At 34.6% G+C, this 72,089-nt stretch overlaps 6 protein-coding genes across 8 annotated transcripts; 4 read left to right on the top strand and 2 right to left on the bottom strand.

Annotated features, from left to right (window-relative positions):
* The first annotated feature begins 4,966 nt into the window (after window positions 1-4,966).
* Window positions 4,967-5,487, top strand: LOC122305560. Its single transcript, XM_043118155.1, has one exon. It carries the CDS (start codon window positions 5,106-5,108, stop codon window positions 5,310-5,312), a length of 207 nt encoding a protein of 68 aa, XP_042974089.1. The 5' UTR covers window positions 4,967-5,105; the 3' UTR covers window positions 5,313-5,487.
* Window positions 5,488-23,934: 18,447 nt separating this feature from the next.
* Window positions 23,935-28,792, top strand: LOC122303929 (H/ACA ribonucleoprotein complex non-core subunit NAF1). Its single transcript, XM_043115920.1, has 3 exons — window positions 23,935-24,963; window positions 26,798-26,875; window positions 27,425-28,792. The coding sequence occupies exons 1-3, from the start codon at window positions 24,127-24,129 to the stop codon at window positions 28,574-28,576; spliced, it is 2,067 nt and encodes a 688-aa protein (XP_042971854.1). The 5' UTR covers window positions 23,935-24,126; the 3' UTR covers window positions 28,577-28,792.
* A 582-nt stretch (window positions 28,793-29,374) lies between these two features.
* LOC122303930 (protein ULTRAPETALA 1-like) lies at window positions 29,375-33,589 on the bottom strand. Its single transcript, XM_043115921.1, has 3 exons — window positions 32,848-33,589; window positions 31,264-31,588; window positions 29,375-29,813 (listed from the first exon to the last, which is right to left on the bottom strand). The coding sequence occupies exons 1-3, from the start codon at window positions 33,059-33,061 to the stop codon at window positions 29,639-29,641; spliced, it is 714 nt and encodes a 237-aa protein (XP_042971855.1). The 5' UTR covers window positions 33,062-33,589; the 3' UTR covers window positions 29,375-29,638.
* Window positions 33,590-47,282: 13,693 nt separating this feature from the next.
* LOC122303925 (beta-glucuronosyltransferase GlcAT14A-like) lies at window positions 47,283-52,175 on the top strand. Of its 3 annotated transcripts, none has more exons than XM_043115917.1 (5): window positions 47,283-47,488; window positions 47,806-48,751; window positions 50,186-50,261; window positions 50,364-50,479; window positions 50,851-51,519. In XM_043115917.1, exons 2-5 carry the CDS (start codon window positions 48,151-48,153, stop codon window positions 51,120-51,122), a joined length of 1,065 nt encoding a protein of 354 aa, XP_042971851.1. In that variant the 5' UTR covers window positions 47,283-47,488; window positions 47,806-48,150; the 3' UTR covers window positions 51,123-51,519. The 3 variants fall into 3 exon arrangements, with proteins under 3 accessions (XP_042971851.1, XP_042971850.1, XP_042971849.1); XM_043115916.1 differs by lacking the exon at window positions 50,851-51,519 and adding an exon at window positions 51,530-52,175 and having other exon boundaries at window positions 47,293-47,488; window positions 48,094-48,751; XM_043115915.1 differs by lacking the exon at window positions 50,851-51,519 and adding an exon at window positions 51,530-52,175 and having other exon boundaries at window positions 47,294-47,488.
* A 72-nt stretch (window positions 52,176-52,247) lies between these two features.
* LOC122303927 (glutamate formimidoyltransferase-like) lies at window positions 52,248-54,362 on the bottom strand. The gene is made up of 3 exons (XM_043115918.1): window positions 54,211-54,362; window positions 52,886-53,297; window positions 52,248-52,783 (listed from the first exon to the last, which is right to left on the bottom strand). Exons 1-3 carry the CDS (start codon window positions 54,232-54,234, stop codon window positions 52,266-52,268), a joined length of 954 nt encoding a protein of 317 aa, XP_042971852.1. The 5' UTR covers window positions 54,235-54,362; the 3' UTR covers window positions 52,248-52,265.
* Window positions 54,363-60,132: 5,770 nt separating this feature from the next.
* On the top strand, window positions 60,133-63,423 carry LOC122303924. Its single transcript, XM_043115914.1, has 2 exons — window positions 60,133-60,608; window positions 61,778-63,423. The coding sequence occupies exons 1-2, from the start codon at window positions 60,405-60,407 to the stop codon at window positions 63,281-63,283; spliced, it is 1,710 nt and encodes a 569-aa protein (XP_042971848.1). The 5' UTR covers window positions 60,133-60,404; the 3' UTR covers window positions 63,284-63,423.
* The last annotated feature ends 8,666 nt before the right edge of the window (window positions 63,424-72,089 follow it).

The following is a 72,089-nucleotide window of genomic DNA, read 5'->3' as shown; positions in this document are numbered from 1 at the left end:
TATACTATATATTCAGCTCAATGTTCGTGTGTAGTGTTGAAACAAACTGTTGTTGTCATTCTTTGATAATAAATAAATATTTAGTATGAGAAAAATGGGATGCTAAGTACGTGCGTAGCATGATCCATAGTGGGATCATCCGTCATTCTAGCCATATTCAATGTTTTAATGGAAAATCAATGTGCTTTCCTGCTAAATTGGATTCTAATATCATAATGTGAGATCTAATTATTACGTACCCTCCTATTTTATGCTGTCCCTGTTGTTTGCTGGACAATACCTTTTGACTTTTGTAGGTGATTTCATCATTGTTACGAGAAAGGATAATAAGTCTGTTAGGATTTTTAAAATGGGCAATGATACACTATCAATTATTTTACAATTTATTTAAAATTTTATATTATTTAATATTTAGATGTAAACTAATTGTGATATAGTTGTCATATCTCATTTTTCTTTGGAGATTATTATATGAGTAATGATATCTACGCAACACTCTTTGCAATGCTTTTGATTATAATATATCATTATAAAGGGAGTTAAAATGAGAGTATTTTTTATAAAGTGATGTTATTTTTATAAGATATATTATAATAATATCCTCGTATCAAAACATGATTATGAAATATGTTATGAAAAATATTATGTATTTATTATTTTTTTTATTATATATGTGTGTATTAATTGATGTATTGGGAATATGTGTATAATAGTCTTTTTAAAATGACTTTGGAAGAGTCCCACGTCGAAAACAGAGGAAAAAAAAAAGTGGGCGTGGCTGAAGGCTGTATAGGGCGATGGTGGCGCTTTTGTGGCACCTTGATGGCGCACTTGGCACTTAGTATAAAATGCAGGCTAATTCTCGGCCAAACAATAGAGCTCGCCCCAAGCACGTGGGCTAAGTCTCAGGTGAGCAATGAAGCTCGCTCCCGAGCAACAAGCTTGCACGCAATAAAGCTCAAGTGAGCAATTAATTGAATTAATGGGTGTAATCGGTTCGATTTGATTTAATTTTAAATAAAATTTGAGATTAAATTGATATGAATCGGTTTTGTATGTATTTTTAAGAATCAATTTTACACTGATTATCTCCCTAAACCGTTTTTCTAGTTTTACTAGTTCCGATCCCATTTTTTTAATTTTAATATACTATATTATATATATATATAATATAATATACTATAGTAATAATATATTGTAGTATATTATAATATATATTATAATTATATTATAATATATAGTAATATAGCATTAGTATAACTATTAATATGCACTATATAATATTAGTATAACTATTAATACCATAAATTATAGTGATATAAAATTTTAAAATTTAATATTATATTAATTAGTAATTTATCATATAACAAAACTATTTTATATATAATTATATATTATATATATAAATTATATATAATATAAAAATTAAAATATATATATATGAACTGGTCTGGTCTAGTCTGATTTTAAAAAAAAAATCAGAACTAGATCAATTTTAACCGGCTTTAAAAAATAATAAATCTCGTACGGAATTAAACTAAACTTGATACTAGACCAGTTTACCGGTTTACCCATTTTTTTATTTTTTTTACAGTCATAATTGCATCCCTAGCAACCACATGACGAATACCCAGCTTGTCCACATCGGAGGCGAGTAATGAAACTTACCCAGAGTCATGAAATTACAAAATTATCATCAGGACAGTTCAAACGGAATGTGATCGATCCATGATGCAAGTTCCAACTGGAATGGTCGGAATCAACCGAAATTTGAAACAAAACGCAATGAAAATATATAGTGTACTGCACTAAACGAAAATTTTCAACTAGTCCAGGCGAAAGAAAATTTAAATTCTTATTAAAAGTTTAAGCAGGTGAGTCTTCAATTCACCCCGTAATGAAGTCTACTGATCGCTATATTATAATTTTAGAAATAAATAATTTTCAAACTCTCATTTCATTTGTATTTCACTCATTCCATCACGTTACTGTTCTCTATTCTAGTTTCCTCTAGTTTTAAAAGCTACATTTAAATTCCTGACCATGGCGAGTCTTAATTTTAAAAGTTATATTTAATTTTAAAACTAGGTTCTTCTAGTTTTAAAAGCTACATTTAATTTTAAAACTAGTTTCCTCTAGTTTTAAAAGCTACATTTAAATTACTGGAAGAATTGGTGAACAATACTCTCTTTGAATCACGATTTCAAAATAGAACAATGCTAAGTATAATCTCCATTTAGAGACTACAATGCAGGTCTAGAAAATTTTATCTTTAAAATTATTTAAAATTATAAAAAATATCTTTCTTAAAATGATATTTTTTCTCATTTAATAAAGGGCATGTATGTGCAATTTTTAAGTGAAAACTGTAACTAGAATTTCTCTTTAAGATGTCCTCCCCCAATTCTTCCAGATTCAAACATTAAACGGAGTCTTGATGCAGTCGTGCTGACGTGTTGTCTTGCCATTTCAAAATTATATTAAAATATTAAAAAAAAAAGAAAAGGAAAAACTCCAAAGAAAGAACTCAGTTCGCATACCCAGAAGAAGAATGCAACATTTCCAAGCCTTCTCCAGAGCATTTTTGCCCAAACCCATTACCCAAATTTTGCCACTTCTCAAATACAAAGTTCACATGACTTAGTTCACACACCCAGAAGAAGAATTCTGCATTTTTGTCCAAAGCCAATACCCAAACAATATAGAAGCTGGAAAGGTATATCAACTTGATATGAAAGGATGCCGTTTACTGAGCCTGATGCGAATGCTATAATTGCAACTCTGAACAATTTTCGAAAAAAAAAAATTATCATAATCATAAGTCTCAAAATTGCACCTCTGAACTTGGATCTAATTTTACGTATCTCACTCACTCACTTTGCCTTTTGACTGAAGTACCTGACTTAGTCAACACTTACTCAACCCCTTTAAACAAATAACTAGACTTAGTCAACACTAATAACCTACCAACATAATGGCCTACTAGCATAATTTGTGATCCCACTTAACCCATGGACACACCGACAACATAAGACGTTTGACTTCAATAAATAACAAATAAAGCAAAATGACTTACATTACCCTTATCTAAACAGCAAAAGACAAAACAAGCCTAACCCTAAGACACCAATCTGAGTTTCTTTAGTCGTGGCACGTAACAGGGAAGGGGAAGAGGGGAAACCCTAGGTAAAGGGAAGGGAAAGGGTAAGGGCTAGGGGAATAGGGAAGGGGAAGGGGAAGGGGAATGGGAAGAGAAGGGAAAATGGGGTTTAATGAAACGGTGTGTTTGGTTGATCTCCCAATCCGCACCATTTAGATGTAATGTTCTTCTTTATATTTTGTTTCCCACCCTCAATCTCAGCAGTATTTTTTTAAACCCCCTTTGGACTAAATGTCCCGTTTCATTAAGGAAAAGTCTAGTTGCAAGTATACTTGTATATTAATATGTGCATCAATTTATTGTGATTAGTCAAAAAGTAAATTTTATTGAAAACAGTGCTAATTTAATTTTTAAATATGAAAGAATCAGTATTAGTACGCAGATTAATATGCAACTTTATTTGTATATAACAAAACTCTTCCACTAAAGGACGTGGATGTCCACATCAATGACTACATCTTGCCTGCAGTTACTAATTGCATTTAACTTTTTCCATATAACTTGTCTCAAGTATTGGCAGATATTTTTAAATATTGTTTTTTAAACATTACTTAAATATAAAATATTTTTAATTTTTAATTTTTAATTCTTTTATCTAATTATTACTTAATTAATACAACTTTTATAAACTTTCAAACGAAATAAAAAAAAAAAACTACTTTTTCAAATTTTAAAATAAGAATTATATTAATTTTTTTTTTAACTTTATAACATTTTTATTAAATTTTTTCTCTCTAATTTTTTAAAATTAAATAAAATATATTTAATTCAAATTATTTCATTTCTATTTACAGATATACTGAGATATTCTAAATATCTAAATTCAAACTAAGATATTGTTTGGATATATAGTTAGATGAAATGAGATAGTTTTAGATTAAAGTCGAAAGTTGAATAAAATATTATTTTTTAATATTATTATTATTTTAAAATTTAAAAAATTAAATTATTTATTATATTTTATATAAAAAATTTTATAAATTATAATAATAAAATAAAATGAGATAAAAAAAGTCGCTTAATCAGAACGAGAACTTTCTTTCGGTCTTCATCTCTCTCACATTGAGTTCTTATCTGTGTCTCCTTCATTTGATTGCCTCCAGGATGAATAGCCAGCCTTGATTGCAAAGTTCACGTGATCAGAATGGTTACATTTATACATATGACAGAAGGCTTGCAAAAAAGTTAATAATTGCCCATTTTTTATATCCTTTCCAAAAATAAAAATATGGCACACCAAATATTCTAACCTGAAACTTAAAATATTGTCAATTACTTTTTAAAAAAAAAAAATTATTAATTTTTTATAATTATAAATAAATTTCATAAAAACATCATGTCTGCCTCTTCACCCATATTGTTCCTAGAGTTAGCCGGTTGGGGAGGCGGCTGAATTGAAAATGTTTGACTAAAGACCATTCTTGTTCCGTTGCTCAAAGCCTCAAACATCATTAATTCATTCCAAAACCAACAGATACCTACCAACTGCCGCGCACATTCACTTTCAGCGGAATCGGATCGCTTCCACGTTCACTCTCTTCTCCACGTGTATGGACCAGATCATCCTACAACTAACCATCAGTCTCGCCAGCTATACTGCCTAGTTCCAGCTGTATTATTCACCGCGACAGGCGTTTCTGACCCGAAACCAATCCAACTTAGAAGCCAAGCGCGCTTTTGATCGTACTACTTTAATGCTCTCTAACCACAAATTAAAGGACCCCGACAGGGCCGACACCAATCCAACGGTCCCTATCGTATGATGCTACACAAACTTGCTCGATCTTTAACTCAGCTCCTGCATTATATGAAGCAGAGGGACTACCTTTACTGGTTGTAGCTCTCAGCCTTTTTCCAAGCTTCTCCTTCGTCATCATCTTCATATTTCGAAACGCAGTAAGTACTGCAGAGCCTGACGCATACCCGGTCCGGCCCCCACGTATCCATGGTTTTTTTCTGCTTTCTGGTCGATCAAGAGCGGCAAGTGAGCCGAAGCAAGCCGGCGGCCGGAATCTGCTCGCGGTGCGGTGGCGGGGCAAGCGTGGCAGACATGAAGACAGCTACGAGATTTTGTTATGTGCCTTTTTATTGGAAGTCTTGGAAAGCCATTATTTGCACATTTTGTGGAGCCATTCTTCGATCCTACCGATAGATGCATGGATGTTTCATAGATTCATTAATTTGCGCTTTTGTTTTTGTTTTGTTCTTTGATTAATTAGGTGTAATATTTACTTATTGTTAGATGATCCATGTTGGAAGTTAGGGTTCTAATTATTTGGTAGAAACTAACACAGTCTTGTTAAGTTTAAATCAATGGTTTTCCCTGATCTAGCTCTCACACTGATCAAGTATAGATGCATGGTAGAAGGGCCATGAGAGAGAGAGAGAGAGAGAGAGAGAGAGCATGCGCATTCATGCATTGTTCTTACCTCGCGCATAATTTCAGATTCCTGGTAAGAAAAGGAAATTCCTTTTTGTAATTTGCAAATAGATAACTTTCATATTTTTAAAAAAAAGAAAAAAGAAAAAAGAAAAGGTAGATACCACCTGAAAAAATCTGTAAAAATAATTATTTTATATTAATAGGACTAGTTTTTTTATAAATACTAAACTTGTAAGTTTGTAGGTAATCTTACTCATATATAATTACAAACTCTCACTTTTCATTCGAAATCTCACTTTGCTTCTATTAATTGGATTCGATCGCACGTGTTTGTATATATATATATATGATTGTTATTCATTATTTTATATCACATATTTTATATATTTTAAAATTTTTTTTTTTTAAATTTAATTTTAGTTTATTATTATTAAATTAATTGAATTGTTTTACTTATCATCTATATATTATATATTTCTTATAAAAAAATAAAATAAGTATGATTTGTGGTATATAAAGAGATAAGTAAAATTATATATATATAGGTTTTATTTATACCTATCAAAAAAAAAAAATATAGGTTTTATTTCTAAGTTTAAAACCACTTGAAACAGGCACATGCGTCGCGTTGTTCCAAAAACCAACAGTAGTCAATAAGTTGAGGGCGGGACGCCATATCAATGGATGCATGCATTAAAATTAAAATGGATACTTTGGAGTGCTTTGATGATGACGGTTCGTTTTTGGGATAATAGTTAGAGGCGCGCTACAGCTGGATGGGTACCAAAAAAATATCTTCACACCAGTGAATAGACAAGTGCCTCAAAAAATATCTTCACACCAATAAATAGACAACTGCCGCATAGACATTCCAAAAGGGCCAGGAATGAGTTCACAACCATCCGATTGTCTCCCCCCTCTCTCTCTCTCTCTTCGAATGCATCTCCCTCTTCCAGCACCATTTTTTTGAAAGCTCTTTTTCTCTCCTTCTCCCTCTCTTCTCGATCTGGCCTCAACGTTGAAAAGTTCGGAAAAAAAAAAAAATTCGTCTTCCGTCCTTGCTTTGCACTCGATGCCAACAAGCCCAAAAAATAATCGTCACCGTACCTACTCTGCAATGCCAACAATTTGCATTCAATGGCTTGAGATGGCAACCTTTCATTACGACTGTGGTCAATCAACTTGCTATCAACTTCAAACAAATTCATGGCTTATCCAGCGGAAGCTTTAAGGCAATGAGAAGTTGCTAATCTGGGTATAAAAATTTGTCATTTGGGTATGAAAAGAACATTTTGTCTAAGGAAAAAGTGGAAATAATAATGATGTTAATGCCCCCATAAAGCAGTGAATTTTAAGAAAGTAAAAGTATAACAGGAATTAAGCATTTCTGATTCTTCTGCATGTATCATGGCATATATGTGGAGAATTTTACAAGGATCTTCAATACATGAAGCCAACAGGGGCACAGATACATGAGCAAAGCAAAAACAAAAGGGAAAGCATTTTTAAGACCATCAAAGAAACTTAAGCAAACATACAAGCCTCGTATCGGGAAGGGAGAAAGAGAAAGAGAAGGAGAGACAGGGCTTTCAGAAAAATCGTGTACATAAAAAAGGGAGATGCATTCGAAGAACAGAAATGCTTCAGACCGGTCGGGTTGTTAATCACATAAAAACAACTCGTCAATCATCTTATGCCACGTAGGAAAAAAGACTAAAAGGTAAGTAGACCGTAAAGCAGAGAATCAGAACATAGCAGCTTGAAACAAACGAACTCTTTCTGTCACTTTTCCATTGCGAGTACTAGCTGTTCTCCCTTCTGCCATTTGTCTCAGCCCGACGCCGACGGAAGCAACCATCGCAGCCTGACGCCGACGAAAGTATCTCAGCCGACGCTGACTCAACTATCTCAGTCCAAAATCGACGCCGAAGTAAATTGGAGACTCAACCATTTCAGTCCGAAACCATTCACCCTTCCGAATCGTACTGCCCTTCTCAGTCCGAAACCATCTCAGCTACCGTTGTTTGCACTGCCACAATATCAGTCCAACGCCAACGCAGCTTAGGAAATCCAACGCCGACACAACCGGTTGCCCAGAAGGAGTTATCATGGCTAACACAATATGTGTTTGATTAAATGTCACAAAGGGCTCTGTTATCTTATATTCACATATTCCGGTTGGATTTTTGGCTAAATTTGTATATGTGCAAACGTATTTGGCTAAATTTGTATATGGGTTGTACGTAGTTGATGCTAAAAGGACTCATCTCGATCTAATCCACTTACCATAAATATAGAACAAATAGCAAAAGAGAAATCCTTAGGGTGCGTGTTATATGGAACGTACAAAGCTCAAATACAGAATATATATATGATGACTGTTGGATGTTATCTTTGAACGAAATTCATCTCAAGTTGTTACGTGTATTTTAGTCAAGGAGGCTCCTACTGGTTGCTTTAGCTGTCTAACTATAGAAATAAGGTCTTTGTTTTCTGATTTTGAGTGGAAAATTAGACATGTAAAAAGAGATGTAAATGGGGTAGCTCATATTCTTGCTAGAGAGGTTGTTTCTCTTACAATAGAATTGATTGACATTGATTCTACTCTACTCCTACATGTATTTCTGCTCATGTACAGGCTAAAAGCCAACATTATAACTGATTGTATGAATGTCATTCTGTCTTTAACAAAAAAAAAAAAAAAAAACTCTAAATTCTTATTTAGTATGAAATACTAAAATAGTCCATGCAGTTTGAACTTTAAAATAATCATTACCTTAATTGTATTCTCAACTTGATCATTTGATCCTTCAGTTGATTTGTTAAGTGGAATTCTCTTTGATAAATAGACTCGACAAGTAGAATATATATTGCAAGTTGAAACTTCACTTAATCCAAGATTATATCAGTTTTCCGGACTTGCAAACTATTAAATTTTATTGTTGATATCACGTAGCATATATGTTATATAAGCAACAAGCATTTGCATATATCTTCAACCTATTATTAATCAGAAAAATTTATTCAACTTTTTGTTAGTTATTAGATCATATATTACATTCCACTCTTTTTAAAGATTTTTTTTTTTCTCAAACATGGTGGTGTTGAGCCATGTTAGATAGATTTATAATTTCAATGTTTAATGTGGTTGTTTTTTAATAACTATTGAATTTATGATGTGGTGATTTTTTATGAAAGGAACAAAGTTATTGGGTTGATAGTGATGAAGTTGATGCTGAAAGTGTAGATGGACAATGTGATGTCAATGTTGAAGATGGGATGAATGATGAGCGTCATGTGAATCTTGAAGATTGAGTGAATATCGAAGATGGGTTGAATGTTGAAGAAGGAGTCAATCTTCAAGAACAAGTGAATGTGGAAGATTCGAGTAGTGGTCCTTTGGAGCCATTTACTGGTATGATATTTGACGATGTGGAAGACGCTAATCATTTTACAAAGCTTATGCAAGATGGAAAGGTTTTGCCATTCGGACAAATCATACTCGATTGTCAAAAGATGACAAAAAACTTTGTGCAGTAGACTATGTTTGCACAAGGGAAGGATTTCGGCGGGTAAGTCGAAAAGAAAAAGAACGAACAGTTCTGAGATTGCTGAAACAAAGATTGGATGTGAAGCAATTATGGGAGTAAAAAAAGATGGTGAACAAGTGGATGGTGAACAAGTTTGTGGTTGGACATAACCACATTCTACTTACACCAAGGAGTACTAGTTTGCTCCGTGGAAATAGAAAGGTTACTAAAGTTCAAAAAAAACTTATCATGACTTTGAATGAGTATGGTGTACCGACAAGGAAGATTATGTTAGTGTTGAGTAAAGAATCAGGTGGTGACTTCAATGTTGGCTATATTGGTAAGGATGTTGAAAATTACTTGGGAAACAAAAGGAGAAAAGTATTTGAAGAGGGGGATGCACAAAGGTTATATTCTTAGTAAGAATGTAATCGAGCCGAGTCGAGCCGAACTTTGGCTTGCCGAACTCGAGCTCGACTCAAAATACTCGAGCTCGAGCTCGAGCCCGAGCTTGAGATTTTTTTTAATTCTTTGTTTGAGCTCGACTCGATAAGTTGAAATCTCAACTCGAGCTTGAGCTCGAGTTCGTCCCACAAACAAGTTTGAGTCGAGTCGAGTTCGAGCTCGAGTTCGAATTTGAATTATTTTTTTAATAAGATTTAATAATTAATAAAATAAATAAATAAATAAATAAGAATTAATATTAAATTTATACAATTAACAAGTAGAACCTCTATTAAATTATAAAATTTTAAAAAATTTATAAATAATTAATATCTAACTAGTTGATATTTATCCAAAATAACAATATATTATATGCCTACATATATTATTAACATATATACTTAATATGATAGACTATATCTATTTCATATATGGTTTCCACATACTAGTATATGAAATTATTAAATTTTATCAACTAATTATTATACAAATTATAAAATATACCTATGAAGTATATTTACTATATAGACATAAGTAATTAGAATACATATTATATATTTAATTATAAAAGTGGTATGCTTATATTATTAGCTAATACATATATACATGCATAGGTGTATGTATATATTTATTAATATATGAATGAGTTTTAATCGAGTCGAGCTAACGAGTCGACTCGAGCATAAACGAGCGAGCCTAAACGAGCCTTAGTCGAGTTTTGTCGAGTATGTGTCATTTACAAATCGAGCGAGCATCTGCTTTAACGAATGAGCTTTTTTTTTTCACGAGTCGAGTTCGATTCGAGTTTAACCGAGCGAGTACCGAGCGAGCTATCGAACAGACTGGTTCATTTACAGCCCTAATTCTTACCTTCTTGAGCGACAACTCACAAAACCTGGGTTTGTGTACTCCATGCAAGTTGATAAGGATGGGTGTATGAGAAGTTGTTTTTGGGCTGATGCGTGATCAAGAGCTGCATATCAGTATTTTGGAGATGTTATTACATTTGATGCCACATACCTGACCAATGTGTATAAGATGCCATTTGTGCCATTTTCTGGAGTTAACCATCATCATCAGACCATAATGTTTGGTTGTGCCTTATTGGTTAATTAAACAGCTGAATCATATACATGGTTATTGAGGACATGGCAAGAGGCAATGCTTGGTAAAGCCCCTGCAACTATTATTACCGATGATGAGAAGGCAATGGCGAAGGCAATTGCAGAGGTACTCTCGAATACAACTCATAGGTTATGTTTGTGGCATATTTTACAAAAGTTTCCTGAACACTTGGCCCATGTTTATAACAAATTTCTGGACTTTGGTAAAGATTTCCGTCATTGCATCCATGAGACAATTACAACTGATGAGTTCGAGCAAGAATTGGGCTATATATTATCGAAGTATGAACTAGAAGAAAATAATTGGTTGTAGAATCTTTACAGCCGATGGGATAAATGGGTTCCGGCTTACTTGTGTTCGACATTTTGTGCTGGCATGTCAACAACTCAAAGGAGCGAAAACATGAACAAATTTTTCAAAGATTACGTTCGTTCAAGCACTATGGTAAGTGACTTTGTGTATCAGTATAAAAAAACAATAGCTGCACGTTACTTTAAAGAAAAAGAGAAGGATGTGCGGACAAGATCTACACGGGCTATATTGAAGACACCTCTTAAAATTGAAGAGGAGGCGGCAATGGTTTATACAAGAAAGTCTTTCATGATCTTCCAAGATGAATTGTTCAATAGTATAACAGTCCGCTAGAAATTCAATTGTGAAATTTCTATTGACTTTAGGAACCTCGTGAAGACTTTATAAACTTTCACGAATCCATTAATCATATAGGCTTTAGTCTAACTACATAATTAGTGTTATTACTCATTATGGTATCAGAAGTGTGTTTTTGATTATTGGAGATAGTTAGAAGTGTCTAAATGTATTATGGTTTGTGCCATTAGACTCGGAGGGTTATTTAAGATTTTATGGCGCAATAACACTTTTTCATATTTTCGGACGAAATGTCTGTTCAAAATTGTGGATATTATTGGATAAAAATATCTTGAGCTAATTTTTGTGGATATTATTGGATAAAAATATCTTAAACTAATTTTGTGGATATTATTGGATAAAAATATTTTAAGCTAATTTCGTGGATATTATTGGGTAAAAATATATTGAGTTGATTTTTATATATATTATTAAGTAAGAGAGTCCTACACTCCACTCTCATTTCGGGTAAGAGAGTCCTACATTTAACTCTCACTCCAGTCTCATATCTTCCATATCTCATCTATAAGTATCTCCAGCCACCCCTCCCCACGAAATTATCTTCATTTACACTTTCCATTAAAAGAATATCAAACACTCTCTCTCGGACAGCTTTTAGGAGTTCTTTTGCATGCCCATTTCGAAACTTTTGTAAGTATTTTATCATAAAGTCTCCTTCATATAAGTTGTTTCTTTTTTAGTCAAGTTTACATGGATATCTTATTTGTCCCATTTGAAGATCATTTGGTTAGTCAAATATTATGTAAACAATAGAAAGGTCATTCTGGGAGATAAACTGGAGAATATGTTATAGTTTGGAGTTTTTGACCAAGCTAATAGATAGATATTGGTCCGAAATTTTTATGGAGTATTTTTAACATGTGTATATGATTATTGGTTGAGGATGTTTGCATGATTAAAGATTTTGATGAAATATTTTCTTAGATTTATAAACTTAGAAAGTGGAAAAGGAAAAACAGTTTCTGTTTTGAGAAAGTTTAACTCTTTGGTGGTCTAAACCTATTCCAATGACTTTGATAATTTTATTGGAGGATCCTAAGCATCTTATATACATGTTATATTATTATTTTGAAGATATTTGATGTTAGTTTCAAAGATATGAAATTTTATGTAAAGAGATATTCAAATAAGCCAAAGTGTGAATGTTCTTGGCTAAATTTATGTTTTGGTTAATTTTTAACCATGTGATCTTGAATTAGAAGCTTATATATGTTTTAGGACATCTTTTTAAACCATGTGATGGTTTGGTTTGAAGATCACATCTTTATAAGTCATAGATCAAAAGGTTAATTAAAACAAGTTAGAAACAAAAATCAATGGAAATAGTATATGAGAATTTTGGCCCTATGGAGTTTTAATAGTTGTGATTAGTTTTAAATTTTTCTAAACTGATATTTGAATTGAGGATAAAATTTACATGAGACATGTAAATTTTGGTGACTTTTGGAGTTAGTATGCAAAATCCTTAAGTTATGGATAAAACAGTCATTTTTCTACATGCAGAGAGTAAAATGGAAATTTTACTCTTTAAGTTAGTATTTTCCATATTTCAATTTATTAGTGATTTAGTGCTAACTTTTAGAATCACTAATTACAGTTCCTCGTGATCGCGCTTAAGGTTTTATAAGAAACGCGGAAATCGAGGTAAGTTAGCTTTTAACTTACTAGCAGTCTACTGTGTATGTGTGCTAAGTAAATGAACTACAGTATATGTATGTATGTTATCATATATGTCATGCCATGCCAAGTTATCACATAATTTTCTATTATACAGAATTTATTCTATCATCAATTTTTATCTATTACATAATATATTCTGTCATGTATTATTGTACCTTACAAGTACGTCATGCTAAGTATGCCATCTATTATATGTATGTCAAGTCATGTAATATTCACTGTTGCAAGTATGTCATGTTAAATATGTTGTCTATTATATGTTATGCCATGTTACAAAATGTTTCTATCTCAAGTTGGTCATGTATTTCAAGTTATATTCAAGTCACGTTATGTTACGTCAGGGTTTCAGTCCTTTTGTATGCCAGTCACGTTTCATCTTGAGTACATTCAGTTTCATGGGGTCCACAATATCTGTGGCACACGAAATATGAGGTCACAGCAGTTGTGACGCATACACTACGTGAGACACAGCAATTGTGACGTGTAGAATACATGGGGCCACAACAACTGTGGAGTATGTATTTAACTGCATTGTGATGTGTAGAATACATATGGCCACAACAACTGTGGAGTATGTATTTACACGTAGAATACATGGGGCCACAACAACTGTGGAGTATGTATTTAACTGCATTGTGATACGTAGAATACATGGGGCCACAACAACTGTGGAGTATGTATTTTTCATGTTAAGTCAAATTTGTGTAGAATACATGGGGCCACAACAACTGTAGAGTATGTATTTACACGTAGAATACATGGGGCCACAACAACTGTGGAGTATGTATTTTTCATGTTAAGTCAAGTTTCAGAACAAGTTCATGATAAGTTAAGTTTCATATCATGTTCATGTTAATTCAAGTTTCAGAGCAAATTCATGCTAAGTCAAGTTTCAGATCAAGTTCATGTCAATTCAAGTTCAGTTCATGTTTCAATTTAAGTTATGTCAATTATGCTATGTTGTACGCCAATTTATGCTTTAATTACTTATGAATTTGATTATGCATTTATGCTTTTACTGTCATCCATGCATCATTAGCTTATGTGGAAGTTTTTTGTTAACTTACTGAGATTTGTAATCAAATCTCACTTTGGTAGTCCCAACTACCATTCCCCCCGAATGGTAGATCTTGTTACAGGACTTGAAGGAGAATCAGGAGCTGATCAACTAGACACAGTTGACTAAGCGACGGTGCGATGTCAATGTTAATATAGTAGTTAACGTAAATTAATACTTGTACAATGGAGTTGCATCTCTAGTACTTTTTGGATCATAACCATTTTGGACTAGTATTGTGAGCTTAGTTGTTCAATGGGTCTTTATGTATGAAGTATGTTTTAAGCATTTGAGATATTTTCAATTTGGTGCATAGTATTGTTAAAGAAAAAAATTATCTGCTGCGAATATTGCACAATGTTAGATGCATGTTAGGAACATTGCATCTTATATGTCATGAACGGGGGCAGGTAACCTTGTGTTGCATGTCTCGACGCTTCAAATGTCCGTCCAATCCCAAACGGAATTTGGGGGCGTCACAAATAGTCTACGGTACAAAGCTACAAAATTATCTAAAGAGGGTGAAAGAAAGACATATGGAGTGGTAATAAGTGGTAAAGAAAAACCACTTTATCACCTGACATTGGAGAATGGTGAAGAACAGACAACATGTACATGCCATATGTGGGAGTTTATGTGGCTTCTTTGTCGGCATATCCTGTGTGTTTTTGGCAAGAAAGCAAAGTTAGATAAATTGCCACAGCATTGGGTGAAAGAAAGATGGACTATTAATGCTAAGACTCAACTCATTCCAGACATACCATTAATTGAAGGGCAAGTTCAGGTAGGACAGGATGATCCTATGATGAGAAAAAGCAAGTTGATGATTCAACTTTATGACATTGTTGAACTTGGCTCATAGTCAGCTGAAAAACATAATCATCTATGTCTTGCATTGGAGAAGGTTCATAAAGAGTTACTTGCAATGGAAGATCATGTAGGATGTTCACAAAGAGGGGAGTCAACCAATATTATCCAAAACGAAAGAAGTCAAGTTGTATCGAATTTTTCACAAATGGTCCAGGATCCTCCACGGGTGCCAACAAAAGAACGGCCAAAATCTTTAAGATCGAAAAACCCAAAAGAAACACAGACAACAAAGAAAAGACGTTGTAGCATTTGCAAGAATGAGAGACATGCTAAAAACAATTGTCCTTCAGTGAGGTATAGGAGTTTTCTAGTTGTATTTTATCAACTTATTATCATGATATGAAATTAAGCAAGTTTGTGTTTTGTTTTTGTTTATGTAGGGATTTTGGGCAAACAACTGACAACACATCGATACATTTAGAATGAAAATGGAACTTCCCAAATATCTTGTAAGTGATTTATATGTCATTTGTAAGTGAATAAATGTGAAGTTATTTTATCAGTTAATTTAATCCGTCTTTATTTTGCGTGTGATAGGGAATGTAGCAGATTCGCTTTCTTTACATGGTCCTTTCTTCAGAAGTGGCATTTTTTGTAATAGGATATTTGTACAAGATTTTTTTGTAATGGTGTTGCACTTTATTTTGGTGGAAGATTTTTGTGGCACTTTATTGGTTTGGGATTTTGGTGGAAGATTTTTGTTTGAAATTATTGTAATGGGATTTTGATAGAAGGTTTTTGTACCAATGTGGCACTTTATCTAGTCAAATTAGTTATTTGACATACTTTGAAGAACACGTGGTGAAAAGTGGATTTTACCTTTTTTCATAATTTCTTCAGTTTTCCCTTCCAAATAATAGCCCTTTATAGCATGTTTTGGACAACGAAAAAAAAAAAAAGTCGAAATACATTCCAAATACATTCTACAATTGATCTCAGAATAAACTAAGGAAATTTCAAATGCATTCAATTCATAGGATGTTCTCATTACATATGAGACATTTAGTACATTTACTGATCAAAGTGGCAGAAAAAGTACAACGGCTTACATGAGTTGTAGTAGTGGCCGAGATACATTATAATTTATTGGATTCATAAAAAGTACACTACAAACTATTATTAAAAAAAACCATGTCAAGATTAATACTTTTAACACTCTCATGTATTTCTTCTCCAATGCTTTAAATTTGGATTCTTCAAGACGTAGCCGCTCATGAAGTACCCTCTCGTGCCTCCGTTCAGCTAACTCCAATGTCATCTTACAGCAATTGTTTTGCTCATTTTGAAGATCAATCTACTCAAAAAAGTCACATTGTTTATTCATCTTATAGTTTGGACAATTGAAAAATCTTCTACCAAGAGTATTTGCTTTCCAGAAATCCGTAGCTTCGCTTGGCAGCCACAATAGCAAAGTGGTCTCTCCAAACTTGTGCAAGAATGAGAAGCAGAACTCATTTGCTAAAAAGGACATAATCATATCAGCATATATTAGACAACAATTAAGAGGCATTCTAAGTTGGTAAAAAGAACTAAATTTATATCTTGCCAAGGATTGGAAGCAGTGTAGGGTCTCATCCTAAATCTATTTTATGAGCTTAAACATGAAGAACATTTGAGGACCAAAGCATCTGTTGGGAAGGGTCATTTGCTAAATTCACCCAAGCTTAAAGTATTTGAAGCGAATGGTTTCATCTTAGATTTGGAACATTTGAAAACATAAGCATTTTACTATACTTTTACTATACTTTTATTTCTTTCTTCATGTTATTTTTTTTATACATTTGGAGAGAGGGGGTTTTGAACCCAAGACCTCCATTTTTGAGTATGTGACTAACGATAATTTTTTTTTTTTTTTTTTTTTTTACAGATACTCAACAATTTTAAAGTTCTTACTATACTAGAGTTTTTACAGATATTCAACAGTTTTTACTATACAAAAGTTCTTACAGATACTATCACTTGAAGAATGCATAAAATTGGTTGAACTACATGAGTCTATCAAACATCTGAAAGGGCTGGTCAAACTGAGTTTAAGAGAGTTAGAAATCTTCCAGAAAGCATTTCTAACTTGAAATCTCTTGAAATTCAGAAGGAGTTGTCGGGCAAGCAAGTGGACAAATCCAACCTCTTTTAGTCATATACACAAACAGTTGGCAAGCAAGTGGACATCAAACAAAACCTATATATATACTAGTTACTTTTACCCTTAATTACAACAAAAAAATCCAGTTCTTCAGAATGTAGAATGTAGATTTCCTACCAATACCATCAAACAAATCCAACAGGCTCGGGCGAGATATATTTCATTGCCATGAATACCATCAAACAAATCCATTATTGCTCCCGAATATTACTTCAGTATGTATTTTGTTTGAAACCAAAAGAATAGAAAATCATTTCTATGAATATAAAGTTAAAATCATTTAAGTAAATAACATCACCGAAAATCGGAGAATCGCGAGGACTGAGAAATCGGAGAAATGGCAAGCGACGGCAGGGAGAAATCGGTCCGGTCGTGCGAACGTGAGGGATCGCTTCGTGGAGAAAAGTTGATGATGAAATCACGAGCCACGGGCTGGGAGAAATCGGAGATGAATATTGGAGAAATCGGAGTAGACGTTAGGGCTTGAACATGAGGGCAGAGTCTGATTTCTGAACGCAGAGAATCAGTCTGGAGAAATCACATGAGGGCAGCTTCTGATTTCTGAACGCAGAGAATCAGTTTGGAGAAATCATAGGCTGAGATCGTGTTAGGGCTTCAACGTGAGGGAGGGAAGAGGGCTTCCACGTTCGGGCAACTTCTCATTTCTTCATACCCAAATCACTTTCACATGACATGCTGGTCCATGAATTAATCGGTGGAAGTCCTACGTAGAGGGCTGTTATTTGAGTATAACCAACCCGACCATTCCTAAGGATTTCTCTTCGAAGAATGAGAGAAGGATAATCGGGTGGATGCGGGCTCATTTTTAATTTTTTTGAAGCGTCTACGTGGCACTTGGTGTGAAAAAAATTTTGGCACCCATCTAACCCGAAGGTTATTTCTAATAGTTACGGTTCGAATATAATGCTTTGCAGTAAAAAAAGATACCTGAAATCACGTTTAGAAATGATTGTTATATTAATCGCTCATGCCTCACTTTTTTATTAAAAAAAAAAATAGAAAACTAATCGCTCGATGGATGCAAGTCAAAAGAAAAAATAATGCCTACTTTCACTTCCAGCATACCAAAAGTAACTGTGAGTTACTCTTATTTAAATTGTTTTTTAACAGTAATTTAAAGGAAAATAGTAGTATATCATCCGAGTTTATCCACTCATTATGATTATTTATTTATTTAATTTTTTTACTTAATGATTAAATAAATATTTTTAATATAACAATGTATATTTTTTTGTTTTTTAAAAACATTTAAACATATTAAAAAAATATAAAAATAAAAATAAAAATAAAAGAAAAAATTGTAACGTCTAGCATCACCCTAATTTAAAAGCTGTACGTGTACACTAAGAATGTGTTGTAAATTTGCTATCTCCGAGGGAAATAAATAAGGGAGCTGATGCCGTCAGCTTGCCATCAGTTTACAGCTTTCTGACATTCACGTCAGTAAGTAGGTTCCTAGCTCATACTTGCTAAGTTTTAAGTGTACGAATTAATTAATATAATAGAACGAATTGAATCTCTTCACCCTTAGATCGACTCTGTTTATAATGTAATTGGACGGTGAGATCTGGTAAATTTTATAAGCCAAGCAAACTACCAGGCACTGTAGGTAGATTTTTTTTTTTTTTTTTTTTTTGAAAGGGAAAAACAACTTCATTGATGAGGTAAACTAGAAACCATACAAACTAAATCATCCGTAATTGAATTTTTGATCTCAACCGAACCATACTCTAACCAGACTTTTTCACCATTATCACTGATTGCTAACTTAGCTGCTGTGTGAGCAACTATGTTAGCAGATTTGTGTATAAAAGAAAGTTGCCAAGCAGGGTTAGACGCCATCAGCTGCTACAAATCCTATATCTCCAAACCAAGCAAAGAGTTATCTTCATTTTTGGAGATGACAGCATCGACAACAACTTTAGCATCCCCTTCAAAACTTAGTTGCTTCAAACTTAATTTGATGCAAAGTTCCATAGCCATTGTACGTAGAATTAAGTTTGCTGTTACGTGGATATATAGTTCATGAGACCCTCAAAACACGATCACTAGGATATGAGTTGTTCGATTTAAAATAACTACAAGATTTAAGTCCTTAATTTCATGAAGATCAAATGTCAATGAAAAAAATTGGAACCAACATGTTGATGTCATGTTTCGCCACTCGAGCAATTCTGCAGAAATCTGACACCTGCACCTACGCCAATGGGGAAATGAGGGCTTTGGAGTGGTGGGGGACACCTCTAATACCTAAGTTAGTATGTGGTTCTCTATATAAAAATTGTATGAGTTTTAATGTGGAAAGTATGTCTAGAGTCTCCCCTTGCCTAGGGGGGACTATATATATTGTAGGGATGGCCCAAGAAAAAGAGATCGTGGAGGCGTCACTATGTACTTGGGTCACGTTCTCCCTGTCAGCCTCATGCTATGTAACAATGATTGTACCTAAGCTTGCACGTTAGGCCTGTCGGCCACTAGTGGTGTCAGATGATTTGTCTTCCAACTCCTAACTAGCACATATCACTTAACCTCTTCTTCTCTCGGGCTTTCTAGGCCAACTTGGCCCTGCCCATCGTATCCACTCGGGCCACTAGGCCGATTGAGGCCCTATGAAGTTGAAAAACTCTTTTTTTTTAAGTTTTACTCTTAATCATCCCTACACATAACACATCATACTTATTTTTATTTTTTTTTTCAATTTTATTTTTATTTTATTCTTCCTAAACTGATTGAATTCTTCTACTCATCATCCATATACCACACATTTGGTAAGAAAAAGATTTTAAAAATTATGTGTGGTGAGTAATATGAAGATGATGAATATAATTTTTCTTTTCTACTATTAATATACTGACACCTAAAAAAATATTTTTATTTCAAAAAATTAAATAAAATATAAAAAGAAAGAAAAATAGAGAGACTACCTCTCCCTACCAGTCCACCATAGGGTTAATGGATTTGGTCATCCCTTGGTGGCCCAAATCTTGGCTGGGTGGCCATTGAAAAGGCCCCTTAAAGCATTCATACTGGTTTATGCATATACATATATAAAAATATCTCTTTTAGAGATCAACTTTGTCATTTAAGAAAACTTTAATATTAGATTATGCATATTTGAGTTAAAATAATAATAAAATGAAATATTATTAATTTTTTTCTTAAATTTATTATTTATATATATATTTTACAATTAGCATCCACTGCATACATTTGGCATTAATAATACAAATATAATAATAATAAATATAATTTTTTATATATTATGTTAAAAATATAATAAAATGATAAAAACTATAATATATTATAATAATAAAATAAATGTTTGTTGTGTTGTTGAGGAAGGGAGAAGAGGAAAGAGTTGAGAGAGAGAGAGAAATAATTAGTAAAATAAAATTTAATGAGTAAATATTGGATCTCCAAATTTGTATAAGTATTGTTCCTAACTATACAAAAATATACAGATACATAATCTAATATAGTGAAATTTAGGGTCATATTATACAAATACATCTTTACATATGCATATGCATGTGTATGTACTAAAAAGAATGCTCTGGTACCCTTTTTCTTGGCCACTTTCAAGTCTCAACCATCATGCTAGATTTGATATCCCATTATTGCCTGACAAGGAGTACTCCATCTTTTCCTTTTTCTTTTCTTTGTTAATATTCTTCTATGAATAAGAAAACAAGGGAAGAGACTAGGAGTCCCTCTTGCCCATTTTCCTTAAAAAAAAACCTTTTTTAATTATTAAATACAAATCTTTTTTTCTTATTTCTATATTTTTGTTAAAGGAAAGTGGTATATCCACAAAAAGATCTGTTAAGGATGTGTTTCACAACTTTTCACACGTGATCACCTGCAACCAAAGAGGTGTGTAGCTTGGGAATTCGAGAGAACACCTCTAATACCTAAGTCAGTAATGATAACAAAGAATCTCTCTCTAACCAAAGAATCAGATGGGTTCCATTGTCATACATGGATGGTATAAATAGAGCCCACGATGTTTCTCTTGATAATCAATAACTATTTCAACTGTTATTTGAAATTCAAACCTCGGGATGTTGGGGGTTTAGCCTATCCAAAATAAACCGATGGCTCCTCTCACCAGAAGCTCCCAGGTTATTATTCTTTCAATATTTGATGCGAACTGGGCTCTCTGTTGATTGGGTTATTGGGCTGAACCGTAATTCAGACCTGTGGTATGGCCCAATGGGTCTTGGGGATATTAAGCCCCTTCTAGTTACCCCGCAAAGTCTCATCACGCGCAGCGTGATAGGACTAATCCTTCTAGTATCACTTGATGGTCTAGGCTTTCCATCATTTCGTGCCCCTTTATCAGAACGTTGCTTCATCTTCGCCCTCTTTTGCATACTTCCCTTAACCTTTATGGGTATTTATTATCATCAAGCACTCTTTTTTTTTTCACTTCCCTCCTTTTGGCTTCTTTCGCGCTTGTTTTGAGCACTTTGCTACCTTGTTATTTCTCTCTCTTTTCCTTGTGAATCCATGGCCTTCTCTAAAGGCAAACACATGTCTTCATCTCGTGGTGTTGGTTCTTCGCGACCCTACGATTCTCTTACTTGTTCTAAGGGGGCAACCACTAATTCCACTATGGAAGGGCATTTGGTCCTCATTCAATTTTGAGGGCCATCAATGGTCCTCCATTGTTTCCTATCGTGAATTAGACATCGCGAGGGATAGCTTCAACATCCCAGATTTAGTGACTCAATGCCTGCCTGACCAGCATCGCGGAGCCATCAACGCATGAGGTATGGCCGTTTCTGTTGCTTTATATACAACGATTTTTGTGATAGGGCTCTGTTTGCCCTTTGTACGACCTATTCGTGACATGTTAGACGTTCTGGGGCTTGCTCCAACCCAACTTGTGCCTATCGCCTTGCGGATTCTGATGGCTGACTACATTTTTTGGGGCCCATAGGTGATGAATATCCTGACCTCATGGCTCGCGAATGCCTTTCCTTACAAGAGTTCAGATGCTTGGATGAGAATTCTTTGTTATTATTACGAACTTAGGCATCAAAGGCATTCTCCTGAACCCCCATGCCACACACCTCTTTGGTTGCAGGTGATCACATGTGAGAAGTTGTGAAACATGTCCTTAACAAGATTCCACAAAAATAAACCCATAAAATGACTTAGTTTCATATGATACATTACCATAATCAATCCATATGAGTTTGTAGATTTAGTCTAATGAGATCTTTATGTTGTTAAAATATTTCTCTTTTTTAGGCAAAAAATTTGTATTTTCCATTTATTAGGTTGTGTTTAGATGACAAGACTATCTCAGATTTATGTTGTTAAAATATTTCTCTTTTTTAAGCAAAAAATTTGTTTTGCCATGTATTAGGTTGTGGGGGATATGGGATTGGCTCGAGATCACCATGCTTGGAAGAGTTATTGTCAACCCTCATCCATGGTCCGTATTTTGATGAGTCTGGAGTGATCATTTAGGTTGGATAGGATTGGACTATGTACCCTAATTTTCCACACCCATACCAAAAATCAAATAGGTGTTCATACTTTATCAGGATCTTTCTCACTTCTTCATTTGGTCTAGCTAGATCAAAGCTTTATGGTAGAGGTTGCTCAATGTTCAATTCAGCTTTAAGTCTCAGGTATCTTCGCAGTGCTACCCCAAAGATGGAAGCTCTATCAACCTCAATGAGATTTCCATGTACTTGGCCTATTCTCTCTGCATTCTTGTTTGTAAGCATGTCCATTGGTAGCCCATGGATTTGAATCCAAAAGGCAGAGTAGTTTAGTGCAATTTCGTTGATGCTTAGCTCAAGGGGCCAATGTCTTAGGACCATGTGAAACCCTTTGAAGTTTCATGGGTGGTTGGCTAGGATCCTGTCTTTATCTTGCGGCCTTAGAAATGTGAAGAGAAACATATTAGTGTCTATATCCTCAATCATGAGGCCAATCATGAAGCACCACGCTGCTCTAATGGTTGGTGTTCCTGTTGAGAGGTTTCATAGATATCGACTTTCCAACTAGGGTGAGGTTAGAGAAGTGGGTCAGTGGGTGAGCTTCCGATTCTAGTTGAAGATCTTTTCATGACAAAACTTTTGTTTGTGTGATAAGGTTATCAATATCAGATGAGCTAGAAGTTATTTGGCTGTTGTCTGGGATTGGATGGTTTTGTTTATGGCTTGTGAGATTTTTGGTTTGGAGATGGAGGAGTTTTTTGGTGTGAAGGGAGGTTGACTACTAAGAGGGGGATGACTCACTTAAGAGGTAGAGAGCATTCATTTTAAGAATTACAAACATAAGAGGTTAGTAATCAATTTTTTCTATTTTATTACTCTTTTTTTCTATTTTTTTTTTTTTTTAATTCTTGAAGCATAACATGCCACATGTCATTTTTTATTTTTTACCATTTCAATAATTTTATTTTTTCATTATTAGAAACTCATATAATGTTTTTTAAATATTTTAAGTTTGTTATTAATTATTATTTTCAGTCGTGTGACATACTAAGCCAGTGTTTACTCATTTATAAAAATCTATCGTAAATCTGACAAAGAATTTTATTAAAGAGAAATAATTTTTGTAATTATGAAATGTGTAAATGATGTACATTTAAAAAAATTAAATAAATATAAAATTTATTTGAAAAAAATTATTTTTATAATAGTAAATCAAACTCCTTTCCAAAATAATTAACTGAACTTATACATTCCACGACTCTATTGTATATAAAATTACTCTTTATTAAAATAATGTAAACCCAATCAACAAAAGAAAACCGTGTAAAAATAATGAATCGAAGAAGACATAAAACGACATCGTTGGGTCGTCCCAAATCAACCGCCTTCTACGATGTTCTCGCCCATGTACACAAAATTATCCCTAGCTCCAACTCACTAGGGTTTAAGATGCAACCAACCGAACAAAACCCTACTCCACCCTTAACTTCATATATATTGGCCTCCTTTTTCCCTGCAATGGAATTCCACTTCTCCGTGCCCTTGGCTAATCCCTGCTCTGAAAGCTCGAAGTTTTTTCCTTTTGGAAATGGTGGGATTTATATCTGAACCCTCCTCTGTTGATGACCTCGAACAAGCTCCAAAGCTCAAGGATTCAAACAACTCACTTGACCCTTTTGACCCCACACCCGCCGAGTTCTCATTCTTTGATTCTTTCCCAGATTTCGATTCTATAAAAGACTGGTTTGAGGATACAACAATCTCAGATATGGATGATATAGGAAAGGTTGAGTTTGGAAGTCCCGAGAAGCCCATTGAGCTTCTCCAAGCCCAGACTCCACAAGGGCCTGAGCCAATTCGTAATGTTTCTGAGCCAATTGCTCCTGGGTGTGAGGCAAGCGTTGCTGGCTCTGGCTGTGGGGTGAAGGTGGAGGAGTGGGAGTGTGAAAAGTTAGGGAATTCGAGTTATTGCATTGAGGAAGAGATGAGGAAGAAGGTTATTTTGGGTAGTGATCCTGGGAATTCGGATCTGGGCGGTGGGAATGATATGAAGAGTAAGATAGAAAGTGACGGAGATGAGAGTGGAAGTTCGGAGTCTGAGAGTGAAAGTTCGTTTTCGTCAGTGGCAGCTTCAAGTACTGGTAGTGGTGATGATGATGATGAGGAGGAGGAGGAGGAGGAGGAGGAGAAAAGGGAAACGAAGGTGGAGTTGACGAGGGGTGCCGATGAGGCAGGTGAAGTTGAAGAAGGAGAGATAAGGGACGGTGATGATGAGCAGGAGATGAAACGTGGGACTGATGACGACGGTGAAAACAATGAAGCTGATGGAGAGGGGATGGTTGATTGGAGCGATGTTGACGAGGGTGACGATGACGATGAAGGCGGTGCTACAATAGGACCCATTAGATCAACTCATGAACTTGAGGTACACAAATGTCATTTCTTTGTTTCTTCTTTTGGTGGGGGGGTATGTGCATTCCATATTGTGTGATTTTCTTTCGTTGAAATTTGAGGACTACACGAGTACTTCCTGGTTTTTAGTGTTAACTGAAATTGTGCATATTTGCCTGGATGATAGGCTATTATGCTCTGCTATTAGCTTCGGATGGATCTGGACATCTGCATTTCTTTTTCTTTTTTTTTTCCAGGAAAATTGTGCAGCAGCTATTTAATATATCCTGCGGCTGATATTAATGAGTTTATACTTGGATTGGCTAGTTTGGAGTGGCCACAGAGTGCACTAATCATTGCCTAGGAGCTCATTATATTAATTAGTATCTCAAACGAAACAACTACTTCCCAGGAGGAGTGAATGTATATTGCCTAATGTTATGCTCATTTGATTCTATAGGGGATGGAAAGGATTGTCACTGTACTATCTTTTGGAAATAATAAGGCAGAAATTTATTTAACAAGGAAAAACTCCCTCCCTCTCTTCTAGACTTGTATACCCTGTCTGTTTGAGCAATTGCATACACTACTGATTGATTCTCCTTATTTTTTGGATTTTAATTGGGGTTATTCTAGTGGCGCTCCTAAATGACAGGATAATATCTGTTTGTTGATATGGTATACAGTAGGCTCCTAAGTTGATCGTGGCATTCAAGATAAGACTTTTCTTGCACAAGAGTTGATGTAGAATCAACATTTTTATTTGGATGAGTTATTCTTTGGAATTATCATGCTAAACTGTCAGCAGAATTGAAGTAATCGTAAATTGTGAATTAGTTTGTAAAAACTTTTCTTGCTCTATTTTCCATACTTCCTTTTTGGGCCTTAAAACATTTCTTTGCTGTGAGCTTGTTCTTCAAAATTTTTGGTCTATCATTTTTCCCAGACCGGTCTGGTCTAATTATTATTTTTTCTTCTTTTTTTCCCCAAATAAATTAATAAAAAAATTTATTTAAATTACTAAATTAAAATTAAGTGAATTATTAATGTAGATTATGTAACTAGCTCATTAAAATAATATTTTATATGGTCAATGATAATAAATTAAATGAAAATTACATCATTAACTTATATAATTATTATATAAAAATAATATATTAAATTATTAAATGGTGAGTTCGTGATAGGTTAGTTAATTGATATCATATATTTGTTAATTAAAATTTACATTAATAATAATTGTTTTATATTTACTTACAAGTTACGATTTAGGTATAAAAAATCTATCTAATCTAATAACTTTAATTAGATCATAGATGTAGATGTTAGTAATTACTAATTAGTTAATGGTGAATTGATAATATACATTAGTTAATTAATAGAATATTAATTTGTAATTACATATTAAAATTTTATATTGTTAATGTACTAATAGTTTAGATGAAAATTACATGATTAATTATACAATTATTATATAAAATAATATATTTAAAAATTAAAAAAAATACTTTTTCCTATTTGGTCAGTCCGGTCTGTGAAAACCCCACCCGGGGACTGAGACCGACCGGTCCCATGGTCGGTCCGGTCCGGTCTGGACCGAAATGGTTGGTCTAGTCGGGTTTCTCCAGTCCGGACCGACTGTTCTTGACCCCTAAGTGGCAGTCTGGAATCATATAGATAAATATGATATGTTGAAGTGAACAAAGTGAGTTTTTTGGCATCTTATTTGTTTTCTGAAATCTTTTTTAACACTGGAAAGCTGCAACGAACATGCCCATACTTTTGTTTCCTTTATTTTTCAAAACAAGGTTTCTAATAAGGACCACTTAGTACCACATCAGCCTGCAATAAATTATTGAATTTTGCAGGTCCTCCCTCCTGTTCCTCCGGTGGATGTGACCCTGCAACCACATCATCAAATGCTACCTATGGGAGTTGTCTTATCAGTAAGCCCACAGAAACTTTATTCATATAATTTTGTTCTTTCCTATCTTGAATTTCTAAGTTACATACATTATAGAGAATTCGTGTGCTTGGGAGTCCCTGATGATTGATGATTAAATAAACCAAGATTTTACCATGACTGCAATTTTAGAGAGGCATGAAAGCAAAAGCCTAGGGGATCTCACTTCTGTAACTTGATAGCCAGAACCAAAAACTGTCTTTACTTTGGATGTTTGGTGTTTTGATGATCCCCACCTTATCAACCGCAATTTCTATATTTATATTGCTTTCATTGCTGCTCCTCCAAGGTCTTTATCCCACAACCATATCCTCTAACCTATTCTTACATGGGTAGGGGGTGTGAGCTATAGAGCCCGTTGGCATATACATTTGACCTAAATTATGACAACAAAAATGGAGTCTGGCACAAACAATGTTGGTAACTTAAATGTCATTTCTTGAGAAGTTGGATGACCCCTTGATCAGCTTCATATTGATTCTGGCGTACTATTGGATAGATCAGGTTGATGATGTTACTTGATACTTTACAGATTATTGGTGCTCAAGTCATTGTAGAAGGGGTCGAGAAGCACAATCCTCTTAGTGAGGGTTCTATCCTCTGGATAACTGAAAGCAGAACCCCACTGGGACTGGTGGATGAAATATTTGGACCTGTCAAAAACCCATACTATAAGGTAAGATACAATTCAGATAACGAAGTCCCATCTGCGATCCATGCAGGCTCTTCGATCTCTTTTGTACCAGAGTTTGCCAATCATGTGCTCAATGACAAGGATCTTTACAAGAAAGGTTATGATGCATCTGGTGCAAATGATGAAGAGGTGTCGGATGAGGCAGAGTTTTCTGACGATGAGAAAGAGGCCGAGTACAAGAGAATACAAAAAATGACGAAGAGGGGCATAAATGAACCGAATGTTAGAAACAAGAAAAACAATAGAAAGGTCAAAAATAGGGATGGGCAATGGAAAAATGCTCAACCATCATCACGTCAACCAGAAACACGTGTCAATCAGCTAGCATCCACTCAAAACCAGCATAATTTCTCACCTACTGCTGCTGCTGCTGCTGCATTTTCTGTAGGACAAGGTTATGTTAGTGGACCTGGCCTAGTTTCACCATTTCCCCCAACAGCACAGACAGTTGGTTTTAACACACCACTAAATGGAGTTTGGACAAATGGGAATTATGGAATGCCGTTTCAGCCACCACAGGGTGCAGTCTTTCCTAATGGATTCCCAACTAATGGTATGACCTGGCTCCCACAGAATCCTCACCAGCATCTGATGCCTATGCCAAACAGAATGCTGTTTCAGCAGCAGTTTGATCCTAGTCAGAGGTCACTTCCTACTGCAATGTTACCAGCTGAACAGTCAAATATATTTCTTGGACCCACATTTGGACGTGGTCTTGCGGATCAGAATGCCTTAAATCAAGTGACATTTGGGATGGGTTTACAGGGCCGCCATACGCAACCATCAATGAATAGTGGAGAACGAGGAGTCATGTCTAATGGGCTGGAAGTGGAACAAAGCTGTGCTATGCAACAATCCTTTTTCACTCCAGGCAATGTTGAAAATCCCCAGCAAACTAATCTGGGTGCGTCTTCAAGTCGTGGAAGGAAACCATATCGTCGTGGGGGTGGTCGTTTTGCAGGTGGGAGAGCTGGGCGGCAGTCAAAATGATGTTTCTTTGTGTTCCGCTTCACCATAACACATTAACTTATGATAGGCTATGGCCTATGCAGTTTTGGAATTCCATGGTTTGTGTGTTACATAAGTTTCCGATAATATGTTGAAAAATATTTCCCATGTGCAGGCGGTTGCGTTTGCTGTTGATTTTGTAACAAAGGCGGCAACCTACAGCTTTAGTAGATATCTCGTCTTCGTTTTCCTTACTAATGTTTTCGCCACAACTCTCTCTCTCTCTCTCTCTCTCTCTCTCTCTCTCTCTCACTCACACAGATGTTAAGGGTCGTAAAATGAGTGGTAGATGATGTCTGACCAAATTTCTGGTTCTCAACTACAGTGTCAGTACTAATAGAATGGTTAAAAGAACCTTAGAGTTGGCAAATTGAAGAAGATGAGCCATAATTGCCTGTTATTTTTAACAGTTTTCAGCAAAACCAAAGTTAAGGTTTATTCATTCATAAAAATTAAAAAAAAAAAAAGATTTAAGGTTTATTCATTTTAATGGATTGCAGGATGCACGGTTTCCTCAAGTGTCATGTGCTGAATTAAAGCAAAATTAAATTATATTTTTAAACCGGTATTCTCTTTTGTTGTTTTTGTTGTATATAATTCCGACCAATTGAAAACCTTGTGTCTATAGAAGTACCGTACGTCGTACTGTGATAGTAACTAATCATTACTCGTTGGACATAATCATTTTGCACAACAATGCAGCATATTTGACAGAGGCTAGCCGGCTCAACTTAAAAACAAAAAAGAACTTGGATCAGCTACAATTAATAAAGGCCAAGCTTCATAAAAATGATAAATATATTAAATGATAGAAAAAAATAGAAACGCATGCCAGTTATAAATCAGAATAAATTACTGGATCTGAAAGTTTTCAATCAGTAAATGGGAAGTGCGAACACTGATAGGCCAGGAACTGGAAACTCGTGTCCGCTGTAAGGAAGACAAATGGCACCGGGCTTTTCATATGCGGGGCGGGGCTTGAATGGGTAAAAACACCCACCTTATGGAGGAATGTCAAGCTGAACGGGCTGTTGCTTTGGAGACTCAAGTCTTCGCATTCCGGGTAAAGTCGATGCAAGTCTGGCAGCTGCAATCAGAAAAACGACAGATTTCACATCCAAAACACACACAAGAAGTGCAGCCCTTGCATGTTGGAGACCGAGTGCAGCCCCGATAAACCCTGCGACTTGCTCGTTCTTCATCATCGTCACATGTAATTCTGAATACAAGACGGTGTCATACATGGATATATAAATAAAATATGTTTCACAAGAGTATATATACCTACAAAAAATACCAGTGTGCATATAATAAATCAGTCGATTCCCTCAATATCTCTCTATCATCTTCTATAACTTCTATAATTCTTCATGCAATAAAGGTCCGCTCATAAAATTTACACGTCTGGTTTTTTCACCCCTACCAAATAATACCTTATTAAGTTCTATCCCTTGTTATCTTATCTCACTTGTCAAAGCTAACCAAACACCATACCAGCATTAAAACATACCCTCTTCAATAGTGGTTCTAACATGAGGACACATGTTTGAAAATAAATCATTTCAGTTTTAGCTTACAAAAAATAAAAAAAAATAAAAATTCATTTCAGTTTTAGAAAATTTCAATGGAAAGACAATGAGAAATCAGCTAATAATTGAGTATTAAACTGTAAATAAAAAAACCAAGCAAAGTTCCTGAATTAAAGGGGCATGGAGAAGCTACAAGCAAAGTTAATTATGATGGCCTTCAACCTTTACAATATTTTGATAAGTAAAATTGCTTTTGAGCATCACTCCATCTTTGCTAGTCTTCAACCTTTACATAGCCATGTACTATGATAAAGCATAGTGGTTTGATGTGACTAAGAGGTGGGGGCAGTGTTTTTCAATCCCAAGTTTAGGGTAAGAGGTTGAGACCACCAAGACATAGACCCCTTAAATTATGAGAAATGATATTCGTCATCCTCTAATGAGGCATCAAATGATAGGAAAACTTTTTGTTAATTTTCACTCATCTGCCAATCATTTGATGACGCATTAGACGATTATAAAAATAAATAGTCAAAAAGATGGCAAATGGTCTGTCTTGAATTCAAGATAGATGCAGAAGCATCCTTCTCAAAGGTTCAAATACCTACCCATTTCTTCTTTTTTCTCAAAAGTTTCTACCAAGTTTAAACTGTGGAAGCTTGCAAAAGTTTCTACAAATACTATGATAGGAACCAAATTAACTTCAAATTACCCTTCACACTTCATTCTGATTTTACTATGAATATAAACAATATGGCCCGACTCCAGAACTAGCACGACTGGGTTGCCCCAAGTCCGTTAAGCAAACTTGCATCTTAAACTACCTTGAAGGTTACTTACAAGCTATATAAGATTCCATTTGTGGTAACAAAGCACAACGATATCCTAGGTGGAAAAGACCACTCTACAATATTAGACAGCAAACGGGCCAGTACAGTGATTGAGCAAACAGCTAGACTTTAGAAAAAGATTTGACAGATTTAAGATAAGTATAAAACCTATTACCTAGGGGTAAAGGGACATAAAAACGGCAACACGCCACTGAATGGCTAATAGCCTGGTATATAAAATAAGGGATTCAGCACTATTCATTCATGAATAGAAAAAGATGCATTCATTCAATGTAGGGGGCAAGCATACTTATCATATGGAAGATCAGAACATTTCCAATTTACATCTGCCAAAGCATCATGATGAATGCGACATTCCTCTTTTGTCCGCAGACGGAACCTGCGCTCCTTGTTGCATCTAGTACAGCGAGCAAACTCATCACGGTGACAAAGTCGTCCATTTTGGGATCTGTGGGACCCATTAGCATTTTTGGATGCTTGGTTGTAGTATTTGAGCAGCACTGTCTTAAACAATGGAACCTTCTCCCCATTAACTATGACCCAAACATTGTTCTTCCATTTCCTAGCAGTCTCTCTTCCAGAATGCTTCTCAAATGCAGCTGGAGTCAGCTTGTCTACTCATTTAAATAGTCAATAAAAGAATTAGATTATCAGAAATTTTTTGATAAGTAGAATTAGAATATCAGAATTGGAGGATAAAAAGGGATCCTAACATAATACCATATAGCACGTGCTGTACACAACAGAAAAGAAAGTGTTCGCATGAATACATGAGGTGGAATATAAATAAAATTATTCAGTGAACCACAAAGATCCATTATCACTAATAGAGCATCCACATCTCAAGTGCTCATCAAATTTCATCACAAATCCAAGTCCAGAGCATGCAATCTTTCTGAATTCAAGTTTGGCATTGTAAAAAGAGTAGTTGAAGCAATCCTCAGGAATTTTCTAGGTGCAAATCCAGCAGGCTCAGCCATTACAAGGCGGATACAAAAAACTGTTTATAGGAGGAACGCAGGACCTTCTTAAATCGTCAGTCACCAACACTACAATATAAAGCTTCAACTTAGACACCTGCACCATGGAAACGAAAAGGCATGCAGACCAAGAGATGCACGAAACACATTCTAACTTAAAAACCATGGCCATGCTTGGTCATCAGAATCCAAGCTCAAAGTTCGATCATTGCCCAGAAACGAACAAGGCCTAACAACAAACGGATCATCATAGCATCACCGGCAGATATGCCAACGTCAAAATGAAGAGCCAGATTTCACCAGGGACAGCAGTCGCAACATACCAACAAATCCAAGAAGAAAACATGGAGAAAACCCATAAAATATACAACCACTGCTACAGCATCCCCTTACACTATACTCTGCCAAATAGAAATAACAGAACTCGGGGGGTCAAAACCATCTAAAAGACCTAGCCTAAAGCATTAAAATCATAAAATCACAACCATAATGACAATGCAGGTTTTCTTCTAAGATACGTACCCGAAGACAACCACTGCAATAGATAAAGAAGCCACGTTTCAATCTGAACCGAACCATATCAAGTTGGAAATATCCAAATACATAACTACATTATTTTGTGTTTAGCATTAAAGGGAACTCATTCACTGAGACAAAACAACATACAGTTAAACTGTGGAACAGCCAAACGACGAATAACTTGCAAGGTTTTCCATCACCAAAAATCTAATCCCGAAACAGATTAGATAACAGGAAGTGGCAAACATCAACGTCAAAGACCAGTTTACCACAACCTATATATGCACACGCATATACACATCCAAACATGCATAAAAATCAAAACCCATTTCCCAAAAAGATCAAAAGAAGGCAGAGAGAGAGAAGAGAGAGACCTTCCTGACAACCAGGGGTGCATTCACAAATGATCTCGAGGTCACCATTTTGGAAAACCCTAAGCCTCCCAACAGCATCACCATATCTATGACTGGTACAACCACACGTGACCTCTATGTAGTCCAAGCCTCTCTTCACCCCACTCATCTCTCGCAGCTCCTCATCGCTAAATATCACCACCAACTCACTGTCTCTCTCTGCCCCATTAGCCATTTTCTCTTTCTCTCTTCAAGCAAAAAAACCAAAACGAAAAGAACTCTCTGTTCTTAAACAACAAAGAGAAGGCACCCACAAGATATTTCGGAGAGAAATCGCAGAAAAGGTCAAAAAGAAGCCTGAAAGAATCAGAAACAGAAAACAAGGGTATTTGGGTATAAAAGAGAGAAACACAGAAGACTATATATGAAAGGGGTAGAGAGATGAGGCTCAAAGAGCGCACATCTCCAAAGGGTCACTGCGAGAGATCTGGTGGAGAAAGCGTTGAAACTTGAAAGTGGCGGAGAGAGAGAGATAAAGAATTAGAGAGAGAGAGAGAGAGAGGGTGGTTGGGTTGGTGATGGGTTTGGGTTTGGGGCCGTAACTCGCGAATGAATGAGCTGGCGAAGGGGCGAAAACAAATGTCGTGGGGTGAAGAGGTTAAAGGCCGCTTAGGGTGCTACTTGCATGATATGACATGAGAGAGAGAAGAGAGATAGAGAGAGATGATGGCCTTGGGGTCAGGGCTTTGGGTTATGTGGGGAAAATCCCTCTCCTGGGAAGCAGACGAGGTTTTTTCGATTAGTGTTGTTTCCAAGTGTGCTTTTTTCCTTTTCACTGCCACACCCTCACACACTTGCTTTTTGTTGCAATTAGGCTTATTTTATAAAATAATAAATTCAATAATTTATAAACAAATGTGATATCATCATAATAACATAACATAACATAAATATCTTTGTTATTAAAAAAAAAAAAAAACTTTAAATGCCCTAGATTATGAAAAAGCAAGGTGTCAAGCATATATACAAACACCAATATTTATGACTTCAAAAAAAAAAACCCAATATTTATCTAAATAAAGTTTTACAGGTTTAGTTTATTATAATAAGTTTTACAGTCATCAAAAGATTTTATAAAAATAAATTTATAAAATATCATGATTAGATATGATACATTTATTATAAAATTCTGTTTATAATAAAATAGATCTAATTTTTAATATAAAATCATATCAATTTATAAAAAAATAAAAATTTATTATTAAAATATTTCTCAAATATATTGGCGGCAAGGCAAGGAAGGTGAGGAGGCGTGGATTGACCAAGTAAATACGATGATCATGGTGGATGCTAGGTGGTGAAAATACCACCATATGTTTATTGTTATTCATCTGTGGATACAAATCCACCTCATCTCCCAAATGAACCCTTTTTTTTTTTATTTTCTAGAACTCATCAAAATGTACTACGACTTTTCATGTGCGGCTTGACCCATCATTGTGTAGTTTCAAACATCGTATGGTGGAATAAAGTACATCTATACGTGTCATTGACAATTCAAAATTACGTGTATACTATTCTCTCTACTTGCATCTATAATTCCGGGCTATATATTTGATTAATGTTTCCAAGAAATATTAAAGCTAGAGTTTTGTAAGACGTATGGCACCACCACCACTTACATGTGTACTTTGATGATCTACATTTAAGTTATTTGCACGCATATTAATATACAGCTCCTACTTATATATATGTATATGTGAAAATTGGGCATAGTGAATAGTTCATGACCTTACCAAATAAAACAGTAGGAGAAAACCAAAAGTTGGTGTACTATTTATTTAAGAGAAATGGAATCTCACCCAAATGATGAAGATGTTTTTCAACTGTATTGGTAGAATTGCATGATTAATCTGTTGGAAAGCATGACTACCTGCCTTGTTTATATATAGAAACACAGACGCGTCCAGTCTTTGGCCTTTTTATATATATATATATGGGTTCTGTAGCCATCCTTTTGGGTGTCAATAGCACATATATTTTAATGCTCCTCTATGCCACTAATTCTTAAAGTCTTGCATGGCATTGTTTATTGCATTATGAACTAAATGATTGCAATGTCCAGCACGCATGCATTATATATATAAGACAGGGCCTGGCAATCTGTATGAAATAGAACCGCAAAAGGTTTGAGAACCAAGTTTGTGGGCATGTGATTGTCCTCATAGCTCATAAACTTGCGCATGAGCATGCCCTTCGAACTCATAACAAGGCTTACTGCCAGGAGACATGCAGGAATCTTAGTTAACCGATTGAGCTTTGCAAATGAGTATATATCCTGTTTGTTATCACTGGGAAAGAGGGTCTGTAGTGATGGCATGCTTCCCATTTTTTGCCATGATGATGATCAAAACTTGCCTATACTTTTGCGGTCAAAGATCAGCATCATTCCTCGGTCGGGAATTAGGCAGGACAGGTTTTATAGACTCTTGAGAGTCATTGCTTCCTTGACAATAATGCATGCCGGTTCACTTTTTGGACAGCTCATACTAAATAAACCCTCTGTTGTTTGAACTTTAAACCCAGTAAATATATAGATTATCTTTTATGGTGTCGTTAATGAGATATGAAATTTAAACAGATACCGGTGCTTTTATCGGATGTCGATCAGTGAATTACAAGCTGTTTTACTGCAGCTTGGCTTGTAGTACAATGCATAAGCACCGCTTGGCAACATTATTTTTTCAATCAAATCGGCTTTTCTAATCAACAAAGGCCGATTCAAGGGTCAAGCAGCTGTGTTTCTTTCTGTTGGTTCTTCGTCCCGTTATGATGCCACCCATCATTTTAATTAAAAAAGCAAGTTGAATTCAGTGACAAGGTTGTCTTATCTTCTGTAGTAGAACAATAGATAAGACCCTTTTCCACTGTGGAATGTGATTCGAAAGATGATTTGTCGGTCACATACACTGATTATATAAAGCATATATAATCTCTCCCACCTTTGCATACAGAGAGTCTGCACACACAGCCAAGTTAGCCAACCATTACCTTAACAAGTGCAACATACAATTATGGACCTCTTTATATTATTTTATAGTCTGAATAATTAATGTGTACCATACACGTATGACAGCTTCCAACATTAATATACAATCACAATGAACTTTTCTAAATTGCAGCAGTCAAAGCCTATGAAATAGGGTGTGAAGGAAGCCTATGATCAGGACCAATTCCTTACAAAATATTCCACCAATATAGTTGCTTTGAGTTCGGATGTATGAACTTTTGCCACGTGGGGAAATACCATTGATGATCATCTTGAATAAAGCTTGCTTGTTTTTTTTTTTAATAAAGCTTGCTTGTTAATTTGAAGAAAGCCATTCACTGGACCTTAGTTTCCACGGGGAGAACCAGTCCAAATATTACTCCAGCTTGATTAATGTATAGTTGGCCTACCAATTTGAAATGCATGCATATACTATACAATGACTCTAGTTCTCATAGTCTTTTGACATTTCATTACTAGCTTACTAAATACGAGTTCTTCTGTTTGATGATCCACAAAATACCAAATCTTGAGCGGCCGTCAACTGCTGCTTTTGCCACACAGTGATGATGGGTTCCTTTTTATTTTTTATTTTTTATAGTATCCAATGCAAAGGTAGATGCTGAAGTAGTTCAAACGTCTCAGACAATGACAGCTTGCTTGATTGGCGTCAAAAATGTTGTTTCAAATACCTTCAGTACCGCTGCACTTTGGCGGTGCCTAACCTTACACAGCTAGCTCCTGCTGTAATTGAGAGAGCCTCGAAAGTTTAAAGTCTTTTAAAGCGCACGCAGAAGTTATAGAGTCATCTAGGTCAGTGCACAAACAGCATATAGGTTTGGTTGGTGTGGATATCTAAGCACTAATTTGCATGAGCTATATGTTTTTATAACTTTTTTTATTTTATTTTTTACTGCCTTTCTCTAACAAGGCCAAAAGTTTGATGCCTCTCATCTGGTAGATTGGGGAGGGATCAGCTTTCTGGGTTGGCGTTGAACATACACCCCCTGAACATGACATGTATTCAAGCTAAAGAATGAAAAGGTTGATTTGGTTTCTGTGTAACAAAATGGTGGGTATGTCAGCAATGCCCAGGTCATGGTTTCAGTTTTATGTATGCAAAATCTCTCACTTCTGGGGCTGCGTAAAACCCGATGTTTTTTTCTTTTTCTTTTGTCAATTTTCAGTGTTTCTGACCACAAGTTACAGCATCTATATATATATATATATATGAAATAAACTTTTGGCGACATTTGAAGCCGATGATTATTACACTTGGTGGTCTGTTGCGCGAGGCTTTTGGTCGGGGACCATTTGATCAAGAAAACCTCAAGGCTATTATTGTGGGTTTTGTGTCAGCCCAATGGACCATGTTTTCTTTCCAATCTGCGTGAAACACCACATCTGAATCACACGTTATGTATTCAGAGTTTTCATCCAATTATGTAATGATAATAATTCTTTATTCAAGGCTGCATGCACCCGAGATCAGGTTTCCAGCATATGTAAACACCATGTGTGACCCTAACTTAGTACGGTATAAGTTCAGGGGAAAAAAACAAAAACAAAACATAATTCTGGCTGGAGCAGGCAAACATTCATACATACAGTCGTCCAGTACCAGACATTAAGCAGATATTAAAGGCTTAAAGAGATTATTCTGCTCCCAATTCGCCATTAGAGTCGAGTCCTCACGAAGATGGAACCATCCTGTAAGTATTCGATCGATGCATGCCCCATAAAGTTATGACTTGTTTCAATCACTATTCCATCCATGGGTCTTGATCACGCAATTAGTTTTCTTAGTTCTCTGAATCCGATCCCTAAAGTACTAAATAATAGTTAAGAAATAGATGAACTAGTTGTTAATTAATTTCAAGAATATTTGGAAAAAAACAAAGGTTTAAAAGCAAGCAAAACCTCCTGTTTCTGTGACGTGCTGGGAATGGTATGCTGTACCATGTCCAGAGCAGGACGTCACTGTCACAGGGTACCTTTATTACTGTGCAATATCCCGCATTGCAGCTCAAATGCCCAGAAACCGACGGCGTCCTTTCTCAGCTTTTATCTAATCAAAAGGTGCAACATTATATAACGTCTCCCATAGTCAATATTATATGATCATCGATCACCAACTGTAAAAAGTAAAAGGTACCATTAAAATAATACAAAAATGAAGAAACTGATACACTCTTCTTTCTGCTGCATTCATTGTTTACCTTTACATTTCAGTCAACAGCTAGGAGTAGGATTATCTCATCCGAAATACACCATTTTAAAGGCCCTGTGATCTTTATGGTTGTAGTATCCCGGTGCCACAAAGGCCCAAAGCCACACTCCTCTGCTGTCTATCATTATCTGCAAGGAACAAGTCAGAGTTATTCATTGCCTTTAAATCTGCTCAATCTTACAATTAGATCATTTGCTTGTTATTCCTTTTGCTTAGGTTGCCTTCCTCTTAACTTTCTTCGCTTTTCTCACCCCATTTGTAAGATATATATCTTTTCTATTCAATTATGGTGGTGGTGGAGGTGGAGGATCCCTAAGGCTAAAGACAGCGAGGGATGGTTCCTTCTTGAGCCTTGATTGTCGCCTTTCCCCAGTTGGTGGGCATTGTTGCTAGCCTCTCAGGCAATGAATCAAATTGATTGATCACCTCCATTGATGCACTGTCTCCCTTGTGTCTTCGACAATCTTCTCAATATTATGAGCCACCACTTTTGGTGCTCACAACGAATCATTGCCCAAATAAAATTAGTTCTAAGCCAAAAAAAAAAAAAAAAAACATATTTATACAAAGAAACTTGTTATTTATTTTGTCTCTTCTTGTACTTTTTATTCCACAATAATTTATCTCTCTTTCACTTTTTTTCCACGAAATATTAAAAAGTAGAATATTTAAATAATACAAAAAATAGATAAGCTGATATATGATATATTGTAAAAATTAATATATAAAATAGAAAAATTGAGTTTTGTTGAACCCAAGATTTCAAGTTTTGTGTAATTATATATCTACACATGGATTTTGATCATAACAAATGAATTCAAATAATAAAGGAGTCTCAAACTCAAGTTGTCTACACAATGAAGTCAAACACATTAAGGAAACAAGTATGAACAAGAAGGGAACAAGTTCACATTAAAATCATAGAGTAATGTTGTAAATCTCTTAAATTCGAAATTAGGATTAAAACTCAAAATTAATATTTTATCATAAAACATTAAAATACATTTTCCACATGTGCATGAATATTTTGAAAATTAAATTTGAAAATTTTGAAAGATGATTGATTGTCATCTTTCACATGTGCATTACGTGATTAAAAGTTTGAATTTTGAAAATATTAAATATGATTGATTATCATCTTTCACATGTGCATGTTTTATTTGAATATTTTCAAAAGTGATTGATATTTTCCTTTTCTCATATGCAAAAAGTAAAAAAATTAGGTTTGAATTTTTTGAAAAGTAAAGAGTTCTCCTTTTGTCATATGCTAAAAGTAAAAAATTAGATTTGAAATTTTTGAAAAATGAATGATATTGTCTTTGACAATTAAAAAAGAAGAACCTTTTATTTGAATTTTTTGAAAAAATGAATGATGTTGTCTTTGACATGTGAATATTTTTAAATTTGAATATGAAGTCTCATATGCCTATAAATAGATCATTTGAGAGTTTCACTTTTACAACATCCAGAGACATCCAGAGCATACAACATTCATTCAAAACTTTCATTCTCCCTTCTCTAAGCATTGAACCTTAATCCTTATTTATTTTGAGAGATATAGTTTGTCCTGTATTGTTCTTATTTCACTCATTGAAAAATGTTTTCTGATAACGTACCCACTATCAGCTCTTGTATTAGTAAAAGGGTGTGTATAACCCTTTTCTGTGTAGAAAGTGTTCTACGCAAGGATAGTTGAATCATCACGTGTAAGGTGATTGTAAGTGTAGAAGGTGTTCTACACGGATCCTTCGTAGCGGTGTTGTTCAAATGTGTAATAGGTTTCTATCTCTACTTAAAGGAGGTTGAATAGTGAATTTGGGGATCCTCAAGAGGTAGCTTGAGACGAGGATGTAGGCAGTGGGGCCGAATCTCGTTAACATACTGATTTTGTTTCTCTCTTATCCTTACTCTTTATATTTATTATTATTTCTTATTTTGTTTATATTTTATATTGTATATTTGTTTTATAATTGTTATTTTTTTTAATACAACTCAATTCATCTCCTTCTTGTATTAGTCATCTGGGTAACAGATTTGTTGCCCAGATGACTAACACAAGAGGGGGGGTGAATTGAATTGTATTAAAAAAATTAACAATTATAAATCAAATATATAATATAAAATATAAACAAAATATGAAATAACAATAAATATAAGGAGTAAGGGTAAGAGAGAAGCAAACTCAGTATGTTAACGAGGTTCGGCCCCACTGCCTACGTCCTCGCCTCAAGCTACCCCTTGAGGATTCCCAAATTCACTATTCAACCTCCTTCAGGTGGAGATAGAAACCTATTACACCTTTAAACAACACCGCTACAAAGGATCCGTGTAGAACACCCTCTACACTTGCAATCACCTTACACGTGGTGATTCAACTATTCCTTGTGTAGAATACTTTCTACACACACAAGGGTTATACACACCCTTTTTCTGATACAAAAGCTGATAGTGGGTAGGTTATCAGAAAACACTCCTCAACGAGTGAAATAAAAACAATACAGCGCAAGCTATATCTCTCAAAATGAACAAGGATTAAGGCTCAATGTTTAGAGAAGAGAGAATGAAAGCTTTGAATGAATGTTGTATGCTCTTGGTGTTGTGAATGTGAAGCTCTCAAATGATCTATTTATAGGCATATGAGACTTCATATTCAAATTTAAAAAGATTCACATGTCAAAGACAACATCATTCACTTTTTCAAAAAATTCAAATAAAAGGTTCTTCTTTTTCAATTGTCAAAGACAACATCATTCACTTTTTCAAAGAATTCAAATAAAAGGTTCTTCTTTCTCAATTGTCAAAGACAACATCATTCACTTTTTCAAAAAAAATCAAACCTAATCTTTTACTTTTGGCATATGACAAAATGAGCACACTTTCATTTTCAAAAAATTCAAACCTAATCTTTTACTTTTTGTATAAGTCTAAAAAAGCATCAATCACTTTTGAAAATATTCAAATAAAACATGCACATGTGAAAGATGACAATCAATCATCTTTAATATTTTCAAAGTTCAACCCTTTAATCAAGGCATGCACATGCAAAAGATGACAATCAATCATCTTTCAAAATTTTCAAATTTAATTTTCAAAAATATTCATACGCATGTGGAAAATGTATTTTAATGCTTTATGATAAAATATTAATTTTGAGCATTAATCCTAATTTCGAATTTTGAAGAGATTTACAACATTACTCTATAATTTTAATGTGAACTTGTTCCCTTCTTGCTCATGCTTGTTTCCTTGATGTGCTTGACTCCATTGTGTAGACAACTTGAGCTTGAGACTTCTTTATTCTTTGAATTCATTTGTTATCATCAAAATCCATGTGTAGATTTATAATCACATGAAACTTGAAATCTTGAGTTCAACAAGATTTTGATGATATATTTTAAAAGTAGAATGAAAAATCCATTATGAGTGCTCTAAAATAATAAAGAAATAGAATCCAAATTTCTTCAAATTTGTAAGTGTAGGTGGAAAATGATAGTGTGACTCACAAATGTACCCACTCGTGTATTTTTTAAAAAAAAATAGTTAAGGAAGTGACCATAAATAAATTTATATATTTTTTAATTTTTTCTTCATAATTGTTTAAAAGGTTTTTCTAAAAAAATTAATTTGCAATACTGTGTTATCATGTAAGAGCTGAACTTATTCGTAAGTGAAAAGTATCCTCACTTAATATTTATATTTATGAAAAGATTTTAATATGAACTTGTTCCAATATCATGTGATAGTTCTTCAATTATAAATAATAATATAACAAATGCTAAATTTTGAAATATTTAGGAACTGGGAAATATTAATGTTGGCGTTATGGTTCTGTAGTTGTATTTATGATTCAAATCTCACATTTATATATGTTGTTTTATGGGATACGTGCAAAAATTTTGAGAGTCAAAGTTTTGTTGTTTTAAGATTAGTTTGAGAACCATTTTACCACTTTACAATTAAATAATATTTAAAAAAAATATATCAAAAAATTAAATTAAAATTCAATAAAATTCTTAAAAATCGATTTTTTATTATTAAGTTGTATAAATAACTTTTGGGCTTATCATATTTGTAAATGATTATTATAACTAGTGACATTGGGACCATGAAAACAAAACAAAAAATAAAATAAAAGTAATAATGGCACGAGCAATGATTTAAATTCCATGGCGCTATGTTAAGGTGTAAATTTAAAAAAAAAAACAAATTTATAAAAATAAAGAAATAGGAAAATCGATTGAACCGACAAACGGTTCGATTCGTTTTTAAGAATCAAAACGAATAACGAGTCGAATCCGGTCTTAGATCTATTCAGTATCAATTTTTATATTTAAAAAATGAATTGGTTTTTAAGGACCGAAACCGGTTCTAAATCAGTTTGGTATCCATTTTTATATTTTGAAAATAGGTTTGAATAAGCTCGAACTAGTATATATAGATATTTTTTTAATTTTTTATATTATATATATTTATATTCTATATAATTATTATACTTTGTTATATATATTATATGCTAAATTGTTAATTAATATAACATGAAGTTTTACTAGTATTATTTATTAGTTTTATAACTAATAAGTTAATCTTACTAATAAGTTAAACACTATTTATACTATACTAGTATAATTAGACATTACTGAATTAGTAACTGTTCATAATAAATATTAAATTCTAACAACTAAATTGAATGTTAAATTAAATTAATTAAGCTTTCAGTTAATCTCCGGAGTAGTCTTTACAAAGAGGAAAAAGAAGATCAGTCAGCAAAAGAACGTGCTCTCTCTCCGTAGTTCCACCCAAACTACCCTTGGCATCAAGAGTGCTACCCTGTCTCCGCCCTGAGGGGGGTTGGAGCTTCAGCTCCACCCTCCCTCCTCTTGTCCGACACTGGCCGGTGTAGTAAATAGTTTTTTTTCCCATTTTTTCGAGTTTTTCCGTTCATAGCACAAAGAAGTGTCAATCTCTTGCCTACTGGACACCTCCAACTGCAACGCGTCACTCTAGCAATTTTTACAGCCACTTGATCTGTTGGATGGTGGAAGAATTTTTTCCAAAAAAGTGACACGTGAATCTCACATGCGGCCTTTTACCGTGCCTGAATTCCACGCGCCTCCGCGCCAACAAGCCTTAGCCGGCGTCATGCGCGACTTCACTTAGACTAGCAGCCTCAATTTACCCAGGCCCGACCACTGGCTCCCTTCCTTGTGTGGCGCGTGATCTACACACATCGTCGCAGTCAGTGATGGTCATTTTTTGGTATATTGGCACGCCTTTTCGGTTGTTATGTTGTTATGTTCCCGCTTTCCATAACCGATGATCAAGATGAAGTGGGCATAGAAGTTTTCTACAATCCATCCAGACAAATAAGCAGCAACACACACCTTCATGTTGTGATTTTTTAGTCGCAGTTTAATAGTCTGTTTATCAAACTATTCAAAACCGCTTTAAGCGGCATTCTCCTTAGTGAGAAATGGGTGAGAGCCAATTTTGGCTCCAGATACTCTTTTTTATTTTCCTTGGTGTTGCATTTTGTTTATTTTGGGATGTTTGTTGGAGACTCTCACTCTACTGAATCTTGTATCATGCATCATTTAGTTTTTATCAATGAATAACTTGCTTAAAAAAATAAAAATGAATGTTAAATAATACTAAACTTATATAGTGCCACATGTGTAAATAGTAAATCGAAAAAACTAGACTAGATGAAACCGAAATATGAAAAATTGAAAGTCTTAGTAATGAATCAGTTTGAACCGTTTTTAAATTTTCAAAATTTATCTAAAATTGGATCGAACTAGACTGGTTACACTTCTAGTTTGTATAAAGATATACACTTTGAAATGTTGAATTCTACAAATTAGTTAATGTACGAGAAATGATATTTCTTCACTAATTTTAATTTTTCCAGGTCACTTTACGATGAGACTCACCTTAGATTAGGATGATTAGATCCATGCAAGTGGAGTGAGAGATTAACGTGAAAAAAAGAAAGAAAAAAGAGCTAAAATAGATGGGAAAGGAAAGGGATACGTAATTATCAATATTAAACCTCTTATCTTTTCTTTATTTATTTCCTACATTATTATACCTCTTAAGCTCTTATCTTCTGCTCTGAGATTGATGATGTCCCGCATTTTTTAAGAGTTACTTTTATTTGTAAATAAGAATTTAGATAAGATTTAATTTATAAAAATTAAATTTTAAAAAATAATGATTTAAATTAAATTATATCATATAAATACTTATAAATAAAATTATCGTTCTTTGAAATCTGCCTTAATGCAGCTGTGATTAGACTATGACTCGACACGTGTAGAGATTCACGGTAATTATGTGTTAGGGCGCACAAAGGAACAAGAAGGCAGACAGCGTAAACCGACAGTACGGTGATCCCAGAGTTTCAGGGTTCGAACGTCAAAAGCGTGTAAAGATTTGGTGGTGCCCTACGAAGGCTATCCATTTTTTAACGTTAATCCAACCGTGATTAACATTTTGGGATGTTCAATCCCCACTCGCATAAGCAAGAGCGTGAAAACCCATTCTTTGACATTGCATTTTAATTTCCATCTTTGGATACAAAAAATATTTGGGAGGTGGAATTAAAAGAGCAATTTTTACATATATGGCACACGTGGGAGTTTTGTTAGAGGTAACTGAAATTCTATTAAGGTATATTAATCTTAATTGTGTTTTTAATATAGTAAGCACATCTCAAATTTTAAATTGGTTTAATTGGGAGTTTGTGCCAACTGCTTTTGGATAAAATAAAGGGCATTAATTAAAGTTGGAGCTTGGTGGTTCTTTGCCATATTAACAACATCTCATGAAATTATAAGTTAGGACTCATGAAATTAAAGTTCACTGGTGTTGCCATTTGTGTAGTTCAAATATCTCATAAAATTCTTTTTTGAACTCTTAACTATCTTTGGTTAGTTGAATGATTTCAACTATCATAAATTAATTATTGATGAAACTTATTATTTTTTTAACTTTTCGTTGAAAAGTTAAACATATTTACATTCAAACACATCTTAATTTTATATTTTCAAAAACCGATACTGCATCAATTATCCTCCTAAACCGGTACTTTCGATTTTACTAGTTTCAGTCCGATTCAGTCCCTTTTTTTTGATTTTTAACATGTATTAAATCTCTAATATCTTATATATACTTATATATATTATTAGTATATATATAAATATTAGTAGTACACTAATACTATTAGTATATAGTAATACTATTGGTATAGTACTATTACTATATGTTAGTGATAATATAGTAATTAATATACTAATGAATATTAGTATTACTTTATATTTATCAAGATGAAGATGCTGAGAATTTATTAAGCCATAAAATATAATTAATATATATTTTATATTTAAAACATATGATCAAATAAATATTCATGTTTAAGATTAAAATTTTATGTTATAAATTATAATATAACATTATTTCATATATAATTATAATTTATAAAATTATATATAATATAAAACATATTATATATAATATTAAAAATTAATTAATAAATAAGCGAACGAGTCTGATCTGGTCCTAGAAAACATAAAACTGAGAACCGGTCACAGATCGAACGAGTCCAAAACCAGACCGAACCAATCAGTCTGGGCCAATTTTCTAGTTTATTTTTACAACCATACTTAAAATATTGTTCTCTTGGTCAGAATTATTTAATGCGGTGTGACTTTGTGGGGTGTCACAATAAATGCAGTGTGACATCTTGTCCATTCTGCCCTACAGCAGGTGCACTTCATCAGACTCCTCCTCACTTTATGTCAAAAGATCAATGGCATTCTATATTTCCCGTCTACTTGCTTGCATAGGATCTTTGAGGCTCGATATTGTAGGGGAAGGTCGGGGTGATGTGCTCCAATTCCTTGCACTTTTGGGCTTCCTGCATGATTAGGGCCATGGGGCGGTCTGAGCTTGGTGGCTAGGGGCCATTGATGGGTCGAGGGGCCGTCCGATTGGCCTGGCTCTCCGTATTTTGGCATGTCTTTTGAGCGTTTGGCCTAAGGGGAAAAATCTCCTTATATAGAGAATTTGGAGATGGTTTATTAATGCAAAAAGTTTTTTTTTTTTTTTGTGTGATAAAAAAATTAAAGTAAATTACATTAGATCAATAGATATAATTAAAAATGAGATTTTTAATTTGACATATCATATTAAATAGTATAAGCTTATAATTTTTATTGCCTAAAGTCTCTGTATACCAAACATTTCTCTAAAGATAAATAATTTGTATGAGTTTGAAATAGATAAGTTCTATATAAGTACTTATAAAAAAAATAGATCCCACATAAAAAAAAAGTATAAAAAAATTATTCTTTATTAGTTAAATTAATTTTTTTTTTAAAAGGATTTGTATGAGACTTATTTATTTGAAAGTTGTACCTAACATTAGAGCAAAAGTAGTAGACTCAATAAAGTTTGGCCAAAATTTGATTAGGAAATTTGATTTTACAAATTTAGATAACCACTTTTCAACAACACCAAATAACATACTCAATAAATTTATCACTATTATATTAAAATATTGATTTTGACATTTTCATTTATTTTAATTTTAATTGTAATTTGAATATTTATTAGTTATTAAAAAATTACAAATTAATTTTTTGATGTTCATATTATTCCAATGGATAAAATTTTTTAACCTTTTTTTTTACAACGGTCATATATTTTTCAACTGATATATTTTTTCAATAGTTATATTTTTTCAAATATAATATAGATGCAAATTAAAGCAAAAAGCTACGCAAATGATTAAATATGCCTAAGGAACAAAAACTAAGAAATACAGCAGGTAAAAATCGAAAACAAGAGTCAATGGAAATTTTTTATGCTAAAATAACATTTGGCCAGCAGCTAGGGCTCAACAGATTTGCTCATTAAAATTGATAAAAGTTAAAATTTTTATAGTTTTATACTGAGTCCACTACAATCTATTTTTATGTTTCCTAATTAAATACTAGACAAATTTTAATTTTATTAAGCCCAATGTAATTCTTACTCTTTCTTTCAAATATTTTATTTTACCTAATCAAGAATGTTGGGCACTCGCTTTGAAGTAACGTGGGAACGAATTCATTATTTCATAATCGCGTTTCGGACAGTTTAAACTAAAGTATGATCAATTATTAAATCCTGTATTTTTGCCACCAATTAAAGCAAACCAATTCTCCATATGTGTACGGTCCACTATATCTGTCTCAAGCTCAAGCTCTCTCTCTCTCTCTTTGCCCTACTTTTTCTCTTTCCCAAATGCTCGAAAATTCTTTTCTAGCAAAGGCAACTACTTCTACCTCAGAATCTCTTTCACAATTTAGTTCTTGAATCTTCTTTGAATCCTCTCTGCATGAGTAAGCATCTCTCTACTTTGTTTCTTTTTTTTTTTTTTTCCTTGAATTTTTTGGTTCATTTGATTTTATAACATTTGACGCAAGTCCCACTCTAAAGTTCTAAACCTCTCTTGGCTTTGAAGTATCTGAAACTTACACTCCAAGTGTGTGTGTTTTTTTATCCCCGTTTATTAAATTTGATAGATTTAGATCTGGGGCAGTTTCCAGAAAGAGCCGATTTTTATGTATTATGTATGAAATCTAATTGCTAGCTATTTTTTCTTTCATCCATTCTAGATGTCAGTTGTTTAATAGTTTTTTGCCTTAATTGCCTTCAGGTTCATTCACTTTCAATGATTTAGAAGTTTTTGGAGTCTGTTTGAGAACTGGGGAGCAAAACCGAACCCTTTTCACATGCTTTATGGGCTTTTCCAGCTCTTGATTTCAGAATTTGGGATTTTATTCATTCATTTGTGCTATAAGCCACAGGCTTAAATGTTATTCTTCATTTACTCATTAAGGTGGCTCTGGTTCTGTCACCTGGCCTACTTGCCTCTTTTTGGCACTCTTCTATTTAGTAGATTGGTGGGTTTTGCTTAGTTACTCAGTTTTTATGAGATTCTCAGCTAATTCGAAGAATTAGTACAAGCAGCTGGTGTTCGGCTAACGACCTGCAGACAAGTATGAGGAAAAATGCTAATTCCCACTCAGGAAGAGTATTCAGCGATAGAAAGTGGATTCTTCCATTTTTTGCGAGTGTGATTGTATCAATTATGTTGTTTTTGACAGCCATTTTTGGGCTATTTACCTCTCCCTATCATGGAGAGCAATTGCCGCTTGACAATGTTTCGTTTGCGAGATCAGAGGACTCAAATGGGTACTTTGTTGAATCGGATTTGGGAAGATCATTTGAGACTGATGGGGTATTGAAAATGCAAGCACCTAGATTTGCATATCTTATTTCAGGGACTAAGGGTGATAGTCATAGGATGATGAGGACCTTAAGGGCAGTATATCATCCAAGAAACCAGTATGTTCTACATTTGGATCTTGAGGCACCACCTCGCGAAAGGTTGGAATTGACGAATTTGGTGAAGTCTGATCCGACATTTCATGAAGTGGAGAATGTGCGGGTTATGTCTCAATCCAATTTGGTGACTTACAAGGGACCTACGATGATTGCTTGTACCCTCCAAGCAATTGCAATCTTGTTGAGGGAGAGCCTGCACTGGGATTGGTTCATAAACCTCAGTGCTTCAGATTATCCTCTTGTGACGCAAGATGGTTAGTGCCAAAATTCTCTCTTTGTTTGGTACAGTAAGTAGTCTTTGGTTGCTAGCCTTAGATATTGTTTTCTTGGTTGTAGTGGGCATTTATGCATGTTTAACCTGCTTTGGGAACAAAAACATATTCATCACTTGGGGCTTGAGCTTCTATAATCATAAATGTTCTCAAAAGACTGAGAATTGGTTGTAAAGTTTGACATTTTTGTTAATGTACTTGGCAACAGTTACAAATGGTGAATATATTTTGCATGGCGTTTTCTTAAGTGAGATATTGAGCACGTAGGATGTTTTTAGCCTCCAAAATGTAGCAAGATGTTCTTTTTCCCTTGGGTTATGTGGTTTATATTGACTGTAGCATTCCAGAACATGGTAAATGGTTCATTCTCAGTCAAGTTTTACTGATGGGTGAAAGTGAGTTTGGTAGTTGAGTACATTGAAGGTTTCTTCAAGAAAATCAGTTTCTCTTTTGTGTCAAGTTCTTCCACTCTGAAAAAAATAAAAAACTTCTAGAATCTCTCGTTTTTCTAATATGCTATGGGTTTTCTTGTGTGAAATAGTTTTATGAAGGGCAGCTTTTAAACTTTGGATAGATGGAAATGGCCTCTTTCTTGTTGGTATCAGTTTTGGGAATCCTTGGGGATCCTTATTTCTGCTTCATAGTGTGATACATAGGACATAATCACATACAGAGAAAGCCATGTTGGAAGAGCTGTTCTCTCTCCACTCACACACACATTCATTTATTTATTTATTTCTTCATTTTGGAGACAAAAATCTGGTCCTTGCACTCCTGTTCCTTTCTGTAATCGTTTATTACCCTTTCACTTGAATTCATTTCTTCTTGATGCGAAATTAAAAAATTACAGACTAATGAAAGCTTGATTATTGCTTCCTTGATCTTAGGTTTCTTAGATTCTAACATATGGATAAATGACTAAAGTTTGGTTGGAAAAAGTATTATAATTTACTTGGATGTATATCTTAAATTCAATCATCTTGCTCTTGAATGTATTTCTTTTTCGTAATCCACAAAGTGAACAAGTCAACTTTTGTCATTCCATTCTCTTATAAAAGGCTTTGCCATGTTTCATAATGCTACGCTATCAATAACCATGCTATTCTAAACTAGTTAGTTCTAATGCAACTCATGTTAGCACTGACCACAGTTTGGGGCTCAGTGCACCAATCAGTCGTGATATTAAATTCCAAAGCCTAGTTCTGTATCGCCCAGTTGCGATATATATATATTGTATTAAATAACTATGATCTGATTGGTTTGGCAGTTATTTAATACAGCCCTAGATGGTTTTGTATTCTTGATACTCTGATGTTGTAAAAGTATTTATATTTTACATAGATGCATTTATGGCCTTATTTACTTTTCTTTCTTTCTTCTGTGGAAGTAGAATGTGATTTATTCTTTGGTTTGCAGATCTGCTCTACGTTTTCTCTAACTTGTCTCGAAACTTCAATTTCATTGAGCATATGCAGATTACCGGATGGAAATTGTAAGTAAAATGTACAAGCAGTGTTCATGCTATTCTAAGAAGATTTTTCTCCTCTCCTTTATAATATTGATGATGGGGATGCCTTATTTACCTGCTTTGTAGGAACCAAAGGGCAAAACCCATAATCATTGACCCGGGACTCTACTTATCGAAAAAATCTGACATTGCTTGGACCACTCAACGCCGATCGCTTCCTACATCATTCAAATTGTTTACAGGTAAGTACGATGCAAAATTATCAGTGCATCAAGCGTAACAGTTCTGAAATGCATTTTATGCTTAAGTTATTAGCTGACAATGGTCCTTTCTTTTAGATGTTATGCCTCACTCTTTGCACAGCCAATCATATATCTCCTTGGTTTAGGATAAACACATTGGAAAACTTAATGCATTTCCGACAGTAGTAAAAAATACTTGTTAAAATACGTTTGATAAAGTTTTTGTTTTTTATAGTATTTTTTGTTTTTTTGGGTTTTCTTTTCTTTTGTTTTTTTGTTGGGGGTAGGATCATTCTGTCCCTTTTGTTTAAGATCTCAAGCTTCTCATTTTTATGCCTCTCTTACACGTCGTTTTTGTCATGCGCAATTAGATAGCAATGGTACATGTATATCGAGCGTTTGGGTACTAAGAGTACCTCAGGTACTCTCAACACTTTTAACTACTATTCATTATTTTATTATTAATTTTCACATATTTTTACTACTATTCATTACTTTTTACCTATGTTTTATTACTATTCATTATTTTATTATTACTTTTTACCTATTTTTTATTACTATTTATTATTTTATTATTACTTTTTACCTACTTTTTATTACTATTCACAACTCTCCTCAACACCTCTCAAGACCCAAACCCTAATGCCTGAAGGCATGTGGCTCTTCACACGTTGGCTATTTCATGGGATTTAGCTTCAGAGTAAACATTATATAAAGTGCTAGAAATCAACCGGTCAAGTTTATAATTATAAAATTTGAGAAAATTGCACTTGTTTATAGGGCAGTATATGTACTATTAGTTGCGTGGCATATGGCTGTGATCTCAGCGCTTGGGAGCTGGTTAGAATAGGAGGAGGTTCTTCACTGTTTACTACGAGGAAATCTCCTAATTAGTTGGTTCCCCTGCACATCGATTTCAATCTATATTTTTTGTACGAAATCTGGCAGTTTGCTGATTAAAATTTGGCATATTATCTGGTTTACTTAATTAAGGGTAAATTTGAATGAGATGGTCTGTGAAATTAATCCATTTTGAGAACTATTTTGCAGGATCAGCTTGGGTAATGCTAACCCGATCCTTTGTCGAGTACTGTATATGGGGATGGGATAACTTCCCACGAACTATCCTTATGTATTACACAAATTTCATCTCCTCTCCGGAAGGTTATTTTCATACTATTATGTGCAACAGTCCAGAATTCCGCAACACTGCAATTAGCCACGATCTCCACTACATTGCTTGGGACAGCCCTCCAAAGCAGCATCCCATCTCTTTGTCAATGAAGGACTTTGACAAAATGGTCAAAAGCAAAGCCCCATTTGCTCGAAAATTTGCAAAGGATGATCCTGTCCTAGACAAGATTGATAAAGAGCTTCTAGGTCGGACAACCCGTTTTGCCCCTGGGGCATGGTGTATTGGGAGCAAAGATGATGGAGCCGATCCATGCTCATTGCGTGGGAATGGTACAGTGTTTAGACCAGGTCCTGGTGCTGAGAGGTTAAAGGAGCTGCTTGATGTGCTGTTGTCCGAAGATTCTCGGAAGAAGCAGTGTTTATGACAATGGTAAGAGTCGGGTAACTCCCGAGTGTAAATTGGTGTATTGAGGGTATACGACTGATGTAAAAGTGACAGAATTTTGTTTCCTTATTATATTTAATTGAACATTTAAGTTATAAACACGACCCACTTCCTGAAGACGATATCTTCCCTCATGATGCGATTGACATTTTGTAAAAACTAAAAGACTCTTAGATGTGGCCAGGCCAGTAGATCAACAGTCTTTTATTAGTCTCTTTCAGCCGAGATTAAATTCATGTATTTGTCAACAATCATCTCCGGTGAAGAATCAGTAAAATATCCCTTTTCAACATCTAATCCTTCTTCAGCTGCTAACATCTCAACCTGGTTCTGGACCCGGTCTGCCCCAATTTGATTTGGCTCTAAGAGCATGCAAGCTATCTCGGTTGAGTCCTCACCATGAACCAAGCCCAGTGTTTGCACCGTTGGGAGGCCGCCTCCTCGAGCACTCACCATGCGAGCAATCCTTCGAGCAGCTGAAACATCTGTGGACATGATGGGTATGTTGTACAATGCCACCCATGGGCGTGCCCCAATCATTGTGATGCCTCTTGCTTGAGAAACCATTGTTGGACCTTCATCAGGCTTCTCTGAAAGTATTTCAGGCGTGGTCCATCCTGCCCACTGGTTGCCCATGAAGTTGGGCCGGTAAAATCCAAGCTCTCGTCTGATGGTGTCCAGAGCCTTGCCTGTCGGGTGTGCTGCAGCATACAAATATACTGGGACTGCCATATATTAAGAACAAGAAAAGGAAGTTAAAGATAAGATTTCAGCAGCAAATCGTGTTAGTATTGAATCTCAAACTACTTACAAAAGATTGGACCAACCTTGGAATCTATTGCCAATGTCTGCTGCCACTGCCCTAGCAAGCCAAGCTGCTTCATCCATTGATGCCCTGGCCAATGGATGGAGAAGGATGTCATCCACGACACCAAGGCGGGGGTGAGCCCCGGAATGGGTCTCAAGGTCAATGGTTCCAAAAGCAGCCTCTGCCATGGCTAGGATAGTTTGCTGCAATGGGCTGTAGATGGCACTCCCAGTGATGTCATGCATCACATATGAAACCAGGGTGTACCTGACCCTGTTATAAGCTCGATCAGGGAATTTGTTCACTATGACAGTTTCTGGGTCAAGCCTCCCAGCTCGCTCGATGGCATCAAGGGCAGCATGGTTTCGTGATTCTGAGATAAACAGCTTGCAGCATAGTAGCGAGGATTGGTCTATGGTTTTCTTCTTGTCCTTTGTTTCACGCATAGGGAATAATTTAGAAGTTAGAGAATCAAATGCAAAGCATAACTTTTGTCACTATGATTTTATTGGGGTTCTCATTATTCCAAGAAAAAAAAAATGAGAGAGAGAGAGAGAGAGAGAGAGAGAGAGAGAGAGAGAGAGAGAGAGAGAGGGATTATTTCACTCTCCTGTTCCTTATTTGAAAAATATACGTAAAATTTCCCCACATTTTGCTTTCTTAGACATGATGGATGATAAAACTACTTCAAAGGCCCACGTTGTCGGTGATGTGGGTCAATCCAAGCACTAAACTCTCTTTATCGTTTTTCTCATTTTTAGTGCCCATCCATTTCATTTTCTCAACTTCTGCTCGTAAAATCACTTGATTTTCAACGCCAAGCTGAATACACACATTCACATCTTGCTTCCACAGCCACTAGTCTTTGGTGAAGGTTACAGCTGTGATCATTCCCGTCAATGTCATTGTTATTATCAGAGCTATTTCATTTTAATTTTTGGGATCGTTCGGTTCTCTCTTCTCTTGCCTTTCCTCGATAATAGCTTCCAAAATGTTCAGTAACCAGCCCATCAGAAGTAAAGAACTAGAGGTAGCAAGCAAGCAATAAGAAAGTTTTACATCCATTGACTTCATTTTTAGCAACTCAACTTTCATTCCTTAAACCTGATCATTTTTAAGGCCGGTTGAGTACTACTGCAGGAAAAATCTCGCAATAAAAACTACTGGGTTGGCTTTTTCTTTACAATCATCACATCACTTCTCCGATTCAATATCATCATATTTCAACGAAAGTACCCAGAATCATTAGAAACTAGGCATGCTTATGTCAAGACTGAATGACCATGGCAGTGATAATATTGCAGCCAAAGAAGAAGAAGAAAAAGAAGATCATGAGCCCCTTACCTTGAAACTTGGGTCCAAATCCATTCGTTTCCTCTGCTCTGCTTGACCCTTGTTGCTGCTCCTACTTTTTTTTTTCCTCTCACGAGAACTAAAGAGGGTAGATGTAGGAGAATAGGGATGACATTAAAAGCCATATATTGAGATAATATTTATGTATATGTGAGTCAATATATATATATATATATATATATATATATATATTAGCACAGAAACCGTATAAACAAATGTCTGGCCTGGAATTTTCAAAAAAAAAAAAAAAAATATCTGGCCTGGCCTACAGATTGACGTGTAAATACTCAAATAATGAATAGGGAGGGCGGGGAGACACTTGTGATGGAAACATGACTCACGTGGTGCAACTCTTGAGCATCACAGACCGCGCTTCTCCTTCCATCTGCACCATTTGTATTGCAGAAATTGTCAATAGGGTTAAATTAATTAATACTTAGAAATAGTTTGTATCCTCCAGGAAGCAAACTTTATTTATTTTTCATGTCTTTATTTTTAAAGAAATATAAGATTAATTATGAAATTAAAAAATATTGGAGGAGTTGGGCATACATGAAAGCATTTGAAGCTAGACTTGACCTTTTGCAATGTCTTAACTTGTTGTCAAAGCATTAATTTAGTTGAATCATGTGTAGGGTGTGGTGGCCATATATAAATTCATATTTTAATTTGCAAAAGCATATGAAATTATATATTTTTTATATATCATACTGATTGACAATAACAAGTTTAATTATATATGTTGGCTATGATTATGTATAAATAAGTATTACTTGTTCAAAACATGGTGATTAGTTCTGCTTGACCACTGAGATTTTTTAGATTAGAATTTTGAGTTTTAAGATTAAATATTAAAATATTATATTTTAATATTATTATTGTATTGAGATTTGAAAAAAGTTAAATTATTTATTATATTTTATACGGGGATTTGAGAAAATTGTAATGATGAGATGAGAATTTTATATTTGAGATAAAAATTTCTTATGACCAAACAGTACCTAAATAAATGGAAATAATTTGAAATTTGAAATAATTGTCTAGCGGGGTTTGTAACCATTGCACAATGATTGCTGGTCAGTAGAACCCACTTCTTATTATTAATAACTTATATTATAATGTCTTATATATTTTTAGATTTTGAATTTTAAAATGCTTGTTAATTATATATATGATGCATTTCATTAATAGTTATAAGAAAACAACTAGTTTTCTAATTAATTTATGTTATGTAACCGATGTAAACAACACCTATGTATTCAAAATAATTAAAAATAAAGAGTTCAATATCTCCTCGAGACGTACGATGCATACGTGCCAAGTGTGCCTCATAGCACCCAAAGTTCATTGTCTGTGCGTTGTCTCGTGACGATATCTACAGTACTTTATTTGATGAATATGGGACTAACATTTTCGATCTCTATATACTTCAATGATCAGTTAATCCTCTCCATCATTGCATAATATACTATATATATATATATATATATATATTTTTTAACATACTTAAAATTGCTTAACGTACAATTGATCAACCCATCCTTTTCATAGTAAGAAATTGAGGCAAAGGTGACATGTGGTACTGCACATTCTCGTGTACTAAATATTCCTAGTTATTTAGTTTCTCAATATATTTGTGGGATAGAGACAAATTAAGTTGTGGGGGCTTTTTTTAATGATTTTGAAGTCTTGAATTTTCTTCAACTAACAATTCTAACAGGCGTTTTCACCTACTTTTCGTAGCTTTATCTTCTCATAAACGAGGTCATGACCGATAATGTCGAGTGCAGGCAGGCCAATCATCTATGTACATATAATTAAGATAACCAGAAGATACTTGTAATAAAAGAAAAAAATAAATATATAACACATTGCCTAAAATTGTAGCTTATGCTTTTTGAAAGAAACAAAATTAGCAAGCGTTGAATCCAAATCCAATTTCTTAACAATTTTCCTTTAAATATAGACAATTAAATTATTTGCAAAAACCTTATCCTCCAATTTGTTGCCAAGTAATAATATAGTCTTCAAGTTCCACCATTAGAGATTCAGGCAGATAATTTGACAAAATTGAAGTTTTGACATTAGAATCAATGATGTTATTCTTTTGGAATATTGACTTCTTTCTTTCTTGAAGATTAAGGAGGAGTAGGAGTCAGTGTTCTTTGTATATCGAGGAAGAAATTGGACAATTATGCTAATCGGAAGAAGTCTTCTACATACAAAGTGATCAAAGACCTATTACTGAGTAAGTGGAGAGGAAAGACCTCTAGAGATTCTTATCTCATTCCATTGTAGTGGCTCGATCAATAACCAATGGTGAAAACTAAAAAATCCATAGTTTCTTGGTAGAAACCCATTATCATGAATCCAATAATTTCTACCGCTTCCTATTGTTGATAGGTTGGCCGTCACTTTTACTTTTATTGGACCTAGAGTTGGTGTACGGGCCAAGCTGTAGAAGGGATGATGAGATAGTTCAAGGCGGAGGGAGAAATACAGGAGTTTGGCTTTTATGGAAGCTTTTAACAATTTATATATTGTAGCCTTTAGAGCTTTTATTTGCAGATCCCTTTGTTTAATCTTATAATAATACCTACTTTTTTTTAGGTTGTTTCCTTGGACATTCTATTCTCTTTTTCGAATTGTATTAAGACTTCACTCCTCCAATTACAAATTTGTTCGGATGATAGCCCATGGGGAAGGACTGATTTGAGGAATCTGTCCACTGACTGTTGAAGGTGCTGGCTGATGAAGACATCCCCAAAATGCTCTTCTTTCGTGCCTATTTCACTTGTTTACAACTGTTTGAAGTGCTAGCATGAGGAATGGAAGTGCAAGAATCTCATCCCGTACTGAGTGAAGTTCTTACGCAAGCAAAATAGCTCATTCTTCCATTTTGAGATCTATATAAATTTTAAGATCATGGTCGAGTCCCCTTTAATCGATATTATATTAGTAAAATGCTAGCTGCCTAACAACTAGTACAGTATAGTATGATAGAGCCGCCAGCTTCAAAGCTTACCTTATTATTACAGAAAGGGCCGGTTTATGTTCTTCTCTATCACACTTCACCATCCCATTGAATCATTTATTTTTTGCCAAAGGGACGCAAATATTTATAGAAAGATTTCTTATTAGAATAAGGTACCAGACCTTATGTCGACGACGTAATAGCAGGGTAGAGGAATTGGTCGAATTCTTGGACATCCTTTCCTCTACGTAGGCTTATGGAATCTCAGGTGGAAACAAAAAATCATAGCCAGACTCTCTCTCTCTCTCTCTCAAGAAGAGTTTCTCTCCACCTGATCTCGAGTGAGTTATTTTCCCTCTTAGTAGCCATCCTCAAAACCTACAATTCTCCCCTTATCCCAACCCACCAACCTCTCCATAGCTCATCCCTTATCCTCAATCCACCAACCACTTCAAAACTCACCCTTTATCCTCAACCCACCAACCATTCTCAGGTATGTCTTCAATTCAAACTGACATTGAAAAACTTATTAGACAAGCAACAACATTGTCATGGAGCGAGCTTAGTCTCAAATGGGAAACAGGTCCAGGAACCCATTTCTCCATCCTAACACTGGTTGGAAAGCTGGTAACTTCAAAGCCTTCAAACAAAAAAAATATTCCGTGCAACTGCAACTATTACGGCAGTTTGGAGCTTTGTGCTTGGTCTCATGATTGAAGATGTTGATGTTAATGTGTCCTTATTCACGTTCTTGACTCAGCAAGACAAAGAAAGAGTGCTGATCAACCGACCATAGAACTTCAAAGGTATATGGTACTTAGCATCTGCCCCCAGGTTCTAGTGTGCATAAGGTGGGAACTCAAATACTCTGTGTTTTGGATTCAAATCTATGGCCTTCCACTGAAAATGCTCACGAATCAAATTGGGCAAGTGCTGGGAAATCTTATTGAAGTGGATAAAGCCTTTATATTTGAAGTTGCATTAAGGCATTATTTAAAGATGAAAGTGGAGATTAACATTGAACAGCCTTTACTAGATGGATTCAACCTAGCTTGGCCAAACAGGGAAGTGAAAAAAATTCTTATTAAATACAAAAGATTATCGAATTTCTATAACTGTTGTTGTCGATCGGGGCATATTATGCAAGCCTGTCCAAAATTTTCAACAATGCCAGAGCACTTGTAGTATGGACCATGGATGAGGGTGGAGAAGTCGTTAAACAAGAAGAGCAATTTATTTGGCATGCAACAGCAACCTACTAATATCTTCCAAGTACCATGCATACATAATCCTCCTCCACAGATAGCTTAAACTCCAGTTTGCATTAGGGAACTAGCAGAAGGTCTATTCATAGCAATGAAAAATCCGGACAAACAATTAACAAGGAAAAGAGAAAGTGCACATGAAGAACTTGAAGCAACCCATCTATCAAGAAAGCTGGAGCAAATCTCTTCAAATTTTCACTGGGGTTTCATGTGCTGCCCAGTGGAATTCGATCACTGGTAGTCAAGCTTCCATCCCAGATGGTTCCCTTCATGAATAGGACCCAATATATGGCAATGAACAGTGGGCCAGCAACAAATTAGCATTCCTTTTAATGCCAGCAGTCAAAGCCCTCTTTTCTCTGACTGGCCCCCAAATGCCCATCCTATTAAACAAACCTATCCTTGGTTACCAATCTATCACACCAAGTGTTTTCCTTATTAAATCCACTGTTAACACAATCAAATCCTGTCTTTGCCAAAGTTTTTGAAAAAAGCCCAGTTGGTTCCAACTCTTTCATTTTTGGCCCATCGATTTACAAGCAAATCATAACTTAGTTTGAAAGTATTCAAGCTCAATAACATGTCAAGAATTGAGTGCAATCTAAGAGTCAGGCCCCTTGTGTAACCCCAGCTTAATAAGCAGCCATGGTAACAAAAAAGTCCGTAATGGAATGGAGATTGAAATGCCCCTTTCGGCCGAAATAGCTAGAATTTGATTAAAATGACCGAAATGAGACTGGAATGGTAGAATTTGGAATAAAATAGAATATATAATGGTATAGTGTACCGGACACTACACTAGAATAGGAAATTCTACACTAGAATGGGAAATTCCAATCATATCGACTGGTATGGAACGGAATTCACAATATTGCTTTAGGTCCCTTGCCCTGACTTTATCGTTTGTCTCCAGCTTTATGTCCAATTAAGTCTTGCTATTGTTAAACCATCTCTCCCTCCCTTTCTTTTTATCATAGTGGGTTTTCATCTTCAATGGGCTTTAAACTTGCACTCATGTTACTCCCTAGCTATATTTTGTTATGAGCTGCACATTTTGAACTTTAAGTGATATTTCTATTTTGAAATAAGTTAAATCTACTTGATATTACCATATATGAAGTCTTCATAGGCGGAAGTAGCAAGCAAATTGGTAGACCTCAGGTTCCCTGGCTAGCTTGCAAATGGCAAAAGCAAGTTAATTAATGCTGTATTCCTTCCCCAAAGAAAAAAAACCTTCTCCGTACGTAGTGGATATGGCATGTGAGATATCGTTGGATACAAGTTCCTTTCTGTCATGAATAGTTTCTCTTTTTATGTTACATGCTCATGAGGTTTGTATTGAATGCATGCATGCCTTTGAAAAACGGCAAACCCGGCCATATTAATATTTTTATATATGTGTTAATTAATGAAACTTCTTCGAATTGGAAAAATATTATTTTCACCCAGAAAAACATTTTTTAATTTACATGCATGCATATGCCAGATGGTGTATGTATTAATACGTCAATGGCAAAAAGCATAAAAAAAAAAAAAAAAAAAAATAATAATAATAATAAAAATAAAAGCTTTATAAAAACAAAAGGGCACTCTGGTAAATTAAGAACTGGTCAACATATGGGAAAAGCAGAAATAAAAACGCCAATGGTTTCCAGAATCAGCGCCTTAGACACGGTTCCCATGCTTCCTCCTCTTGATAATTCCGCTCTTTAAACACAGTGAGAGAAAGAGAGAGAGAGAGAGAGAGAGAGTAGAGTAGAGTAGTTGCATGGCCCTTTTTACATGACAAGCAACCAAAAATAATATGACATGATATGAACAACCCACGCTGAAGAAAAAGGAGAGAGAGATCGAGATCCATTTCTTTACTTCTTTCGTCCGTTTGTTTCTCTTTTTCCTCCCAAGATAAAAGAAATCTAGTTCATGATTTTTAGAGAGAGAGAGGGATGGCAATGGGGGGATCATACAAGGGGAATGCAGGGAATAGTTGTGGGCATAGAGGGAGGCCCTATGGGTTAATGCTTCTGCTGGCATTCGGTGCCGCATTGCTTGGGGTCATGGTCCTCCACAAGCTCAGAGAGCGCCGCATCTTCAACCTTCTTGTCAAGGAGAGAGACCGTGACCTCATTTCACTTCAGCTGCTATTGCAGGTAATTAATTCCTCTCTCTCTCTTTCTCTCTCATGCAATTTGCTTTGACTTGTTCATCTCCTTGCATGCCATATACATATATACATACATATACACGAAGAACATGCATTCTTTCTAAATCAAACGGAAAAACACTGGTAAATGCAAACGTTGTAGCTAGGATATGATGGTTCTAGGCATCTTAAACTGCATATATGCCTTGGGATCGATACAACGATATTTTCGGGGTTTCAGACACCGATGCATAATCGATCACATAATCTGTACCATTTGGCCGTAAACGCCATCTTCAAACCCGCTTTCAGCTAGCTGTTTTACCGGTAACGTACGTAACGGTAATATATATATATATATATATATATGGGAGATGATGCTAGTAATTTTGTTGCTTTTCTTGAATGTATGATCTTGGGAAGCTGGAAATATTATTCAAAACCATTAAATTCATACAAAGATCGAAAAGTGCAGTACTGAGCTCTAAAATGCATGTCATCATGATATTGAACAGAGAACTTTGGCGGCCTTGTTTAGCAATTTCATTTTTCATCTCAAACTACCATTTATTTTTCAAGATGAACAATAAATGATCAAAATTAACATTTTAGTATTCCAAATTACCAATTTTCCTCAATTTACACCCTCTTATATCCGGCCTTTGACCTGATGATCAATTATATAATGAAACACTAAATTTTCAAATAATTAACTGTCTGACACTATATATACTCGCTAATGTCTAATAAGCAGAAAACAAATAATAAAAGAACCAAGTCGGGGTTTTGAAGATTCCCGTCTATAAGCTATTTTGGTTTATTATTTTGTTTATTAATTTAATTTTTTTTTATGTATATGAAGGGTAGTGAAGTCATTTTAATTTATAACGATGATATTTTAGACAATTCACTCAGTTTCATTATATTCGAAGGGTCAATTGGATGGTGGGGTGCATATTTAAAAAACTGGTATTTTAAGATGTATACCAAATTACATATTGGCTTTAATAATTTGGGGTGCAATTTGAAAATTGAATGATAGTTTAGGGATGCAAAATGAAAACTTTGCATCAAATATACATAAAGATGAAGCATGAGAAAGAAAATCACAAATTCTTCAGTACCCATTACTTACTATTATTTATATATTCTATTTGGGTACACTCCCACGTACAGAAGGAGATAAATCACTCCAAGGAAATGAAACGGAAGAATGAGGTGATGAAAGCCAAGATATACTCCCTTAGAACCCAAAAGATGGAGCTTGACAGAAGGATCCTAGAGAAGCAGTCTACCATTGGCTCACTAAAAGACGAACAGAAAGCCATGGAATCTGCACTCGAGGAGAAGCAGAATGAAATCAAAATGCTAAGAGTGAAAGAGACTGATCCAGGAAAAGAAAATCCTCATGTGATAGCTCTAATGGAAAGCTTGAAGCACAAGGAAGCTGAAATTGAGGATTTGAAGCACCGTCTTGAATACCCAGTTAAGGCATGGTCAGCAAGTACCGATGACCCTTCAAGCCTGGCTGTGAATTCAACCATGAATGGAAGTCGTGTTGGCGGACAAGCTAAAACTGACGTTGTCATTAGCGCAGAAGAAGTTAAGAAACTGCATGAATCCAGAAATTACAGAGGTGGTGATAATTTAACGGTAAGTGAAGATAGAAGCAAACTTGAATCGAACAATTTCAGAGAGTCCGAGACCAAGGAAAGAGTTGAAGATGGAACTGGAAATTTAGTTGGTGATACTGACCGGAGGGAGATGATAGGAGAGCAGATGCAGAAGCAGGGGAAATTGCTAGAAGAGAATTTTAATAATGGAGGTCAAGCTATTGATAAGCCTATTGAAGATGGCCAAGGAAGTAAAAATGAAGATTCTCAAAATGGTGGGGGCGATTTCGAGGGTAGAAGAGATAAGGATATAGAGGTGACGGAAAAACTTCAAAATTCTCAGGAACCTCGTGAGATTAATAAGGGTGGGATTAAGTCAGAAGAGCCAGTCAACTCCGGAATTATCACTAGAATGAGAGGAAAACATGGCCATGTGAGTAAAACGAAGGCAAAGAGATGGAGAATGCTTGTGAAAAATAGGCACAATGGGCATCTCCTAAACAATGAAGTAGTGAGCATGAGAAGTAGAAGATTCTTTAGGGGTGATCAAGATGGAGTGAAGGGCAGAAATGAGGGGGCAGAAAGAGAGGAAGGAGAAATGGGTGTTGATAATCCAATCGAAGAAAGCAACGCTGTTAATGTTTCAGGTGCGGAATTGCTGAAGTCTACGAATCCTGATACAAATTATCAACGCGAGATATTGGAAAATGCCCAACATTCTTTAAATGAAGAAGTCCAGTTTCTGAAAAATATAAGTTCTAACGGTGAAACCAGCAACGTTACAGATGATGCTAGAAAGCAGAAACTGGAGGAAGGAAGACGGGCAGAAGAACACGAAGCCAGTGGTATTCAACAGCAGACAAGCAGCGGTGATATTAGTGAAGTAGACGATAACGCTGAACAAGTAATTAGAGTCGGCAACACAAACACAATGCCAGAAGAGTTGGAGGATGCCAATGTACAAGAATCCCAAATGGTAACAGCTGATGGTGATTTCTTTAAGGAATCCAAATCCAATGCAGAAGGAGAAGATCAGTACAAAGAAGAAACGGATGACTCCGAGTTTTAATATTGAACCGTTAAAACTTAATGCTTTTATGTATGAGGAGTTTTCTACATGCATGTTTTATGCGTGATTAGCATGCATGTTTAGCACCAAATGAAAAAGGAGACCGCCTTCCAAAGCCAGCAGAAATTAAATACTTTCTAGTCCGCTCCCTCATCCCCCTCTCGTATCTCTCTTTTTCTTTCCAGAAAACAAATATTGTTGTTGCTTTGGGGAATGGGAGGAGGCCCCCCTCCACACCCGGCGCTTCCCTAATTCCTCTACAGCTTTTTCGTCCAGAAAGTGTCATCAAAGCCCCTTTTTCTGGTCCTCACCTTCCTCCCATAGAAGTTTCCATCCGGTGGGAATAAATAAAACTAGAATAATATATATAAAATATTTTTTTTTTGTTATATTTTTACATAATTTTTTTTACGATATATAATAATCTAATAGGAAGATTTATAATAAAAATAAAATACGTTTAATATAACTTATAAATTAGAAAAGTATTTGATATGTCAATAATAATATATCATTAAAATAATATAAAAATATTCATATAAATATATTAAACAAAAGAAATATAGAGTGTCTAAAATTATAACTTGCATTATTTTAAACAAACAAAATCATCAAGTATTGAATCTAAATCAAAATTTTTAACTATTTCTCTTTCAATATAGACAACTAAATTATTTGCTAAGAATTTATCTTCAATCTTGTTGCAAAGCCTTGTTTTAATAATTTTCATAACTGAAAATGCTTGTTCATTAGTTGCTGTAGACATTGGAAGAGTCAAAATTAGACGAATCAATCTATCAATAAGATAGTACGTGTAACAGCCCGCTAGAAATTCAATTATGGAATTTCTATTGGTTTTAGGAACCTTGTGAAGACCTCATAAGTTTTCATGAATCTATTAATTGTATAGGTTTTATTCTAACCACATAGTTATTGTTATTACTCACTATGGTATCAAAAGTGTGGAATGTCTAATTAATTAAGTTAGAAAAGTTTTAATTGGACACCTTAGCATTGATTTTGGCCAAGTAATTTCATCCCCTACATGACTAATCAGATGTCTTCAAGAGGATCTAAAATGTTCTAGAAGGAAAAAAATCAAAGAGCTACCTCACTCTTCCAAGTCTATACTCTACCATTAGCAAATATCTTGACCTGATATTTGTGGATATTTTTGAGTAAAAATATCTTGAGCTGATTTTCGTGGATATTATTGGGTAAAAATATCTTGAACTGATTTTTGTGAATATTATTAGATAAAAATATATTGAACTGATTTTTATGGATATTATTGAGTAAAAATATCTTGAGCTGATTTTTGTAGATATTATTGGGTAAAAAATACTTACACTCAACTCTCACTTCAGCCTTATCTTTTTCTATATCTTGTGCATAAATATCTCCAACCCACTCCCCATGAAATCATCTTCATTTATACTTTTCATTGAAAAAATACCAAAACACTCTCTCGAACAACTTTTAGGTGTTTTTTTGTACACCCATCTCGAAGCTTTTGTAAGTGTTTTATCATAAAGTCTCCTACATAAAAGTTGTTTATTTTTTAGTCTAATTTACGTGGATAGCTTATTTGTTCCATTTAAAAATCATTTGATCAGTAAAATATTGTTTAAACTCTAGAAAGGTCATTCTGGAAGATAAACTAGAGAATATGTTATATTTTAGAGTTTTTGACCAAACTAATGGATAGATCTTGGTCCAAAATGTTTATGGAGTATTGTTAACATGTGTATATGATTATTGGTTGAGGATTTTTTGCATGATTAAAGGTTTTGATAAAATATTTTCTTAGATCTATAAACTTAGAAACTGGAAGATGAAAAATAATTTTTATTTTGAGAAAGTTTAAATTTTTGGTGGTTTAAACTTATTCCAATGGTTTTGATAATTTTATTGAAGGATCCTAAGCCTCTTATATACATGTTATAATATTATTTGAAGATATTTGATATTAGTTTCAAAAATATGAAATTTTATGCAAAGAGATATTCGGATAGACCAAAGTGTGAATGTTCTTGGCTAAATTTATGTTTTGGTTAATTTTTAACCATGTGATCTTGAATTATAAGCTTATATATGTTTTAAGACATCTTTTTAAATCATGTGATGGTTTGGTTTAAAGATCACATCTTTATAAGTCATAGATTAAAAGGATGATCAAAACAAGTTAGAAACAAAAATCAATGGAAATAACATATGGGAATTTCGGCCTTATGAAGTTTTAATAGTTGTGATTAGTTTTAAATTTTTCTAAATTGATATTTAAGTTTAGGATAAAATTTATATGAGGCATGTAAATTTTGGAGTTAGCATGCAAAACCCTTAAGTTAGGGGTAAAATGGTCATTTTCTCACATGTAGATGGTAAAATGAAAATTTTACTCTTAAGTTAGTATTTTTTCATATTTTAACTTACTAGCAGTTTACTGTATATGTGTGCTAAGTAAAGGAACTACAATATATGTATGTGTATTATCATATATGTCATGCCATGCCAAGTTATCACATATTTATCTGTTACACAGAACTTATTCTGTCGTGAGTTTTTATCTGTTACACAAGATATTCTGTGACTTATTACTATACATTGCAAGTACATTATGTTAAATATGTCATCTATTACATGTATGTCAAGTCATGTAATATTCACTGTTACAAGTATGTCATGTTAAATGTGTTGTCTATTACATGTTATACCATGTTACGAAATGTTTCTATTTCAAATACGTCATGTCTTTCAAGTTACGTTCAAGTTTGTTATGTCTAGGATACTCGTGATGAAATCATTATGATTGTCCGAGCATCTCCTTTTGTAATTCATGTGAGGTACTTTTGGCGAAATCATTTTGATTGTCAAAATTCAGTTCAAGTTCAGTTATGCTTTAATTACTTATGTATGGGGTTACAGTAATTGTGATGCATACACTATGTGAGACACAACAATTGTGACATATAAAATACATGGGGCCATAACAACTGTGGAGTATGTATTTAAGCAGTTAAAGAATAAGTTTAAGATCAAGTTTTGTTATGTCATGTTATGTTCATGTACCTATTATGTTCATGTCAAGTCAAGCTCAGTTCACATTTCAATTTAAGTTATGTCAGTTATGTTATGTTGTACGTCAAGTTATGCTTTGATTACTTATGTATGGGGTCATAGCAATTGTGATGCATACACTACGTGAGAGACAGCAATTGTGACACGTAGAATACATGGGGTCACAATAATTATGGAGTATGTATTTAAGTAGTTAAAGAATAAGTTTCAGATCACGTTCATGTTAAGTCAAGTTTCAGAACAAGTTTATGTTAAGTTAAGTTTTAGATCAAGTTCATGTCAAGCCAAGTTCAGTTCACGTTTCAATTTAAGTTATGTCAGTTATGCTATGTTGTACGTCAAGTTATACTTTAATTACTTATGAATTTGATTATGCATTCATACTTTTACTGGCATCCATGCATCATTAGCCTGTGTGAAAGTTTTTTGTTAACTTACTGAAATTTGTAATCAAATCTCACTTTGGTAGTCCCAACTACCATTCCTTCCGAATGGTAGATCTTGTTACAGGACCTGAAGGAGAATTAGGAGCTGACTAACTAGACACAGTTAACTGAGCGACGGTGGGACATCAATGTTAATATAGTAGTTAATGTAAATTACTATTTGTACAATGGAGCTGCATCTCCAGTACTTTTTAGATAGACTAGTGTTATAATCTTAGTTGTTCAATGAGTCTTTATGCATGAAGTATATTTTAAACATTTGGGATATTTTCAATTTGATGCATAGTATTGCTAAAGAAAAAAATTTATCCGCTGCAAATATTACATAATGTTAGATGCATGTTAGGAACATTGCATCTTATATGTCATGAACGGGAGCAGGTAACTTTGTGTTGCATGTCTCGACGCTTCAAATATCCGTCCGATCCCAAACGGAATTTGGGAGCGTCACAGTATATCTTTGATTTCTTTGTTTCTACCCATCTTCGATATAAATATGCAATAAATCTCAAATTTTGAAATATTGGATTGCTAAACACATCAATTTCAAAATGATTTAATTGAAACCTTAAATTGATTTTCTTATTTTCAGAAAAATCAAGAGGATAATACTCTTTCACAAAACAACATATATCATCAATATTAAAGGATTTATATCCATCTTTGTCGTTCATTCACCAAACCTATTGTCAAGCTCTTGCATTTGAAAATTTATAGTAGCATTAAATATTTCAAAATGATAATGATGCTCTATTGTAATGTGATCTCGTTGATGACGACCATGACCTTGTACATAACGAGAGCTTAATTCTGGAACGTTAATATCAAATTTCTTAGAAAAAGAAACAACATTCTCAAGCAGATTTTTCCAACCTTCATTTCTCAACTTTTGAATGAGTCATTTTGTAGTAGAAACCATATTCATGGCATTCAAAATATCTTGAGATTTTTGTTGCAAAACTTGACAAAGAACATCAGTAATACCCATGATTTGCTTCATTAAATTAAAATAAATATGAATTGGAATGAGGAAATTATTTTATAAGCAGCATTCGCACTCCCGTGTTGAGAGTAAGTGGATCATTCTTTTATTATGGTTTCAAGCACAGAGCAAGTGGTTTCAAACATTCGCATTAGACTGCAAATAGAATAAAAATGAGAACCTCAACGAGAATCACCGGCTCGTTTAATACTGCCAATTTGGTTAACTCCTTTTCCACTTTCAAATTCATCAATGGCTATCAGATGTGACCTATGTATAGCCTGAGCAGCTTACAATTTATCATGACGTTTACATGAAACTCCCACCACATTTATAATAAAGTTTAAATTTGAGAAAAACTCATGAACAGAAAATACCTCTCTAGATGTAGCAACTAATGCTAACTGTAATCGGTGAATAAAACAATGAACATAGTATGCATATGGGCAATTTTTAAGAAATAATGCTTGCAGTCCGTTCCATTCACCACGCATATTACTAACACCATCATATCCTTACCCATGAATATTTTGAATATCAAGACAATTACGAGAAAGAATTGCATATATTTCATTCTTTAGAGTCAATGCCGATGTATCTTTAACATGTATAAGATCAAAAAATTGTTCTTATATAAAACTATCAACATCAACAAATCTCAAGATTATAGTCATTTACTCCTTTTTAGACTTATCTCGTGCCTCATCAATAATAATACAAAATCGAGAATCCCCAACATCTTCACGAATTTTATTTCTTACTTTCTTTGCAAAAACTTCTAAAATCTCTTTTTGAATTTGGGGTGCAATATACTTTGGGAATTTATGAGCATTTTCCAAAACAAGTTTTCCAACTTTGTCATTATATGAAACCAAGAGTTTAAGCATCTCCAGAAAATTACCTCAATTTTTGGAATCAAGGGTCTCATCATGACCTCTAAAGGCACATCCTTGAAATGCAAGACATTGAACAACATCAATATATGTTTCTATTCGGAGTCGATTGTTGAGAATTTGTTCAGAGATTTGTGCATTCATTACTTTATCAATATGTTGTGATTGTTTTAATAAATCGTCACAAGATTTTATAGCATTATTATGACAAGGACAAAGATCCTCCCTAATATGATTCAAAAAGGCACGTATAATGTTTTCCATCATTAATCTTCTTCCAATTTCTAAATTCCATGACAGTAAATACATTAGACCCAGAACGTTGAGATACTTTCATTGTAAAAAGATAACGAGTAAACAATATACAGCATCCTTTGATGGAGAATACTCTAACCAAGATCCAAATTGTCTGAACCATGAAGCTTGAAAGCGACGAGAATGTTTTACAGAACTAGAAAATGGATATTTTGAGAGACATATTTGATATGGATCCATTTTTAAATAAGCTTTTCTTATTTCATCACATTGATTGATTGGATAATTCCATATAGGAGAAAGTAATTCTGGATCTCGTTGTAAAGAAGATATATCAATCTCTTTAGAATTAAGTGTTGATGATGTAAAATGAATTCCTTCAGATTTCAAAATTGGAAAGTTAAGATCAGAATTTTCCTCAAGTTCAATCATTGGAATTTTAGAAGAATTTTCTGGAAGATCAACTTTTTTTTCTGAAAAATGAGTCGATAGTTTTTAACTTAGACATCATCAATGAACCTAAACTTAAAATCAAATTGAAACATATAAAATAAAGTTACTTTATAGATATTCTAATAATAAGGTCTCAAATTAAAATCAAAAAATTTATTAAAACACATAATGCTATAAAAAAAAAAAAAACTAAAATCAGTACACACAACTATACACAATTAATATATGTAATGTATATAGATAATATGATTAATACTAATATAAAACTTTTATAAAGAAAAAAGACATGCCCGCGTACAGATAAAGGAGTAAAGTGTAAGGAAATGGTGCTCCATGGGTCCGTGAGATGAGAATTGGCAGGGGATATCAAATACGTCTGTTAATCTACTTAAAAAAAATGTTAGTTTACTATATAGAAAAAAAATCATTAATCTACTAAATAAATAAAAGTATTAATCTACTAAAAATATTAATCTATTAAATAAATAAGTAAATAATATTTTAAATTTGTTATTTTGTGAGGCTAGGAGGGCCTAGTATCAATGATTAGGAAAAAAATAAGTTAGGAAAAGGTAACCGAGACAAAAATAGGCCATTCCTTTAGTTTTGAGCTTTTGACTCTTTCATTGGAAATTTCAAAAATCTAAAGGGGCAAACATTTTGTTTGGAAATGCGATAGAGCGAGAGCGAGATTACGAATCGCGATTCGGTAACGTGGGGAGGCGAGAATTAAGAAGATTTTTGATCATTTGAAAATCAGGAAACTGGAAATGGGTTAGTCGGTGGTTGTGCCTCATAGAGTCATAGTCGAGTAGGTAAAGCTTGCTTCTTTTCTTTTTCGTTTTGATGTTGAAAAATAGAGAAAACAAAATGTGAAAGACGAGAGGTGTTTTGATGTTGGAAAATGGAGAAAAAAATGTGAAGAATGAGACGTGAAGTATTGTTGTGCTATGTGTGAAGGTAATACAGTCTGTAAATCAATAAATGGCAGCATGACAGATTGTCGTAAGCCATAACCTAGAGATTGAAATGCTTTAGAAAATGGAATGAGGTGAGAAATACTACCGGATATAGTTAGATTTTTTTTTTAATTTTATTTATAATAAAAATATGTATTTTATTTTATATGAGATATGTTTTATTTATTTCATTTTTATATCAGATTAAATTTTATGGAGGGGCTAGAATAATTTTTAGAGGGGGACCAATACATGATAAATTAATATTATTTTATTAAATTAAAAAAATTAACATATATAATTTTTTTTTCAAATTTCTTGGGGGGGGGGGGGGGGGGGGAGGGCATGGCCCCCCTGCCCCAACATGGCTCCACCACTGCTTCCACCTTGTTGTTGCCTCCGGGAGATGCACGGGTAGCACTCATCTCTCCTGCCCGATGCCATTCTCTCACTGGGTTGTTCTACTCCTAGCTAGAGCGCCTCCCTCCCCAAAAAACAATGTACTGCCTCATGTTGTAGTAAAAAAATATGGTATGAAGTTATGAACGAATAGCAACTTGAGCACCACCCTGCATATAGCTAGGTCTGCAACCCGATCAGTCCGAATTAGTTTTGGGCCCGAGCTGAGTCGACCCACTAAACAGAGATAAACAATTTGACCCGACCTAAACAATCAGTTCCATCGGTTTATTCATTTACAACGTGGCTCCGCTTGCCCCAACGTGGCTCCGCCACTGCTTCCACCTTGCCATTGCCCATGGGAGATGCACGGGTAGCACTCCTCCCTCTTGCCTGATGCCATTCTCTCACTGTGTTGCTCTACTCCTAGCCAGAGCACCTCCCTCCCCCCAGAACAATGTACTGCCTCATGTTGTAGTCAGAAATATGGTATGAAGTTATGAACGAATAGCAACTTGAGCACTACCCTACATACAGCTAGGTCTGCAACCCGATTAGTCTGAACTAGTTTTGGGCCCGGGCTGACTCGACCCACTAAATAGAGATAAACAATTAGACTCGACCTGAACAATAGGTTCTATTGGTTTATTCATTTACAATTGCTCATGTCTCTAGAATTGTGTGCAAATAATCACTCTTTATTTCATTTTCCACTTTTTATTCTCAGATCACATCATTGTCAGGGTCTCTATCTCCCTACTTTACACTAAATACTTGAATTCATGTTCCTGCTTCTCCATTGTTGCTGCCATCATACCAGAAGAAAAAACCAACAGCTAGACTCCATCTCTCTCGAGCATTGGCCCTACAATCCTCCAATTAGTTCACATTTATGCTCTGACCTTTGACCATGGGGCTAACAAAGACCTCAAATATGCTTTCTTTGAGGCATCAACAATTTCTGGAATTTTACATGCAAGCCTATAACTGGACTCCATTATCCTACCTTACTTTACAGGTTATGATGCCCTTATGATGTCAACCTTTTCAGGTGAGTGTGCATCATGTGTGTAGGAATGAGGTTTTGATTGTTGGAGGGTTGTTAGTGTCTTATAGGAGCTGGTCACTGACCACATTTTCAGTCGTGGCTGTTCTATGTTTAAGGATTGTCTGCGGACTTTCCAGAGAGAAAACAACCAATATTATACTAATTAGGCCGTGGCTAGGAAGTGTAGCGTGGATTTTGATATTGATGGATTTTGTTTATCTAGTGAAAAACTCCCCACTAGATCTTGATATTAATGAATTGAGTCATCTCGGTGCGCTTGTATGTGTGATTTT

This window comes from Carya illinoinensis, chromosome 3 (genome assembly GCF_018687715.1).
Source record: "Carya illinoinensis cultivar Pawnee chromosome 3, C.illinoinensisPawnee_v1, whole genome shotgun sequence".
Classification (NCBI taxonomy): Eukaryota; Viridiplantae; Streptophyta; class Magnoliopsida; order Fagales; family Juglandaceae; genus Carya; species Carya illinoinensis.
Note: the sequence above shows the minus strand (reverse complement) of the source record. Positions and strands in the feature narration are given on the sequence as shown.

Excerpts from the sequence above, each read along its gene's own strand:
- LOC122303924 (XM_043115914.1), top strand. The coding sequence starts at position 60,405 with ATGGCAATGGGGGGATCATACAAGGGGAATGCAGGGAATAGTTGTGGG. Across the intron at positions 60,609-61,777 it reads CACTTCAGCTGCTATTGCAG|AAGGAGATAAATCACTCCAA; the intron begins GTAATTAATTCC and ends TCCCACGTACAG.
- LOC122303929 (XM_043115920.1), top strand. The coding sequence starts at position 24,127 with ATGGTGGGATTTATATCTGAACCCTCCTCTGTTGATGACCTCGAACAA. Across the intron at positions 24,964-26,797 it reads GATCAACTCATGAACTTGAG|GTCCTCCCTCCTGTTCCTCC; the intron begins GTACACAAATGT and ends TGAATTTTGCAG. Across the intron at positions 26,876-27,424 it reads CTATGGGAGTTGTCTTATCA|ATTATTGGTGCTCAAGTCAT; the intron begins GTAAGCCCACAG and ends GATACTTTACAG.
- LOC122305560 (XM_043118155.1), top strand. The coding sequence starts at position 5,106 with ATGGTTTTTTTCTGCTTTCTGGTCGATCAAGAGCGGCAAGTGAGCCGA.
- LOC122303925 (XM_043115916.1), top strand. The coding sequence starts at position 48,151 with ATGAGGAAAAATGCTAATTCCCACTCAGGAAGAGTATTCAGCGATAGA. Across the intron at positions 48,752-50,185 it reads TCCTCTTGTGACGCAAGATG|ATCTGCTCTACGTTTTCTCT; the intron begins GTTAGTGCCAAA and ends TTTGGTTTGCAG. Across the intron at positions 50,262-50,363 it reads CAGATTACCGGATGGAAATT|GAACCAAAGGGCAAAACCCA; the intron begins GTAAGTAAAATG and ends CCTGCTTTGTAG.
- LOC122303930 (XM_043115921.1), bottom strand. The coding sequence starts at position 33,061 with ATGGCTAATGGGGCAGAGAGAGACAGTGAGTTGGTGGTGATATTTAGC. Across the intron at positions 31,589-32,847 it reads CACCCCTGGTTGTCAGGAAG|ACAAGCTGACTCCAGCTGCA; the intron begins GTCTCTCTCTTC and ends TTAAATGAGTAG. Across the intron at positions 29,814-31,263 it reads TCTGATCTTCCATATGATAA|AATTACATGTGACGATGATG; the intron begins GTATGCTTGCCC and ends TCTTGTATTCAG.
- LOC122303927 (XM_043115918.1), bottom strand. The coding sequence starts at position 54,234 with ATGGATTTGGACCCAAGTTTCAAG. Across the intron at positions 53,298-54,210 it reads ATTTGGACCCAAGTTTCAAG|GACAAGAAGAAAACCATAGA; the intron begins GTAAGGGGCTCA and ends CGTGAAACAAAG. Across the intron at positions 52,784-52,885 it reads CATTGGCAATAGATTCCAAG|TCCCAGTATATTTGTATGCT; the intron begins GTTGGTCCAATC and ends AATATATGGCAG.